Source organism: Bubalus bubalis, chromosome 18 (assembly GCF_019923935.1).
Source record: "Bubalus bubalis isolate 160015118507 breed Murrah chromosome 18, NDDB_SH_1, whole genome shotgun sequence".
NCBI lineage: Eukaryota > Metazoa > Chordata > Mammalia > Artiodactyla > Bovidae > Bubalus > Bubalus bubalis.
Genome location: NC_059174.1, coordinates 45,924,742 through 45,994,344, shown reverse-complemented (window position 1 = coordinate 45,994,344; position 69,603 = coordinate 45,924,742). Strand labels below are relative to the sequence as shown.

General features: G+C 42.7%; 1 protein-coding gene and 3 pseudogenes across 1 annotated transcript; 1 reads left to right on the top strand and 3 right to left on the bottom strand.

Moving 5' to 3' along the window:
• Nucleotides 1–30,983: 30,983 nt before the first annotated feature.
• On the bottom strand, nucleotides 30,984–32,653 carry LOC102415619 (tubulin alpha-1A chain). The gene has a single exon (XM_006068803.3). The coding sequence runs from the start codon at nucleotides 32,556–32,558 to the stop codon at nucleotides 31,203–31,205; it is 1,356 nt and encodes a 451-aa protein (XP_006068865.2). The 5' UTR covers nucleotides 32,559–32,653; the 3' UTR covers nucleotides 30,984–31,202.
• A 14,955-nt stretch (nucleotides 32,654–47,608) lies between these two features.
• LOC102409307 lies at nucleotides 47,609–49,292 on the bottom strand (annotated as a pseudogene).
• Nucleotides 49,293–66,318: 17,026 nt separating this feature from the next.
• Nucleotides 66,319–66,644, bottom strand: LOC102400920 (annotated as a pseudogene).
• On the top strand, nucleotides 66,523–68,351 carry LOC102401243 (annotated as a pseudogene).
• Nucleotides 68,352–69,603: the final 1,252 nt, after the last annotated feature.

Below are 69,603 nucleotides of genomic sequence, written 5' to 3'. Positions count from 1 at the left end.
GGAACAAGGGGACTACAAGGTTTCCACTGAGATAGCAGATTTCAGGGAGAAGCTGAATTGAGCTTCAAATGCTTCTTATGGGCTGAGATGCAGAAGAGGGTGCCTGGGGCTGATGTAAAATCCAAATGGGCTTCCTGGAAGAAAGATTAGCAGCTTCTACTTCACCATTTTGATTTCTCAACAGTTTTGATTTCTCTCAAACGTCTCCACCCTTCCAACTTTTGTGGGTTGTTTTGCTGTTAAAAAAAGCAGTTAGACAGCATGTTTGCCATGGGTCTCTGAGCCTTTCAAGGGGTGTTAGAAAGTATTGACTGTTAAAGGAATAAAGAGACAAATCACAGATTGGGAGAAAATATTTGCAAAACACACATCTGATTATTGACTTGTACCCAAAATATACAAAGAACTCTTAAAACTCAACCATGAGAAAATAATCCAGTTTAAAAATGGACAAAAATTATGAACATATGTCTCACCAAAGAAAATATACAGATAAATGCAAGTAAGCATACGAGAACTTGTTCAACACAATGTCATCAGGGAGTTGCAAATTGAAACAATAACGGAATACTTCTACATATCTATTAGAATGTCTAAAATCCAGAAGTGAGGCGGCTGACATTTTGCCAGTCATGCAAGTTGTCCCTGGCTGGCTGCTGGCACATCATGTTTGCATAGGGCAGCAGCCAGGTCAGCAACTGTTGCACTTTCTCCTGGCTCTTCCATCAACTTCTGCGACTCCTGGGCCATGTGTGTGTTTAGCTCCAGCTTCTCTTGTGGGCATTCATACCAATAAGGTCAGAGGCAAGTTTGTTCCAGCTTGTGCTAGCTTTCCCCCATTTACATCTGTCTTCCCTTCCTAACAACTGCCTGCCCTCTGCACTTTGAGTGGCAGCATCAGACACTAAGACAATAATATTAGGGACTGCTTAATGTCTCCACCACTTGCATAAGGTCAAATCCCTGTCTGTCTGTCTGTCTGACTGTCTATCTACCTACCTATCTATCCCCCACTGTTGGTTCAGTCTCTCTAATTGAACCCTGACATCAGGAGGAGACTGAGGCCAGGGCAGGGAACTAGGGCAGGGGATGGTAGAACTGAAGCATCGCAAGGGACTGGTGAGAGTGATGATAGGGCTAACTGGAGGGAATGGATTCTAAGATTAAGACTTTTCCAGAGAGCAAAGCAGTGTTCTCTTTGGGATAGTAGCTTTCAAGACTCCCTCGCTCTCACATCTGAGCTTTTATTCCTGCTCTGCCCCCTAACTCAATTACCCTTTCTTATCTTCAAAGGCTACATCCTCATTCTTTAATTGATTGTTTTTACTTTTGGCTGTGCTGGGTCTGTTACTTTGCGCAGGCTTTCTCTAGTTGCGGCGAGCAGGGGCTACTCTTTATTGTAGTGCACAGGCTCTAGGGCTAGTGGGCTCAGCAGTTGAGGTGTATGGGCTCTAGAGCACTTGGGCTCTAGAGCACTCGGGCTTCAATAGTTGTGATGCATGGGTCTAGTCACTCTGCAACTTGTGAAATCTTCCTAGGCCAGGGATCGAACCCATGTCTCTTGCATTGGCAGGGGTGGGCTTTTTAAGAAACTTAGTTATTTTAAAGCGCTGAAGAATTGAACTGTTGAACATTTGAACTGTGTTCACCACTTTTGAATCGTGGTGTTGAAGAAGACTCTTGAGAGTCCCTTGGACAGCAAGGCGATCCAACCAGTCCATCTGAAAGGAAATCAGTCTTGAATATTCATTGGAAGGACTGATGCTGAAGCTGATACTCCAATACTTTGGCCACCTGATGCGAAGAACTGACTCATTGGAAAAGACCCTGATGCTGGAAAAGATTGAAGGTGGGAGGAGAAGGGGACGACAGAGGATGAGATGGTTGGATGGCATCACTGACTCAATGGACGTGAGTTTGAGTAAACTCTGAGAGTTGGTGATGGACAGGGAGGCCTGGCGTGCTGCAGTCCATGGGGTCACAAAGAGTCAGACATGACTGAGTGACTGAACTGAACAAGGTATTTTATGAAATTCCTAACAAATAGAATGACATGGATTTAACAAAAATAATATTAAGCATGAAATGAGGTTTTGATTTCAGTTAATACAATAGCAAAATTTTAAGATTAGTGATAGTATCCAATTAGGTAAAACCACCTGTCACAATAAATCAAACAATAAACTTTTCTTCTCACCAAAAAGAAAGAAAGTTGTCAGTTTCATTCTTTTGCATGTGTGTGTGTGCTAAGTCTCTTCAGTCGTGTCTGGTCGGACTCTTTATGACCCTATGGATTGTATCCCCAGGCTCCTCTGCCCATGGGATTCTCCAGGCAAGAATACTGGAGTGAGTTGCCATGCCCTCCTCTAGGGAATCTTCCTGACCCAGGGATTGAACCTGGGTCTCCTGTGGCCCCTGCATTGCAGGAGAATTCTTTACCAGTAGCGCCACTAGGGAAGCCCATATTTTGCATGTAGCTGTCCAATTTTCCCATCATCATTATTGAAGAGACTGTCTTTCCCCCATTTTATATTCTTGCCTACTTTGTTTTAGATTAATTGACCATATGAGAGTGGGTTTATTTCTGGACTGTCTATTTTGTTCCATTGATAACTGTCTATTTTTCTACCAGTACCATACTGTTTCAATTACTATTGCTTTGTAGTAGTATAGTTTCAAGTCCAGGAGCATGATATCTCCAGCTTTATTCTTCTTTCTCAAGATTTCTTTGGCTGTTTGGGGTCTTTGATGGTCTTATAAAAATTTTAGGATTGTTTGTTTTAGTTCTGTGAAAACTGCCATTGGCATTTGGGCATTTGACAGGGATTGCATTGAATCTGTAGATTGCTTTTGATAGTAAGGACATTTTAAAGATGTTGATTTTTCTGATCCATGAGCATGGTGTGCTTTTCTTTTGTCATCTTCAATTTCTTTCCTTGGTATCTTGTAGTTTTCAGAGTATATTTTTTTTCACCTCCTTGGTTAAATTTATTCCTAGGTATTTTATACTTTTTGAGGCCTTTGTAAATAGGATTTTCCCCTTAATTTCTCTGATAGTTCATTATTAGTATAGAAATGCAATAGAGTTCTGAATCATATAGTAGTTCTACTTTTAGTTTTTAAAGGAACCTTCACACTGTTTTCCATAATGGATGCACTAATTTACATTCCCACCAACAATGTATAAAAGTTCCCTTTTCTCAATATTCTCTCCAACATTTGTTATTTATAGACTTTCAAATGATAGCCCTTCATACAGATGTGAAGTGATACCTCACTGTGGTTTTGATTTGCATTGCTTTAGTAATTAGTGACATTGAGTATCTTTTCACAAACCTGTTAGCCATCTTTTGTCTTCTTTGGAAAAATGTTTATTTGGGTCTTCTGCCCACTTTTTGATTCCATTTGGGATTTTTTTTTGATATTGAGTTGTATGAGATGTATATTTTGGATATTAAGTACTTATGAGGAAGCGTTAGTTCATCATTTGCAAGCATTTTCTCCCATTGGATAGGTTGTCTTGTTTTTTTAATGGCTTCTTTTGCTGTGCAAAAACTTTTAAGTTAAATTAGGTCCATTATTTTATTTTTGCTTTTATTTCTTTTACCTTAGGAGACTGATCCAGTAAAATATTGTTATGCTTTATGTCAAAGACTGTTCCACCTATGTTCTCTTCTAGGAGTTTTAGTTCTCTTCTGTGGTTTCAGATCTTACGTTTAGGTCTTTAAACCATTTTGAGTTTTTGTATATGTTGTGAGGGAATGCTCTAATCTTACTGTTTTACATGTAGTTGTCCAACTTTCCCAGCACTACTTGTTGAAGAGACTGTCTTTTTTTCCATTGCATGTTCTACTAATTGACTGTAGATATATGAGTTTATTTCTGGGCTCTCTATTCTGTTCCATTGATCTATTTTTTATGACAACAACATACTGTTTTGATTACTATAGCTTTGTAATATAGTTTGAGGTCTGGGAGGGTTATACCATCAACTTTCCCCCCTCCCCTGGGGATCATTTTAGCAATTTGAAGTCTTGTGGTTACATATAAAGTTTATTTATTCTAGTTCTGGAAGAACTATCATAGATATTTTGATCAGATCAGATCAGATCAGATCAGTCGCTCAGTCGTGTCCGACTCTTTGCAACCCCATGAATTGCAGCACGCCAGGCCTCCCTGTCCATCACCAACTCCTGGAGTTCACTGAGACTCACGTCCATTGAGTCAGTGATGCCTTCCAGCCATCTCATCCTCTCTCGTCCCCTTCTCCTCTTCCCCCCAATCCCTCCCAGCATTAGAGTCTTTTCCAATGAGTCAACTCTTCACATGAGGTGGCCAAAGTACTGGAGTTTCAGCTTTAGCATCATTCCTTCCAAAGAAATCCCAGGGCTGATCTCCTTCAGAGTGGACTGGTTGGATCTCCTTGCAGTCCAAGGGACTCTCAAGAGTCTTCTCCAACACCACAGTTCAAAAGCATCAATTCTTCGGTGCTCAGCCTTCTTCACAGTCCAACTCTCATGTCCATACATAACCACAGGAAAAACCATAGCCTTGACTAGACGGACCTTTGTTGGCAAAGTAATGTCTCTGCTTTTGAATATGCTATCTAGGTTGGTCATAACTTTCCTTCCAAGGAGTAAGCATCTTTTAATTTCATGGCTGCAGTCACCATCCGCAGTGATTTTGGAGCCCAGAAAAATAAAGTCTGACACTGTTTCCACTGTTTCCCCATCTAGTTCCCATGAAGTGATGGGACCGGATTCCATGATCTTCGTTTTCTGAATGTTGAGCTTTAAGCCAACTTTTTCACTCTCCACTTTCCCTTTCATCAAGAGGCTTTTGAGTTCCTCTTCACTTTCTGCCATAAGGGTAGTGTCATCTGCATATCTGAGGTTATTGATATTTCTCCTGGCAGTCTTGATTCCAGCTTGTGTTTCTTCCAGTCCAGTGTTTCTCATGATGTACTCTGCATATAAGTTAAATAAACAGGGTGACAATATATAGCCTTGATGTACTCCTTTTCCTATTTGGAACCAGTCTGTTGTTCCGTGTCCAGTTCTAACTGTTGCTTCCTGACCTGCATACAAATTTCTCAAGAGGCAGATCAGGTGGTCTGGTATGCCTATCTCTTTCAGAATTTTCCAGTTTATTGTGATCCACACAGTCAAAGGCTTTGTTGATTGCTTTGTGTAATATGACTATTTTAGTATTAATTCTTCCAATCCAAGAACATGGGATACCTTACTATTTCTTTGAGTAATCTTCAGTTTCCTTCATCAGTATATTATAGTTTTCAGAGTATAGGTCTTTCATCTCCTTGGTTAAGTATATTCCTAGTTATTTTACTTTATTTTTTGATGTAATTTTGAATGGATTTTTTTTTTTTTACCTTGAGTCTCTCTTTAACTGTTGCCATTTTAATTATGTCTTGGTGCAGATCTCTTTAATCTCATCTTGTTTGGGACTCTATGATTCCCTGACCTGGATGTCTGTTTCCTTCCTCAGGAAAAGGTAGTTGGTTCTTATTTCTTCAAATAAGTTTTTTTTTGTCCCTTTCTCTTTCTCTGTTATCCTTCTGAAGTGATGTGAAGTGAAAGTTGCTCCGTCATGTCTGACTTTTTATGAACTCATCGACTGTAGCCTGCCAGGCTCCTCTGTCCATGGAGTTCTCCAGGCAACGAATACTAGAGTGGGTAGTCATTCCCTTCTCCAGGGAATCTTCCCAGCTCAGGGATCGAACCCAGGTCTCCCACATTGCAGGCAGATTCTTTATCATCTGAGCCACCAGGGAATGTTAATATGCTTGATATTGTCCTAGAGGTCCCTTAAAAATGTCCTCATTAAATTTTTTTCTTTTTGCTGTTTTGATTGGGTGATTTTCATTATTCTATTTTCCAGATCACTTATCTGTTCTATATCATCTGGTCTACTGTTGATTCCCTCTGTTGTATTTCTTATTTCAGTTACTGTATCTTTCAGGTCTGTTTGGTTCTTTCTTATATTTTCTAACTCTTCGTTGAAGTTCTCGCTGAGTTCATCCATTCTTCTTCTGAGTTCAGTGAGCATCTTTATGATCATTGCTTTTAACTCTTTATTGGATAAATTGTGCTTAGTTGCTCAGTTGTTTCCAACTCTTTGTGACCCCATGGACTGTAGCCTGCCAGGCTCCTCTGTCCATGGGGATTCTTCAGGCAAGAATACTGGAGTGGGTTTCCATACCCTCCTCTAGGGGATCTTGCCAACCCAGGGCTTGAACCCAGGTCTCCCACATTGCAGACAGATTATTTACCATCTGAGCCACCAGGGAAGCCCATTGGATAAATTACTTATTTCCATTTCATTAGGGATTTTTCCCCGTAGGGTTTTATCTTGTTCTTTTTTTCTGTGTCTTTTAATTTTGTTTGACTTTCTGTGTTTGTTTCTGTTAATTAGATGAACCAGCACCTCTTTCAGTTTGGAAAAAGTAGCCTTGTGTGGGAGCATCCTTGGTGTAGACTGCCTGTACCTGGTGGCTTTGGCAGGCCTACTGGAGGAGAACTGGGCAGGGTTAGTCCCAGGGCACTCTGATAGTGTCCTTGGTAGATACCTGGAAGCTATTGTGGGGCCAGCGGAAATCCTGGAGCATGTTGTGCCAAGGCCTCCTTGGTGGGCAGCTGGAGCTGGAGCACGCATGGACTGGGCAGTCTAGGGATGTGTCATGCTGTAGGAGCCTTAGTAGGCAGCTGGAGCTGGAGCAGGCACAGGCTGTGGGGAGTCCTGGGGGATCAAACAATGCTGTTTGCTGGAAACTTCAGTGCCGGGAGCCGGCATATTGCATATTGAGTGCATATTGCATATTGAGTGCAGCACTTTCCACAGCATCATCTTTCAGGATCTGGAATAGCTCAACTGGAATTCTATCACTGCTGGGAGCCAGCGTGAGGAACTCCGCCCATGACAAAGGTCATGAGGAAGGAGGCTCGGCATACGCAAAGGCGGGATCGAGCCTCAGGAGTCCCCCTGGAAATTCTCGAGCATCTACCCCCAAAACCAGAGTCTGCCTACTTTCTGCTTTGTGCTTTCACCCACACCTCTGACTTTACAGGGGGCTGTCCCCCACTACCTCTCTCTGAAAAAAAGAGTTAGCTTACAGCTCCAGTTAATAATTCCTGGGTGTGACAGTGTTTCAACCTACAAACTCCTTTGGAAATCCTCTAGCCTGCCTGAATGGGTTTTTCCGGCCACATGTGATTGTTCAGAGCCTCCCAACTGTGAGAGGCAGGAGATGTTCTAAACTGCCTAAACACAGATTCCTTTGAGTAGTTAAAAGATTGATTAGAAATTGTATTGGTGAAGGGTTTTTCACTTGTTGGGCCAATGTTTGCTGCTAAGTCTCCATACTCCTTACCTACTGTGTCCTTGGCAGTGTATTGATTGATATAATGGGTGTATAGAAATGTAAAATGCAGCTTTGTCCAGTGCTTTTTTGGAGGCTGGTGCCTGGCTTTGGAATAATCACCTTTAGAGAAAAATAAGTTTCTTAAAATGTTAACAGGCCTCCGGGCCAGAAGATGATGTCAATCACCTGAACTTTTGCATATGATAAGTTTGCAGGAAGAAAGCCTGGCTTGCTGCATGACTCTACCCCTTCCCCCATTATCCTCTATGCATAACTTAAGGTATAAAAACTACTTTGGAAAATAAAGTGCGGGCCTTGTTTACCGAAACTTGGTCTCCCCATGTCGCTCTCTCTTTCAACTTCTGGCTGAGTCTCCATCTGGAGCGCGGAACCCGCCATGCTTGCTAATTATGCCTGGGCTTCTAAGATCCGACCGGGGAGGCCTCAGTGTCTCCTCTCCTTCGGGAGAACGGAAGGACGCCTGCGGCCTACGTAAGTGGCGCAAACTTCTTGTCTTGAAGTTTTATTGGTCTCCCGCGTAAACCAAGCTACTCAGCCTCTTTTCTCCACTGAATTTTCCTACTGAGCTATCCTCATTCTATTACTCTTTATATCTTTGATGAATAAATAATTAAATAGGTCGCCGACGCCGTCCCCGCTTCGAATACCCTGGATCAGCCGGGGCTGGACCCCGGCACTTCAGTCCTGGAGAGAGTTCCAGTAGGTCCCTACCCATTTGGCAGGTACTCTAAGGTTAGTGAGTGGGATTTAAATGTAATAATATGCATAAGTTCCTTGAATTGTGGTTGACACAGTTGACTGCTCGGTAGCTACAATGGTGATGATAGTGATGATGATGGTCCTGATGAGTAAGACCCAGTTTCCTGCTTCTCCACTTCTTAGTACTTGCTTTTTCCTCAGCCCCTCATTCATCCTGAAAGCCCCAAGCTTTTTCATGTGGTTGTAGAATGACTTTCCCTGCTCCTGTGAGGTGAGAGAGAAAGATGTGGTTAGAGGCTAATTTGGAAGAGGTGCTCTGCTTCCTTCCATAAGTTCTGCATGCGTGCTAAGTCGATTCAGTCATGTCCGACTCTTTGCAACCCTGTGGACTGTAGCCCACCAGACTCCTTTGTCCATGGGATTCTCCAGGCAAGAACACTGGGAGTGGGTTGCCATGCCCTCCTCCTCCTTCCCTGACCCAGGGATCGAACTTGAGTCTCCTGTGGCTTCTGCATTGCAGGCTGATTCTTTACCACTGAGCCACTGGGGAAGCCCTTCATAAGCTCTAAAAGCCATTTATTTAAGTTTCATTGACTCAAGCAGGGTCACATGCCCACTGCTGAAGCAATCTCTGAGCCAGTATATGACTTCCCACATTCATAATGATCACTACACCATACATCCCAGAGGTGTTTCTCACCTCCTTCTCCAGCTCAGATGAGGGCAGCTCTCTCCTTCAAGCTTCTGAGGCCCCAAATCCCTCTTTTTCTCTTATACTCATGCATCAGTAATCCTATTTACCTTACCTTTAAAATTCATCAAGGCTTTTCCTTTTCCACTTCCCTTACACTGCCCTGATATTCCATCACATCCCATCTAGACTTTCACAGCAATTTGCTACTGTTACATTTCCCCCACAGTCAGCTCCCCTCCAAAGTCATGGAGAGCCTGTTAATACCTGAGTCAGCTCTTGTCACTCATCTGTTTAAAGACTGTTCTTGTTACTCAGAGTAAAGTAAGCTCACTTCCATCTTATTTTCTGTTTCCTCCCTGATTTCTCTTTTAACCATTCCCTGTCTTCTGCCCTTTAGCTACACCTGGCCTCCTTAATATATCTCAGAAATATCAGACATGCTCCTCCCTCCAGACCTTTGAACTAGCATTCCATCTCCCTGGCATAAGCTTCACTTAGATATCTGCCTAGTTTCCTCACTTAAGTCCTACAGGACTTAGGTCAAAAGTCAGATCTGGGGCTTCCCTGGTGGCCCAGGGGATAAGAATCCTCCTGCCAATGCAGGGGACACAGGTTCGATCCCTGGTCTGAGAAGATTCCACATGTCTCGGATCAACTAAGCCCATGTGCCACAACTACTGAGCCCACACGCCAGAGCCTGTGCTCCACAACAAGAGAAGCCACCGCAATGAGAAGCCTGAGCACTGCAACTAGAGAGCAGTCCCTGCTCACCGCAACTAGAGGAAGCCCATGTGCAGCAATGAAGAGCCAGCACAGCCAAAAATAAATAAAAGTCAGATCTTCATTGGTGCATTACCTGCCTCCCTATTTAAAATGACAGCCCCTCACTGTCATTTTGGTTGTCGTTTTGGTGATTGGTTACTTCCAATCACCCTTACTCTGCTTTATTTCTCCCCACAGTCCTCTTAATATTTCACTATTTACTATATTTATTACCTTTCACACCCCACAAGAACATGAGATCCATGAGGTAGAAGTTTTTTGGTTTGCTTTGTTGTGCCCTTTGCCTGGGGCAACAATTGATGCACAATAAAAATTTGCTGAATGAAAGAAGAAAGAACAACTCACAGCCCTGTATGGGGGTGAGTCTGCCTTGCCCACTGGGCTGTGGGTTTCCTGAAAGCGGGGATGGGGTATGTATTGGTCACAGCTGTGTTTCTAGCATCACCCAGCACAGAGCCAGGCATGGAGGGGATTGGGAGGTCCTATAGGAGGGTGACTGTATGTGCAAAATATTCCTGCGAGCAGATCTGTGAGAACCAGTGCTGGGTTTCCTCTTCAGTAAAGGTGGAAGTGGGGGATATCTTTGGGACTTTCATAAGCACCTACAAGGATTCTTACCAGGAGGAGGAGAGAGCCCCACCTATTTTGGAGAGTGGAGATGTATGACATTACTTACTGCCACATTGGCTTCCTTTGTGTTCCTTGAATTGCAAAGCTCATTCCAGCTTATGGACGTTTACACTTGCTAGTCCCACTCTGTGGGAACTCTGTTTTCACAGTTCTTGGAACAGCTGTTCACACTTTGGCTCAAGGAACATCTTAGAAAGGTGTGCACTGGATGTCCAGTGTGGGACTACATTTCCCAGAGGCCCTTGTTCCAGTTGAGGCCATGAAATTAGTTCTGTTGAATGGTCTGAGAGCAAATGTGATAGTTGGTACTTTATTTATTTATTTATTTGATAGTTGGTACTTTAGGGCCAAAGTTTTATTTAAAAATTCATACTGCTTAATTGAGGTATAAATGACAAAAATTGTAATGTGGTTTAAAATGTACAACATGGTGATTTGCTATATGCATCATTGTGAAGTTATTACCACAACCAAGTTAAATATCATCACCTCACAGAGTTACCTTTGTTCTTGTCTGTTTTTGGTGAGAGTGCTTAAGAGCTACTCTCTTAGCAAATTTTAAGTATACAGTACAGTATTGTTAATCACAGTCACCTTGTCCTATGCTAAATTCTCAGACCTTATTCATCTTATAACCGAAGGTCTTTACCCTTTTACCAGCCTGTCCTCATATCCCCCACCCCCAGTCCCTGGCAACCACCATTCTACTTTCTGTTCTTACGAGTTTGAAAACAAATCTAAAAAAGATTCTACATATGAGTGATATCATACAGTATTTGTTTTTCTCCACCTATTTCAGTTAGCATAATGCCATAAAGTTTCATTCATATTGTTGCAAATGGCAGGCTTTTGTATTTCTCATGGCATAATAATATTCCTTTGAATATAGATATCAAATCCTCTTTATCCCTTAATCTGTTGATGGACACTTAAATTGTTTCCATATCTTGGCTGTTATGAATATGCTGCACTGAATGTGGGGGTCCAGATATTTCTTTTAGATAGTAATTTTATTTCCTTTGGATATACCCTCAAAAGTAAGATTACTGATTCATATGGTAGTTCTATTTTTAAATTTTTGTGAAGCCTCCATCCCGGTTTTCACAGTGGCTCTACAACTTACTTTTCCACCAACAGTGCACAAGTGTTCACTTTCAAGTCAAGGCTTTAAAGAAACGTGTCAGTTTTCCATTCTTATCCTCTGCCTGGACTCAAAGGATTCTGGATCCTTAGGGGATGGTGGAATCACCACATGGAAGGTTCCTGGGTCCCTTGACCACCTTGGCAGGTTCTGTGAGTGAGAAATAAATTCCTGTTTTGTGAACTACTAAATGGTGGGGTTTATTTGTTACAGCTGCTAGCATGACCCTAAACAATATACCTTCTAGACTTTTGCTGTCTATCCCAGTGCGTATCAAACTATTTGTGATTGTGGAATAGGACCTGTTTTTGTTTTTAATATCTCCCAATCTGTCATGGACTGGTCCTATGCCCTGCACAATGGGACAAGTCTATTTCAAATACTTGGATGCCGTAACAGGTCAAATTGCTGTAAGTCTGAAAGCGCCTACTGGCAATTTCCACACTTAGCTTATTGCAAACTGTTAACAGTGGTAGACCAGTATTATCCCTGCCATAGCTTATTACCCTGTTTTATTTTTCTCTGCGACATTCACCACTCCCTGTAATTATTTACTTCTATTTGTTTGTGGTTTTCTTCCCACTAGAATGTGGGGAAACTTCCCAGATGTAAGCTCTATGTTGTGATTCTAGTACCTAGTGCAGTGCTTGGTACATCATAAGTGCTCAGAATAGTCAACTTACTCAACAGAATAAGTACTTGTTGAATGATGAATAAGCCTCGTACTTGGTGGTTAGAGGGGAGAGGAGGTAATCTACCTATTACAGAAGCCCTACAATCAAAATTCCAAATTCCAATGAGTTCACTGACAGTTGCTGACTCCCAAGTTTTCTGGTGGACCACAGCACCCAACATGATCTCTCACAACCCACTTCTCTAGGCTTCCCCCGGTAGAGACTGGACCCTCTATTCTGTTATTGTCTGGTGATATGACTGTCTTTCAGCCTGGTTTATAAGTTCACAGGAGGTACCAGTGGTACTTAAGTGGTGACTGCTCTGTCCCCAGAGTATGGCAACACATTCAAAGCCCTTGGTCAACATAAATAGATTTATGACATGAATACATGAATATGGGCAGAGGAGAACAGTGTTCTACCCTGTCTCCCATGGTCCACATCTTGGCAGGCCCCAGGATTGGTCTTGAGCTCTGGTCCAGTAGCCCTCCTCCCCCATCTACCACCTCAAGGTGCTGCCTCAGGTTGGCAATACTTGACCCACCAGACACTGAGGGGCAGGTGTCTCATTTGGCCCAAATGGATACTTAGAACCAAAGTAAGGAACAGTTTTGGATATATTTGGTGCTTTTTTTCCTCATGAGCTGGGGAGGAGGTTACCGAGAAAATAAGTCCATCATGGAGAAAATCAAGATGATGAATATGATGATGCTTCCCATAACAATCCCCAGGACTGCAATGTAGAAGGCTTGGTGGGAGGTCTCGGCTGCCATGGCTCGATTATTCCATCTGTTGCAGTGCCTTGTCTGATTGGAGGTAATAAGGAGAACAGGAATAGATGGGCATAAAAGGGTTCTTGTATGGGAGAGGGGTGAGTCTTGTATGGGACTATAGGAACACAGGGTGGGGACCTAAACCCAGAGGCAGGAAACAAGGAAGAATATGAGTCAGCCTTAGGGCCAGGATGGAGAGTGTGGGGGAAGGCAAGGATTGGCATGATTCAGATTCCCACCTGGATGGAGAAGATCACTGCCACAATTCCTATGGGAAAACACAGGAAGAGGGCCAAAATGGACAGGCACATATAGTCTTTGGGGGGCTTGGCACGCAAAATCTCAAACGTCTGGGAGTAGGAAGTGAATTATGGTTCAGTATGGCTTCTGGGTTCTGACATCCCCTCTGACCTCCTCCCTTTGACTTTCCTCCGTTCCTGTAAAGTCTTCACTGACACCCTTTAAAACTCTCACTGACTCCATTCACTTCCTACTGTGTTCTCTCTAACCTCTCCCTATTCCTTAAATACCTTCTCTGTCCTCTAGAACTGTCAGGCCCCCACTCCACCTCCATCCCCCCTACCCTATAATCCTGCTCAGTTCTCTGTAAGGCTTTCCCCATCTCCTGTAAACTCCTCACCATATTCTATAACTGCCTTTCAGATCCCTAAGCACGTCTCATTTGGTCCTTCCATTGTCCCCACAAAATCATTTACCGACTCCAAGGACTCTCATTTGGCCTCCCTGAAAACTCAGCTGATACCCTAAGAGCATTTTCTTCCTATAAAACAAACCCTCATCATTTCCCAAGCAACCTTTTCTTTGTCTCTATTCACCATCCTACTAAGAAGACCCTCATTCAACACTTTAACACTCTGACTTTTCATGTGTAAAACCATCATTATGCTCCTGCAAAATTCTCAACTTATAAAAACTTCTAATGACCTTAGTGGCTCTCTCCTTGCTCCATTTTAATATTCCTCACTTTGTCCCTATGAATCTGTCATGGTCCTGTTATAAACCTTATTGTTCACCTACTAACTCCTCCCCACTCCACCCCCCACCCCGACCGCACCAATAACCTCTCACTCGGCTCCTCTAAGACCTTCTTTGAGCAACTATAAACTCTAAGTCCTCTCCTTGTCTATACATAGCCTCTTCTCTGTCCCCTTATAAAGACCTGCCATGTCGCCCTCTAATGCCCTCTCGCTACGTCTGAAACCAGCTTCAATACCCTGTGAACTTCCTGTACACTTAATGACAGCAGCCTTCGGTTCTCCTAGACCCGTGCCTCCCTCTAAATACTTAATACCCTCCCTTCCCCTTATGAAACACTTTTTTGTCCCCTCATTCCCCTCAACCCATGCTGGCTTTCTTCCTCCCACCCTGTCCCCCAATAAATTCCCGCCCTGCCCCCTCAAACACCCCCATTAGGGCATCTGGATCTGGCTACATGGAACCTCTCCCTGACTCCATCCCTCCAGGGATTGCCATGGAGACCACGCAGGCTCCGCCTCTTACCCTGTACCTTCTCCTATTGGCTGATTGGAAGTTGCGTGTTGGGGTGGGAAACCAATGCTGATTGGTCTCATGGAGTGCGGGTCTGTCCTAAACTCTCCCGTGATTGATCAATTCTAGGAGTTATTTTTACTGCAATTTAGTTTTTTGTTTGTTTGTTTGTTTGTTTTTTGATGTTCTTTTTATTTTGTTTAGAGTTATTTATCTGTATCGGATACAAGCCCTTAGTCAGATATGCGATTTGCAATTATTATGTTTGGGTCTTTATCTTTTTATTTTTTGTCATTTGTAGAGCAAGAGTTTTTTTAATATTGGTAGAGTATATATATATATATATATTTTTTTTTTTTTTCTTTTAGGAACGTGCTTTGGTATCATGTTTAAGAACTCTGTCTAACCCAGTGTCAGAAATATTTTCTCCTATATTTTCTTCCAAATGTTTGATAGATTTACGTTATATATTTGATTGTTAATTTGAGACGTGTTATTTTCTAATATAATAAGCATCTGAGTATAATATGTTTACTTCTAAGCACTGCTTTAGCTGCATCCACATACACTTTTTTTTTGGCTGTTCTTGGTCTTCGTTCGTGCGTGGGCTTTTCTCTAGCTGCAGGGAGTCGGTGCTACGCTCTAGTTGTGACCTGCAGGCTGCTCATTGCAATGGCTTCTCTTATTGCGGAGCACTGGCTCTAGGGCACATGGGCTCAGTAGTTGCGACTCTCTGGCTTAGTTGCTCCTCACCATGTGGGATCTTCTAGGATCAGGGATGGAACCCATGTCTCCTGCATTAGTGTGGGGATTCTTTACCGCTGAGCCACCAGGGAAGCCCTATACTTCCTTTTTGATGTGTTAAATACATTTTCTAATTTCCCTTGATTCATGAGTTATTTTGACTTGCAGGATTTATTTTCCAAGTGTTTGAAGATTTTGCTGTTAACTTTCAGTTATTTATTTCTGCATTACTTTTATTATGGTCAGCACATTAGTTTTCTATTTCATATGACAAATCAACATACACTTAGTGGTTTAAAACAACAGCCATATATTGGCTTACAGTTCTGAGGATGAGAAATCCAGGAATGGTGTGCCTGAGTTCCTTGCTCAGGCTCTCACAAGGCTGATATCATTGTGTTTGCTGAAATGTCTCTTCTGTAGCTCTGGATACTCTTCCAAGCTCATGTGGTTGTGACCAAATTCAGTTCCCTGTGGCTCGGGGGCTGGGGCCATCCTCTTCCTTGCAGGTGAGCTGCCAGGATCTATTCTCAGCTTCTATAACACACCCGCATTCCTTGGCATGTGGTCCTGTTCATCTTCAAAGCTGTGAACAGAGAATCTCCTTCCATCAAAATCACTCTTGTGCTTTGTGTCTGACTTCTGTCTCTTACCTCTAGACCCACATTTAAATGCCTCATCATGTGTTTAGGTTAGGTCCATCCATATCATCTTCTTCTCTTAAGGTCAGCTGTACCATAAAATCACAGGAGTGATATCCCATCATAGTCACAATCTCAGAGATTTTACAGGATTGCACACCAGGGGCTGGAGTTCTTTTGTGGTTGGGGGTGGGGCACATTAGAGTTTTACATACCACAGTCAGATAATATGATTTTGTATGATTTAAATTCTTTGAATTTGTTAGTTTTATGATCAAAGATATAGTCTATCTTTTAAAAATTTTTTAAAATTTAAAAACAATTTTAAAGGTTTATTTCCACTGACAGTTATTACAAAATGTTTTCTGTATTCCTCATGTTGCACAATACATCCTTGAGCCTATCTTATGCTCAATAGTTTGCATTAATACCTGCCCTCATGACTTAATCACTTCCCAAAGGCTGTACATCTAAGTACCATAACACTGGGGATTAGGCTTCAAACATGTGAATTTTGGGAAGACATGAACATTTGATCTATAGCAAATCATCTCAAATTAATGATGTCAGCTTCCACTTTGAGTATCTGAAAAAAGGAGAGCAAATTACAATAAAACCAAGCAGAAGAGTAATTTCAACAAATGGTGTTGAAAAATTGGATATCCACGTGCAAAAGAAGGAAGTACACCATACATCAAAATAAACTAAACTGGATCAAAGGCCTAAACAGAAGATCTAAAACCACAAAATCCATAGAAACATCAGGGAAAGCTTAATGGCACTGGATTTGGTAGTCATTTCTTGGGTATGACAACAAAAGAATAGGCAACAAAAACAAAAATAGATAAAATGGACTACATAAAAATAAAAAAACTAGTATGTATCATAGAACATTAACAGTGAAAATGCAACCTATGATGAAATGGGATTAAATGTTTGCCAATCATATATCTGATAAGGGGCTAATATCCAGAATATATAAAGAACCCCTACTACTCATAAAAACAAAATAATCTGATTAAAAATGGGCAAAGGACTAGATATTTCTTCAAAGAAGATATGTAAAAGGCCAATAAGTATATGAAAATGTGCTCAACATCCCCAGTCATTCCCTAATGCAAAATCAAAACCATGATGATATATCTATCACCTCATATCCATCGGGATGATTACTATCAGAAAAACCTGGAAAATAACAAGTGAGGACAAGGTTGTGCAGAAATTGGAACCCCTATGCACTGTTGGTAGGGATGCAAAATTGCACAGGTGCTATGGCAACAGTATGGCAGTTCCTCAAAAATTAAAAAAAATTAAAAATTGAATTATTATATGATCCAACCATTTAACTTCTGGGTATATGTTCAAAAGAATTAAAAACACTCATGCTTTCAAGAGAATTTGCATACCCATGTTCATAACAACATTATTCACCATAGCCAAAAGGTGACAGCAACCCCAGTATACATTGATGGATGAATGGATAAACAAAATGTTGCCTATATATATATATATATATTTAGGCACATATTTATAATACATGATAATATATGTGGGTGGATCGGGGTAAAGAATCTGCCTGCAGTGCAGGAGCTGCCGGAGATGAGGGTTCAATCCCTGGGTGGGGAAGATCTGGAACAGGGCATGGCAACTCACTCCAGTATTCTTGCCTGGAGAATCCCACAGACAGAAGAACCTGGTGCACTACAGTCCGTGGAGTCACAAAGAGTAAGAGACGACTGAAGCAGCATAGCACACATGCATATACATACATGTATGTTTATATTGGGCTTCTCTGGTGGCTCAGATGGTAAAGAATCTGCCTGCAATGCAGGACACTAGGGTTCAATCCCTGGGTCAGGAAGATCTGGAGAAGGGAATGACTACCCACTCCAGTATTCTTGCCTGGAGAATTCCATGGACAGAAGAGCCTGGATATATATAAAATACATGTATTTTATATGGATAAAAACATTTTTATGTATGTATATTATAAAAACATATATATACACACACACACACACACACACACACACACACAATCCAGCTTTAAAAAGTAAGGAATTCTGATAAATGCTATAATATGGTTGGACCTTAAGGACATTATGCTAAGTTAAGTAAGCTAGTTACAGGGAGCTCCCTGGATGTTCAGTGGTTAGAACTTGAACTAATCCCTGATCAGTTAATTAAGATCCTGAAAGCCATGCAGTGCAGCCAAACAAGCAAAAAACAAACAAATAAGCTAGTTACAAAAAGGCAAACACTCTATGATTTTCATTTATATAAAAAATCTAGAGTAATCAAATGTGTAGAGACAGAAAATAAAATGGTGATTTCTAAGGGCTGGTGGCAGGGAGAGAGTGGGAGTTGTGTTTAATAGGTATAGAGATATATATATATTTTTTTTAGATATAGTTTTATAAGATGAAAACAGTTCTGGAGATTGCTTGAACAGCAATATGAAATGTACTGAACATCACCAAACTGTACATTTAATATTTGTAAGGTAGTAAATTTTGTGTTATGTGTATTTTACTACAATTAAAAAATGCCATTTATACTGATGTCAAAAATATTAAATAATTTGAGATGAATTTGACAAAAGATATGCCATCTCTGTACATTGGAAACTACAAAACATTGCTGAGAGATTTAAAAGATCAGATCAGATCAGATCAGTTGCTCAGTCGTGTCTGACTCTTTGTGACCCCATGAATCGCAGCATGACAGGCCTCCCTGTCCGTCACCAACTCCTGGAGTTCACTGAGACTCACGTCCATCAAGTCTGTGATGCCATCCAGCCATCTCATCCTCTGTCGTCCCCTTCTCCTCTTGCCCCCAATCCCTCCCAGCATCAGAGTCTTTTCCAATGAGTCAACTCTTCGCATGAGGTGGCCAAAGTACTGGAGTTTCAGCTTTAGCGTCATTCCTTCCAAAGAAATCCCAGGGCTGATCTCAAGAAGACCTATGCAAAAGGGGAGGTATACCATGCTCATAGATAGAAAGAAATAAAATATTGCTAAGTTGTATGTGTGTGCTAAGTCGCTTCAGTCATGTCTAACTGTTTGTGACCCTATAGACTGTAGCTCTCCTCTGTCCATGGGATTCTCTAGGCAAGAATACTGGAGTGGGTTGCCATGCCCTCCTCCAGGTGACCTTCCTGACCCAGGGGTCCAACCTGCATCTCTATGTCTCCTGCATTGACAAGCAGGTTCTTTACCATTAGCACCACCTGAGAAGCCCTGCTAAGATGTCAGTTCTCCTCAAATTTATCTATAGAGTCAGTGAAGTTTCAATGAAAATACTTACAGGCCTTTAAAATTTGTTTTAGAAATTTATAAGATTCTTCATAAATTCAGATGTAAATAAAAAAGAACTGGAATAGCCAGAATGACTTTGAAAAAGAAGAACAGAATGGAAGCAGTCACACTCCTTAACTTCAAGTCCTATTATAAGGCATGGAAAATGAAAAAATATGGTATTAATCTCAAGATAGAGAAATGGATCAGTAGAAGGGTACAACCTATTTTTACCCTAGAACTAGATCTTAACATATTTGAACATTTGAATTTTTAAAAAATATGCAGAGGCAATTCAGTGGAGAAGGCCAATCTTTTCAACAAATGTCCCTGGAATAATTGGACATCTATACGTGGCTTCCTTGGTGGTTCAGTTGTAAAAGAATCTGCCTTTAATGCAGGAGACTCAGGTTTGATCCCTGGGTTAGGGAGATTCCCTGGAAAAGGAGATGGCAACCCACTGCAGTATGCTTGCCTGGAAAATCCCATGGACAGAGGAGCCTGGCTGGCTACAATCCCTGGGGTCGCAAAGAGTCAGACATGACTGAGCACGCACATGCATGCATGCAGAAGAGTAAACTCAGATGCATACTTTGCATCTAATAAAAATGAACCCAGAATAGATCCTAGACTTAAATGTAAACTACAATCATAAAACTTCTAGAGGAGGATGTTAAGAGAAACCTTGGGTTAAGAAACCCTTGATTTCTTAGATCCAACAACAAAAATATGATCTGTAATAAAAGAGAAATTGACAAAATGGCCATCATCAAAGTTAAAATTTCCAATCTTCAAAAGACACTGTTGAGAGAAACAAAAGACATGGTACATGCTGGAAAATCTGATAGAGGACTTGATTCCAGAATATATCATGAACTCTTAAAATTCAGTAATAAGAAAAGAAACATGGACTTCTCTGCTGGTCCAGTGGTTAATGCTCTTCACTTCCAATGCAGAGAAACCGGGTTGGATCCCCGGTCAGGGAACTAAACTTGGCACAGTCAAATAAATACGTTTTTTTTTTGAAAAAGAAAAGAAGCAATCCAATAAAAATGGGCAAGGGACTTCCCTGGTGGTCTAGTGGTTAAGACTCTATGCTTCCATTGCCGGGGGTCACAGGTTCCATGCCTGATCAGGGAACTAAGATCCCGTATGCCACTTGTTGCAGCCAAAAAAAAAAAAAAAAGCAAAGCATTTGACAAACACGTCACCAAGTATTGATGGTAAATAAGTAGTCAGAAAGATACTCAATTGTATTAGTCACTAGGAAAAGGCATGTTCAATCACAGTGAGATATCATTACATAACTAGTAGAATGGCTAAAATAAAAAGAGTAATCATACCAGGGCTTGGCAAAGATGTGGGGCAACTGGAACTCTCATGCATGGCTTATAGGAATGTAAAATAGTACAACCACTTTGGAAAAACACTTTGGCAATTTCTTAAAAGCTAAACATGTATTTAACATATGATCTAGCCATCCCACTCCTAGTTATTTATTTATAAGGAATGAAAGCGTGTACCCACATACCTACACAAATACTTGTGTTTGAATGCTCACAGCAGCTTTATTTGTATTAGGCAAAAATTGGAAAGCATCGTAGTGTCCACTAACAGGTTAACAGATGAACAGACTGTGGCACAATCATATAATGAAGTAGTCAGCAATAAAAGGAATGAACTGTTGATAATGGAACAGCATTGATGACTCTCAAAATAATTATGCTGACTGAAAGATATTAGAGAAAAGAAGGGTGCATACTTTGTGATTCCAGTTACATAAAATTCTAGAAAATACAGACTAATCTATAGCGACAGAAAACAGATTAGTAGCCACCTGGGAAGAGATGGGAGGGAGGGATGACAAAGTGGCTGGAGAAATAAGTTGGAGGTGATGAATATGTTCATTATCTTGATTGTGGTAATAGTTTCATGGGTGTATTACTTGTGTCAAAACTCGTCACATTGTATTTTAAAATATCATGTAGTCTTGTCGATTATATTTTGATAAAACTCTGAAAGATTAAGTTAATAAAAGAGCGACAGAGTAAATTCTGTAAGTAAAAAAGAGATTAAAGGCAAAATAATTTTTTTCTTTAGGGTTTAAAAAACTAGATGGCCTATGCTGCTGCTGCTGCTGCTGCTAAGTCGCTTCAGTCGTGTCCGACTCTGTGCGACCCCATAGATGGCAGCCCACCAGGCCCCTCCGTCCATGGGATTTTCCAGGCAAGAGTACTGGAGTGGGGTGCCATTGCCTTCTCTGAAATGGCCTATCCACACTACTATATGCAAAATAGATAATCAACAAGGACCTACTATATAGCATGGGCAACTGTACTCAATACTCTGTAATAACCTATATGAGAAAATAATCTGAAAAAGAATAGATACATGAATAACTAAATCACTTTGCTGTACCCCTGAAACTAACACAATATTTTGAATCAACTATATGCCAATGAAAAATTAAAAAACAAATGCCTGGGAATTACACTTTGTGTTTATAAATCCGAATTTCTGTGACCCCAGATTGTAAATGATCCATCCTATATTTTAAAAACACAGACATTGACTCAATGTTCCAGATAAAATTTAAGAACAGTGCTGCTGCTGAGTCACTTCAGTTGTGTCCGACTCTGTGCGACCCCATAGACGGCAGCCCACCAGGCTCCCCTGTCCCTGGGATTCTCCAGGCAAGAACACTGGAATGGGTTGCCATTTCCTTCTCCAATGCATGAAAGTGAAAAGTCAAAGTGAAGTCGCTCAGTCATGTCCGACCCTCAGCGACTCCATGGACTGCAGCCTACGAGGCTCTTCCGTCCATGGGATTTTCCAGTCAAGAGTACTGGAGTGGGGTGCCATTGCCTTCTCCGAAGAACAGGGCAGCCAGCTTCAAACCTGAGCAACTCTCAACCCTCTCAACCGACATGTGCCATGCCGTGCTAAGTCGCTTCAGTCATGTCTGACTCTTTGTGACCCTAGGGACTGTAGCCCGCCAGGTTTCTCTGTCCATATGATTCTCCAGGCAAGAATACTGGAGTGGGTTGCCCTGCCCTCCTCCTCAGCCGACACAGATAAGAGCAATTCCAGCTGTAATTAGACATACTGAGAAGCACATGGACACTGTAAATGTGCCACAGAGAAGAGAACAACTTTGTTCATCTTGGCTTTTATGTTTGTTTCATGTTAACCGGCAGAAATCTTTTCTAACATAACATCAAGTCATGGACAGACAATTCTGCAGACAATACTCAAGGGCAAATAAAATCAAGCCAGTACAAGGTTTTGTACTCAACATGGTAATCGCATGCACTTCCATCTTGGGTTTTTATGAGATTGATTGGAAATTGGTTTGATTCATACCAATGCACATTCTCCAACTGCCATTTTAATTCTTTTAGTTTTCATTCCTGATGTTCAGTCTTCCAAATAAAAACTATCACAGGTATACTTGTTCCTCCAGACTAGAATTAAGGTGGCACATATAGGTAGTCCCCAAACCTGAAATTCTCATTTTATCCAGGTACTTGGCCTCCTGGAATAGACTGTATTTTCCAGGTTCCCTGGGAGGTAGCCAGAGGCCTTGTAGTTAAATTCTGGCCAATGTGTAGTTAAATTCTGGCAGCAGAATAGGTGTGTGTATAAGTGTGTGTGTAAAATTTCCTGCAAGTGTCTTAAAATGGAGTAAGCATTTCATTCCCCACCCCCTTCCTCTGTCCTACTGCCTGAGGTGAAGATGAGTCTGTCAGTCCTGGTCCAGGGCCATGACCACAACTGCAACAGAAAACGATCAAGAACAAGGTGATCGAAGTGCAGAGGGCAGAACAGGCATTGAAGCAGAGGGTGCTGGCAGAGCGGACCTGGGCTCAGATCATGTCTCCCTGGAGGGTGGCTCTCTGGGTCTGCAGGTTGCGGGGAGGGGCAGGGAGGAAGAAGCTCATGGGGGTCAGTGACAGTGGTTGGGCAGGGCTGCCACCTAGAGCTGTTTTGGTTTTGTACCCATTGCTCATGACCTGACCTGGCAGGGGAGTGCATGGGAGCTGCTTCACTTGCCCAGGTGAATGGGCACCTCTTCTGACTCACACAAGGGCTCCCCAGAGGTTGGTGCTGGCCCTGAGCCTGGGACAGTGGGTGCGGTGTGCTGGGCATTTGGAGAGAGGCGAGGCAAGCCAGGATGCCAGGGATGAAAGGCTGACCAGGGTACCAGAGGAACCTGGGTGATCCTCAGCCAGAGGCTGCCCCGAATTTTCAACGTCTGTGAAGCCTATGGGTCCTTGTCTGCTGCTGGCTTCTCGGCCAGCATCTGGGCATCCTGCAGTTGGGCTTCATCTCAGGGTCTGGGAAGCATCTGCGGATCTGTCTGGGGGCTTCATCTCAGAGGCCCTTACATCCAGTTGAGACCATAAGACTACTTCTGTACAAGACTGAGACAAAAGTGATTAAGAAAAAAAGTGATGTGTGTTACTTTAAGACCAAAGCTTTATTTCAAAACCCTTCCTCTGCTTTATTGAGGTATATGTGACAAGTAAAATTGTAATATATTTAAAATGTACAGCGTGGTGATTTGATATACATGTCTATAGTGAATTTTTTACTGTACTGAAGTTAATTAATACATCCATCAGCTTACAGATTCTTTTTTTTTTTTTTTTACCTTTTTTGGGGGTGGGGGTTGGGAGAACACTTAAGATTTACTTTCTTAGTAAATTATATCAAATGGTATTGTTAGCTCTAGTTACTATATTATATATTAGCCCCTCAGACTTTATTTATTATATAACTGAAAGTTTGAACTTTTTCTTTTTTATCAGCTTATCCTTTTTTTTGGTTGGGGGACTGTGTGGCCTCACTTATGGGATCTTAGTTCCTTGACCAGGGATGGAACCCGTGGCCTCTGCAGTGAAAGCACTGAGTCCTAACCTCTGGACCACCAAGGAATTCCCTACCAGCTTATCTGTTTTTCCTCACCACCTTCCACCCTCTGGCAACCATTACTCCAATTTCTGTTCTTCTGAGTCTGTTTTCTTTAAGATTCCACGTGTAAGTGATATCATACAGTACTTGTCTTTGTCAGACTTTTTTCATTTTTCATAACACCTTCAAGGTCTATCTGTTGTCTCAAATGGCAGGATTTCATATTTCTCACAGATTAATAATTTTCCTTTGTATATAGATACCAAATCCTCTTTATTTCTTAAGTTGGCGATGGACACTTAGTTTGTTTCCATGTCTTGTGTATTATGAATAATGCTGCAATGAACATGGGACTCCAGGTACCTCTTTGAGATAGTGATTTTATTTCCTTTGGATGTATACTCAGAAGTGAGACTGCTGCATCATATGCAGTTATAATTTTAATATTTGAGGACCTCCATCCTATTTTCTGGTCTTCCCTGGTGGCTCAGTGGTAAAGAATCCGCCTGCAGTGTAGGAGACTTGGGTTTGATCCCTGGGTCAGGAAGATCCCCTGGAGAAGGAAATGGCAACCTACTCCAGTATTCCTGCCTGGGAAATCCCATGGACAGAGGAGCCTAGTGGAGTATAGTCCTTGGGGTTGAAAAAGAGTTGGACACAACTTAGTGACTAAACACACACACGTCTTATTTTCCATAGTGGCTGTTCATATTTACAATCTACCAACAGTGGACAAGGATTTCGTTGCAGGCCAAGGATATTAAGAAACAAGTGGAGGTTTTAACTCTTTCATCCTCTGCCCAGACTCAAAGGACTCTGAGCCCTTAGGAGATGGTGGAATCACCAAGTAAAAGGAGCATGGATCCCCGGCTTAATCTATGGGTCACTAGAAATACTCACATGGAAAGGTTGTGATAGTGTCAAATAAACTTGTATCTTGTGAGCTGCTGATTTGATGAGGGTTTATTTTTTACAGCCTCTAGCATGACTCTAAACAATATGCCTTTTAGACCTCAGTACCCACTAGCCCAGTGCATCTCAATCTATTTGTGACTGTGGCATAGATTCTGTTTTTGGTATCTCCAATCTGTCATGGAGGGCCTCCCTGATAGCTCAGTTGGTAAAGAATCCACCTGCAATGCAGGCTTGATTCCTGGGTCTGGAAGATTCAGTGGAGAAGGGATAGACTACCCAGTCCAGTATTCCTGGGCTTCCCTTGTGGCTCAGCTTGTAAAGAATCTGCCTGCAAAGTGGGAGACCTAGGTTCGATCCCTGGATTGGGAAGATCCCCTGGATAAGGGAAAGGCTACCCACTCCAGTATTCTGGCCTGGAGAATTCCATGGACTGTATAGTCCATGGGGTCGCAAAGAATCAGACATGACTGAGTGACTTTCACTTTCACTTTCAATCTGTCATGGATTGATCCTTTTGGTCTATACTTTGTTTGACAAGATTCTTGATCTTATACTTGGATGTCATGATGACATCAAATTGCTGTAAGTTTCAAGGTACCTACTGTCAATTCCTGCACCTGTCTTATAATGAACATTAGCAGTTTGATGGACCAGCTGTTAATATTCATTACATTATTGCTTTAGCTTGTTACTCTGTTATTTTCCTCTATAGCATTTACTGTTCCCTGTAATTATCTTGTTTATTTAGAGGTCTATTTTTTATGGTTTTCTTCCCACTAGAACTTAAGGTCTATCAGAAAGAGGTCTGATTTACTTTGCTCTGTTGCTTTCCTATTTCCCAGTCTACTGCCTGATACATAGTAGGTGCTCAGAAAGTACTGTTGATTTTTGAATCACAAGCAATGGTGTTGGTGGGGAGAGGAGGCAACCATAGCTGTCATGGAAGCTGTCTATGATCCTACCTGGTCTGAATTCTAGCCAGTTCACTCACAGCTGCCTGACTCCCTGGTTTTATGATAGACCCACAAGTATCCCAGATTAGGTCCAGCCTCCTACAATCCCTCTCTTTAAGTTTTCCCCTCTAGAGATGGGGTCACTATGGACTGTTACTGTTTAGTGATATGTCTGTCTTCCAGCCTAGGTTGTGAGATTCTGAAGGTGTAAGGTTTGATCTCAAGTGATGACTGCTATGTCCCCAGAGTCATGCAGCACAGTCTAGGTCCTTGGTCAACATAAGTAGATGTATGGCATCAATGTGTGAATGTGGACAGAGGGGGAGGCTGCCGTGGGGAGTCAATATGCTACCCTGTCTCCCATGGCCCACATCTTGGTGGGGTCCCTAGGTTGGTCTTGAGCTCTGGTTTAAGGGGCTGCCTGAACTACCACTTTCTTTCTCCCAACAAACACCTCATGGCACTGGCTCAGGTTGGCAGCACTCAGAATGCCAAACACTGAGAGGCAGGAGTCTCATTTGGCCCCAGTGGATACCTAGAGCCAAGGTTAGACACACTGTTGTATATTTTTTTGGTTGCTTTTTTATGACCTGGAGAGGAAGTTACCGCTTAAGTAAGACTGTTAGGAATACACTCATGGTGAGGAGTATGATGACGCATCCCAAAACAATTGCTGAGACAGCGAAACTGAAGACTTTGTGGGAGGTCTTGACTGCCAAGTTTCGTTCATTCCTACGGTTGTGGCGCCTTGTCTGAGTTTGGGAGGAGAGACAGAACAGGAACAGATGGGTTTAAAAGGGTTCTTGGAGGGGGTGAAGATGCTGCAAGGACTCAGGGTGGGGTCTGAGCCAACAGGATGGAGAACATGGATGAGATTGGTTCAGGGTCAGGGCCAGCATGGAGAGGGAGGGGAGGGTGAGGACTGACATGATGCACATTCCCACCTGAAAAGAATAGTACAAGGCTGCAGTGCCTAAAGGACAGCACAGGAGATAGGCCAAGATCGCCAGCAAGAGGTGGTCGCTTGGGGGCTTGTTAGACCTAATTTCAAAAGCCTGGGGAGAAGGAGTGGGTTATGGTTCAGTGTGGCTCCTGGACTCTATGATTCCCAATACCTCCTACCCTTCACCCTGCTTGGCTTCTATAAAATCTTTACTGGCACTCTTTAAAAACATCTTATTGACCCCCACTAGTTGTGCCATACCCCCTTTAACCTTACTATAGTACCTTGATGTTCCCTAGAACTCATTTACCCCCACCCCACCCCTACACCCTCTAATCTCTCTCTGTTCTCTATAACCCTTTCCCTGCCTCCTACAACCTCCTCACCATCTTCTCTAACTGCCTTGCACACCCCTACAGCATTCCTCACTTGACCCCTTCCACTGTCCCCGCAAAACTGTTCATTTTATTTTTGTGGCATCTTGTCTGAGTTTGAGAGGAGAGGCAGAACGGGAATAGATGAGCTTATAAGGGTTACCGAATGGGGGTGAGCCATTGGGAGTGTACAGACCCAGGGTGGGGGCCTGAAACCGAGAAGGAAGGACAAGGAAGAAGGTGGTTCAGGGTCACAGCCAGACAGAGGGAGGGGAGGGTTTGGATTCGCAAGATGCAGATTCCCACCTGGGAAGAGTAGAACATGGCTGCCGTGCATAAGGGACAACACATGAAGCAGGCCACGGTTGGCAGCATGATGTTGTCCTCGCTGGGTGACGCCTCTGACATAATTTCAAACACCTGGGGAAGGAGTGGGTTATGGCTCAGTATGGCTTCTGGTCTCTCTCTTTTTACACCAACACATCTCTCTATGGCTCCTATAAGTTCTTCATTGACCACCCCCTTAGCCCTTGCAAACTCTCACTGTCTCCCCCTAACATCTCCCTCTCTCTTTTGATACCTCCCTGACCACTAGACCTGGTAGCAACCTCCCACCCGACCCCCATGCCCTAGAATCCCTCTTTGTTCTCTGTAACATTTTCCCCTTCTCCTGTAAGCTCCTCTCTGTCTTCTGTAATTGCTTGATGATCTCTACAGCTTGTCCCACTTGACCCCTTCCACTGCCCCCCTAAATCCCCTACTGATTCTGATGAGTCTCATTTGGCCTCCCTGTACCTCAGCTGACTCACTGTCATGCTTTGTTTCCATTAACACTCTCATAGTCCTCCAAGCAACCTTCTCTTTGCCCCTATAAACCACCCAACTAAGAAGACCCTCACTCAACACCTTTCATGTGTAAAACCTCCATTGTCCCCTTAAAACCTTTCACCCTATAATATTTTGAATGTCTTTTTAAAAACATTTATTTATTTGGCTGTGCTGGGTCTTAGTTGTGACACTTCAGATTTTTGGTTGCAGCATGTAGGATCTTGTTCCTTGACCAAGGATTGAACCTAGGCCCACTGCGTTTGGAGCAAGGAGTCTTAGCCACTGGACCACCAGGGAAGTCCCTATAATACTTCTAATGTCTTTAATAATTTTCTGCTTGTCCCCTTTATAGCTTCCCTGCTGGCTCAGACAGTAGAGAATCTGCCTGCAATGCAGGAGATGTAAGAGATGCAGGTTTGAACCCTGGGTGGGGAAGATCCCCTGGAGAAGAGTATGGCAACCCACTCCAGTATTCTTGCCTGGAGAATCCCATAGATGGAGGAACCTGGCAGTCTACAGTCCATGGGACTGCAAATAGTTGGACATGAATGAGCAACTAACATTTCATTTCATTGTCCCTTTTATAATAATACCACTCATTTTGTCCTTGTGAATCTGTCATGATCCTGTTATGACCCTTATATTCATCCATAAACTTCTCCCTTCTCCCCCTCACACCATAACTTTTCACTTGGCTCCTCTGTTATTTGACCGTGAACTAAAGTTCCCTCCATTTCCACTTACAGCCTCTTCTCTATCCCTTTATAAAAACTTGCCCTGTCTCCCACTGAAAACTTCTACCTCTGAAACCAACTTGGTGATCCTTTGAACTCCTTTTCCCACCACTGATTACAACCTCCATGCTTTCCTAAACTTGTGCTCCCTCTAGATACTTCTTTACTTATAAAACTGTCTCTGTCCCTTTTTAAGCCTTCCCCACTTTATTCCCCCCACCCTCTCTAACTCTCTTCCTCCCATCTGTCACCCCATAAATTCTCTCCCTGCCCTTTCAAACACCCCATTAGAGCAACTGGATCTGCTACTACCAAGGGTACATAGAGCCTTTCCTTCACTATCCAGAGATTACCATGGAGACCAGGCAGGCCCTGCCTCCTAGTCTATCTTTCTACTTCTATTGGCTGATTAGAGGTTGTGTGTGATGACTAGGGTAAGCTAAATACTCAGGAGGCTGCTGATTGGTCTGAAGGAGCTCAGGCTCTTCCTACTCTCTCTGGTGACTGACCAATTCCAGGAGTGCCTTGAAGGGTCCATCTAGTCAAAGCTATGGTTTTTCCAGTAGTCTTGTATGGATGTGAGAGTTGGACTACAAAGAAAGCTGAGCAGCAAAGAATTGATGCTTTTGAACTGTGCTGTTGAAGAAGACTCTTGAGAGTCCTTTGGACAGCAAGGAGATTCAACCAGTCCATCCTAAAGGAAACCAGTCCTGAATATTCATTGGAAGGACTGATGCTGAACCTGAAGCTCCAATACTTTGGCCACCTGATGCGAAGAGCTGACTCATTTGAAAAGACCCTGATGCTGGGAAAGACTGAAGGCAGGAGGAGAAGGGGACAACAGAGGATAAGGTGGTTGGCTGGCATCACGAATTCAATGGACATGAGTTTGAGCAAAGTTTGGGAGACAGTGAAGGACAGAGGAGACTGGTGTGCTGTAGTCCATGGGGTCGCAGAGGGTCAGATGACTGAGCAACTGAACAACAGCAACAACATTATATCCCAGTAATTATTTGTCTTATAACTGGAAGTCCATACCTTTTACCACTTTCATCCAATATTCCCTCCCCGATTCCCTTCCTTTGGTCACCACAAATCTGGTCTCCTTTTTTTTTTTTTATGAGCTTGTTTGAAGTATAATTGACCTATCCCTGGTGCACAATATTATGATTTGCTATTTCTATACAGAACAAAATAATCACTGTGATGTCTAGTTATCATCCATCACCATAAAAAATATTACATTACTACTGACTATATTCCCCATGCTGCACATAAATGTGATTCATTTATTTTTAACTAGGACTTTGTACCTCTTAGTTTTCCCTTACCTATTCCACTTATTCCCACACCCCCTTCTGTATCTATGATTCTTTTTCTGTTTTGTTTTGATTGTTCATTTGTATCAAGTTGGTAGTAAAATTATTACCATAATCAAATTAATTAACACATCTATCAGCTCACACAGCTACCTCTTGATTGTTTTGGGGGAGTGTTAAATGCTTAAGATTTACTTTGTTAGCAGATTTTAAGTACAAAATGCAGTATTGTTAACCATAGTTAGAATGTTATATATTAGACCTTCAGACCAAATTCACCTTATAACCGAAATTTTCTACTTTTTTTTTACCAGCTTGTCCCCCACCTTCCAGCCCCTGACAACCTTCATTCTATTTTTAGTTTATATGTTTTTTTAAAAAAATATTCTATATATAAATGATTGGAGAAGGCAATGGCACCCTACTCCAGTACTCTTGCCTGGAAAATCCTATGGACGGTGGAGCCTGGTAGGCTGCAGTCCATGGGGTCGCTAAGAGTCGGAAACGACTGAGCGACTTCCCTTTCACTTTTCACTTTCATGCATTGGAGAAGGAAATGGCAACCCACTCCAGTGTTCTTGCCTGGAGAATCCCAGGGACGGGGGAGCCTGGTGGGCTTCCATCTATGGGGTCGCACAGAGTTGGACACGACTGAAGTGACTTAGCAGCAGCAGCATATATAAATGATATCATACAGTATTTATATTTTTCTGATTTGACCTATTTCACTTATAGTAATTCCCTCAAGGTCCATTTGTGTTGTCTTAATTGGAAGAATTTCATATTTCTCAAGGCTTAATAATATTCATTTCTGTACATATAACACATCTTCTTCATCCATTCATCCATTGTCAGACACTTGAGTTGTTTCCTTATCTTGCCTATTGTGAATAATGCTGCAATGATCAAGGGAGAACAGATATCTCTTTGAAGCAGTGATTTTATTTCTTTTGTACATATGCCCAAAAGTGAAATTGCTGCATCATATGATAGACAGTCATAGTTAATATTTATTTTTTATTTTTTTTCATTTAAGACAGGGAATACTTTATTCAAACCCATCAGAGAAATGGATAGCTTGGGTCTGTAACAAAGCATCATGTTTTAAAGCATAGGTCAGTAATTGTATATGAGCGTATACACTGCAACATACAAATTAACTGATCAGACCACAACTTTTCAATGTTTGAAACAGAATAAGCTTCCCTGTAAAAGCAGCACCTTTGTGACATTTTAACTTTAGTATTCCTCTCCTTCTTTCTCTCCTTCTCCTTCCACAGAATCCACACCAACCTCCTCATAATCCTTCTCAAGGGCAGCCATGTCCTCACGGGCCTCAGAAAACTCTCCTTCCTCCATGCCCTCACCCACGTACCAGTGAACAAAGGCACGCTTGGCATACATCAGGTCAAACTTGTGGTCCAGGCGAGCCCAGGCCTCAGCAATGGCTGTGGTGTTGCTTAGCATGCACACAGCTCGCTGTACTTTGGCCAGGTCTCCACCAGGTACCACAGTGGGAGGCTGGTAGTTAATGCCAACCTTGAAGCCAGTGGGGCACCAGTCTACAAACTGGATGGTACGCTTGGTCTTGATGGTGGCAATGGCAGCACTGACATCTTTGGGAACCACGTCACCACAGTACAACAGGCAGCAGGCCATGTATTTACCATGGCGAGGGTCACATTTCACCATCTGGTTGGCTGGCTCAAAGCAAGCATTGGTGATCTCTGCTACAGAAAGCTGTTCATGGTAGGCTTTCTCAGCAGAGATGACAGGGGCGTATGTGGCCAGAGGGAAGTGGATGCGGGGATAGGGTACCAGGTTGGTCTGGAACTCTGTCAGATCCACATTCAGGGCGCCATCAAACTTCAGGGAAGCAGTGATGGAGGACACAATTTGACCTATCAACCTATTCAGGTTAGTATATGTCGGGCGCTCAATGTCGAGGTTTCTACGACAGATGTCATAGATGGCCTCATTGTCTACCATGAAGGCACAATCAGAGTGCTCCAGGGTGGTGTGAGTGGTGAGGATGGAGTTGTAGGGCTCAACGACAGCTGTGGAAACCTGGGGGGCTGGGTAAATGGAGAACTCCAGCTTGGACTTCTTGTCATAATCGACTGAGAGACGTTCCATCAGCAGGGAGGTGAACCCAGAACCAGTTCCCCTACCAAAGCTGTGGAAAACCAAGAAGCCCTGAAGACCTGTGCACTGGTCAGCCAGTTTCCGAATTCGGTCCAAGATGAGGTCAATGGTCTCCTTGCCAATGGTGTAGTGACCTCGGGCATAGTTATTGGCGGCATCTTCTTTGCCTGTGATGAGCTGTTCAGGGTGGAAGAGCTGGCGGTAGGTGCCAGTGCGAATCTCATCAATGACTGTGGGTTCCAGGTCTACAAACACTGCCCTGGGCACATGCTTGCCAGCCCCTGTCTCACTGAAGAAGGTGTTGAAGGAGTCATCTCCTCCCCCAATAGTCTTGTCACTTGGCATCTGGCCATCGGGCTGAATGCCGTGTTCCAGGCAGTAGAGCTCCCAGCAGGCATTGCCGATCTGGACACCAGCCTGGCCAACGTGGATGGAGATGCTCTCACGCATAGTTGCTGTTTTGCGGCTGCCGAGCAGATGGCGGAGAGGAGGAGAAGAGGTTGTTACTTCTTACAGCGCGACTCTTAGGCGGTCGATGTAAGAGAACCTGCCTAATATTTAAATTATATTTTTGAGGATCCTCATTTCTGTGTTCTGTAGTGGTTGTCCAAGTTCACATTCCCACCAACAGTGTACAAGTGTTCACTTTCAGGCCAGGGATTTAAAAAAGTCGGTGGAGGACCTCTATGGTGGTCAGATGATTAAGAATCCACCTGCCAAGATAGGGGACATGGGTTCTATCCCTGGTCCAGGAAGATCCCACAAGCCACAGGGCATCTCAGCCTGTGCTTTACAACTACTGAAGGCTGCATACCCTAGAGCCCTTACTCTGCAACAAAAGAAGCCATTGCAATGAAAAGCCCACACACCACAAGTAGAGAGAGCCCATGTGCAACAATGAAGATCCAGCACAGGCAAAAATAAATAAAATTAAAAAGCAAATGTCTTATTGTCTTCTTCTGCCTGAGTTCAAAGGATTCTGAGCCCTCTGGAGATGATGGAATCACCAAGCAGGAGATGGGATTTGTGAACTATATGTGGGTCACTTGAAATGCCCACATTTTGAGGTTGTGATAATGTGAAATAAACTTGTATCTTGTGAGCCCTTGATTTGAGGGGGTTTATTTGTTACAGCCTCTGCTGCTGCTGCTGCTAAGTTGCTTCAGTCGTGTCTGACTCTGTGCGACCCCACAGATGGCAGCCCGCCAGGCTCCCCCATCCCTGGGATTCTCCAGGCAAGAAGACTGGAGTGGGTTGCCATTTCCTTCTCCAATGCATGAAAGTAAAAAGTGTCTTCTCCAGTTACAGCCTCTAGCATGACTAAACAGTATACTTTCTAGACCTTGGTGCCCACTAGCCCAGTGCATCTCAAACTAGTTTTGATTGTGGCATTGAATCTGTTTTATATGTCTCCAGTCTGTCATGTATTGATTCTTTTGGGTAATACTTTGTTCAAGAGGACAAAACTCTTGATCTTGTACTTGGAGGCCATGACACTGTCAAATTGCTGTAAATTTCAATGCACCTACTATAAATTTCTGCCTAGCTTGTTGTAATTAACATTAACAGCCAGTGGACCAGTACTGGCACTGCTCTAGCTTATTACACTGTGTTATTTTTCTCCATAGCATTTACATTCCCTGTAACTATCCTGTTTATTTAGAGCTCTGTCTGTAAGCTCCATCAGAAAGGTGTATGATTTCTTTTGCATTCCTAGTTCCTGTTATCATGGCTGATAAATAGTAGATGCTCAGGAAGCATTCAGAGAAGGCAATGGCACCCCACTCCAGTACTCTTGCCTGGAAAATCCCATGGACGGAGGAGCCTGGTAGGCTGCAGATCATGGGGTCGCTAAGAGTCGGAAATGACTGAGCGACTTCCCTTTCACTTTTCACTTTCATGCATTGGAGAAGGAAATGGCAACCCACTCCAGTGTTCTTGCCTGGAGAATCCCAGGGACGGGGGAGCCTGGTGGGCTGCCATCTATGGGGTCGCACAGAGTTGGACACGACTGAAGTGATTTAGCAGCAGCAGCAGCGGGAAGCATTGTTGAATGATGCCTAAATCACAAGCAATGGTGTTGGTGGAAAAAGGAGGAGGCAACCGTAACTGTTATGGGGGCTCTCTACAATCATACCTGACTTGAATTCTAGCCAGTTCACTCACAGATGCTTGATTCCCTAGTTTTCTGATAGACGACAAGTACCCAGATTAGGTCCAGCCTCCTTTGTCCCCTATTAGATTTCCCTAATTACAGATAGGTCCACTGTGGATGGTCACTATCTGGTGATATGTCTTCCCCCCAGTTTATAAGTTCTGAGAGAGTGGGGATTTGATCTGAAGTTGACTGCTGTATTCCCAAAGTCAGGCAGCTCAGTCAAGGCCCTTGGTTGACATAAACAGGTTTGTGGCATGTATTTGGGCAGGAGGGGAGACTACCCTGGGGAAACAGTGCCCTACACTGTTTCCCATGACCCCCACCCCTAAGCAGGGTGCCAGGGTTGGTCTTGAGCTCTGGCCTGACTTATCACTTCCTTTCTCCATCAACCACCTCAAGGTGCTTCAGGTTAAAACACCTGGCACACCAGACATTGGCCCATATGGATACTGAGAGCCTAGGTTAAAAACTGTTGTATATTTTGGCGGTTTTCTTCATGAGCTGGAGATGAGGTCACCGTTTAAAAGTGGCTATTAATATAATCCAGCTGTTGAGTGCAGCAATGCATGCCATACTAATTCCTGCTAGTGCAAAACTGAAGACTTTGTGGGAGGTCTCGGCTGCTAAGTCTCGTTCATTCCTACGGTTGTGGTGCCTTGTCTGAGTCTGGGAGGAGAGACAGAACAGGGATCAGATCAGATCAGTCGCTCAGTCGTGTCCGACTCTTTGTGACCCCATGAATCACAGCACGCCAGGCCTCCCTGTCCATCACCAACTCCCGGAGTTCACTCAGACTCACGTCCATCGAGTCAGTGATGCCATCCAGCCATCTCATCCTCTGTCGTCCCCTTCTCCTCCTGCCCCCAATCCCTCCCAGCATCAGAGTCTTTTCCAATGAGTCAACTCTTCGCATGAGGTGGCCAAAGTACTGGAGTTTCAGCTTTAGCATCATTCCTTCCAAAGAAATCCCAGGGCTGATCTCCTTCAGAGTGGACTGGTTGGATCTCCTTGCAGTCCAAGGGACTCTCAAGAGTCTTCTCCAACACCACAGTTCAAAAGCATCAATTCTTCGGCGCTCAGCTTTCTTCACAGTCCAACTCTCACATCCATACATAACCACAGGAAAAACCATAGCCTTGACTAGATGAACCTTTGTTGGCAAAGTAATATCTCTGCTTTTGAATATTCTATCTAGGTTGGTCATAACTTTCCTTCCAAGGAATAAGTGTCTTTGGATAGATGGGCTTAAAAGGGTTATTGTTGGGGGTGCAGGGGGTGGTGGTGAAGGCGCTGCAAGGACTCAGGGTGGGGTCTGAGCCAACAGGATGGAGAACATGGATGAGATTGGTTCAGGGTCAGGGCCAGCATGGAGAGGGAGGGGAGGGTGAGGACTGACACGACGCACATTCCCACCTGGGAAGAACAGGACAAGGCTGCACAGGACAGCACAGGAGATAGGCCAAGATTGCCAGCAAGAGGTGGTCACTGGGGGCCTTGTCAGACACACTTTCAGATTCCTGGGGTGAGGCAGTGAGTGATGGCTCAGCATGGCTTCTGGACCCTACTATTCCCTGTAACTTCCTTGACTGTTCTTGATTCCTATAAAATCTTCACTGACACTCTTTAAAAGTCTCACTGACTCCCTCTAACTCACACCGTATTCCTTCAAACCTTATTACCCACTCTAATAAATACCTTTAGGCCATAACTCCCAGACCCTCTCTTCTCCCCACCCCCATGCCCTATAACCCCTCTGTTCTCTGTAACATGTTCTCCATCTCCTGTAAGCTACTCCCTGTCTTCTGTGACTACTTTGCTCCTCTCTACATCATGTCTCACTTGACCCCTTCCACTGTTCCCCTGAAGTCCCTACTGACTCTGAGGACTCTCACTTGACCTCCTTGTACCTCGACTGACCCACTGTTCCAGTTTGTTTTCATTAACACCCTTATTGTCCCCCAGGCAACCTTCTCTTTGTCCCTATAAACCACCCTACTAAGAAGACCCTCACTCAACACTGACACTTTTCATGTGTGAAACCTCCATTGTCCCCCTAAAAGCTCTCACCCTATGACATTTCTAATGTCTTTAATAGCTCTCTGCTTGTCCCTTTTATAATAATACCACTCATTTTGACCCTAAGCATCTGTCATGGTCCTGTTATGACCCTTATTGTTCACCTATAAATTCCTCCCTTTCCTCCACTCCCATATCCTCTCACTTGGCTCCTCTAAGATGTTATTTGAGCAAATATAAACTCTAAACCCTCTCCTTGTCCACTCGTAGCCTCTTCTCTGTCCCCTTCTAAAGACCTAACCTGTTCCTCCTAACACCTTCTCTCTGCCTCTAAAACCAGCTTGGCGATCCTTTGAATTCCTTCTCCCTCCACTAATTACAACCTTCCAGTTCTCCAAAATCCATTCTTGAATAATTCTCTACACCCTTTCTGCCCTCTAATGAAGCCCTCCTTGAACCTCCATTCCCCACTCCCTCTAACTCTCGTTCTCCCTCCTGTCACCCCATAAATTCTCCCCCTGCCCCCCTCACCTCCATTAGGGCATATGGGTCTGGCACTACTAAGGTAGCATACGGCCTGTCCCTCACTCCAATCTGCCAGGGATTACCATGGAGACCAGACAGACCCCGCCTCCTATCCTAGAATATTCTATCATTCTACTTCTATTGATTGATTGGAGGTTGTGTGTTAGGGTTGAGGAAGCCAATTCTCATCTGGCTGCTGATAGGTCTGAAGGAGTTCAGGCTCCTCCTAGTCTCTCTGATGATTGATCAGTCCCAGTGAGAGAGTCAGTTCCTAGGCAGGTTGATAGGGAGTCTAGGGGTCCCCAAGGAGAGAGGGGTCTGGAATTCTCAAGGAGGAAGAAAGGACAAGCTTTTTTTCTTTCTCCACATTCCTTAGGATTATTTAACAATAATGTATCCTGCCTAAGGACAGTCTTTGGATTCAACCTTTTGTTATCTTAAAATGTTAATTATTTGAGTAGACCTGGTCTTTACAAGGATGTATCTTGCCTGAGGACAGTGTTATCTTTAAATTACGGGAATAGGACTGATGAGGTCTTTACAACCTCCAGATATTCTTTGGATTATATAACCTCATTGTTAACACTAGCAAGCAGGTACTCCTTCTGCCCCCTTCTGATGCCTATGTCAGAAGCTTTCTCCATCTCCTTTATACTTTAATAAAACTTTATTACACAAAAGCTCTGAGCGATCAAGCCTCGTCTCTGGTCCCGGATTGAATTCTTCTCCTCCGGGGGCCAAGAAACCTGGTGTATTCGCGTGATTCAACAAACCTTTCATCTTGGGGGCTCGTCCGGGATCCTTCAGGACAAGGTAAGGATGCTTGGAGCTTTAGTTCCTTGTTCTCTTAGCGAACACGTTTTCTGCTGTGCTTTACTAACTCTACCGTGTGCTTGTGTGAATGAATGGCAGGCCCTGCTTGAAGCAAGTAAGGGGCCCTGCTCTGCAGTTCCACAGTGATCTCATATGGCTTATGGCAGAAACCTGTCGGGGCGTTATACCGACCTGCCAATGCCAAGAGGCACCCAGTGTCTCCTTCGGGAACTGACCAGAAATGGGCAAAGTGTGTGGACTGAACTCTCCTTTCTCGGTCAAACTTTTCGGTCTCTTTGACCATTTCATAACTCCTTGGGAATTAGAAGTACTAACCTAATCTATCGGATCATAGACTTTCAAGGGACTTGTGATCTATACTGTTACTGTGTACTGTGGCTTAGGTCCCAAACTTGGATTGGTAGTCAAGAAAGCGCCTAGCCTCGCTAGGAATCGAAAGTTTGGAAGCTAGATGGAGCTCTAGCTCCCAGAACATCTCTGAGGTTAAAGGTTACTCAGATTGGGACTGCAATGGGTTTTTTTTCTTTGGTAACTCAGGCTCTTAGTGGATCAGAGGAAGCTGTTATACAGGTGTGGTGATGCTTGGAAAGAACATCTGTTTTATGTTCGCGTCGGTCTTATTGTAGTCAGGAAATACTCAGGGTCGTGCACAGGCACTCAGGTGACTAATGTTTCCCACAGCGGTCTTAGCTTGGGAGGCATTCCGGAAGTTACTCTGATTCACCCCGGGTGACATCAGAGGCAAGCAAGGTTAAGGGTGAAGAGCTGGACATCAAGTAGGGATGCTATCAAGTCTACCCCTGGTACATCCCCACCCCATCTCGGTGGTAGAACCGGGAGGGACGAGTATGGTGCCTGTGTCGGTAAGGGACAGACTAAGTCCGACCAGGAAGGAAAAGCTTTTGGTGTAACGTCTGTCTACACCCCCATCTAGATAGGGACGCCTCCGGTAGAAAAATGGCGCTGGTCGCTTTTTTTCTCTCTTACAAATGGGAGCTAACAATTCCAGCCTCACTCCTTTGAACTGTATCCGGAAAAACTGGGATAGATTTGATCCCCAGGGCTTAAAGAAGACACACCTGGTCTTCCTATGTGATACTGCATGGCCACGGTATCCATTGGAGGACGGCGAATGGTGGCCAGTTGGAGGGTCTCTTAAGTATAATACTGTTCTACAATTAGACTGGTTCTGTAAAGAACAAGGGAAATGGGTAGAAGTAGCATATGTGTTGCCCTTTTTCTCTCTGTGAAATATGCCAGACTTATGTCCTAAGGGTATAGATTTGGGCGTGAAACCTTCAGCTCCCTCCTGTCCTCTTACTCTGCCCCTGTGCTGGGGACTCCAAACTGGGAACTGCCCATATGGAGGTCCAAACAACTCCTGTCTCAGTACGACCTCAGACTACTCTGGATTCAGTAGAAACTCAGACCATCGAAGTAAGAGATGAGATGGAGGACAGGAGACAAAGAGAAGAGGAAAAACAGGTTTCTCCAATCTATCCCTGGGATCATATTGGCAGAGCAGCCAGAGAGACTGAGGAACAATCACACAAGCTGTTGCCTCTTTAAGAAACACCCACCTGGAGAAATAATCAGTCTATGAGAGTTAATAAGCCTTTTTCTTATCAAGAAATACAAAGAATCAAGGAGGATCTGGGAGACTATTTAGAGGACCCAGAAAAATATTAGAGCTTTTAAAGGTGTTACTCTGCTTTATGACCTCACTTGGAAGGATGTGATGTATATCTTGGGACAAACGCTGACTCCCGAGTCAAAGACTCGAGTTTTGGAAAAAGCGGTTGCTTATGGAGATGAATGGCTTGGTAATGAATCAGTAGGGAAGAGGGAGAACAAGATAGCGGCCCTCCCCACTGGGAATCAGGCGGTCCCAACTATAGAACCAGACTGGGACTAAACACAGCTAAAGGAAGATGGGATCAGAGTCATTTTGTTAGATGTATTCTTGAAGGACTTTGGCAGGCGCGTTCTAAGCCTTTAAACTATGGCAAATTGGCAGATATAGAACAGAAGAAAGAAGGTCCTGGTAAATTCCTAGATAGACTGAGAGAAGGCCTTCGCAGATTCACTGAGATTGATCCCAAAAGTGAAGAGGGAAAAGTGATTTAAAGGATAGATTTCTCACTCAGTCGGCTCCAGATATCCGCCGTAAGCTATTAAAACAGGCGTATGGACCAAATCAGTCTTTAGATACTAGTTACAAGTGGCTCAGACAGTCTATTATGGTAGGGAATATGAGGAAAAGAAAGAAAGGCAAAAAAAGACAAAGGAAAAGGCGGAAGCCTTTGCCACTGCTATGAAAAACGTTCTTAAACAGCCTGAGAAAAATGCCCAGAGGGGCCCAGGTGAAAAGGGATGGGCTTGCTACTACTGTGGAAAGGAGGGGCACCTCAAGCGGGATTGCCCTCAGGCATCTAAGCCGCCCCCAGCTCCATGTCCGGTCTGCAAAGGACCACACTGGAAGAGAGACTGCCCCCAGAGGCGTAGGTCTCCCGGGTCGGACTCTCAAGACAATCAGGACTCAAGGTGCCCGGGGGTCCCCACACAAGCTCCCGTCCTAATTACACCTGAGGAACCCCGGGTATTAATAGTTGTGGGGGGCCAATCCATCGATTTCCTTTTAGATACTGGGGCAACTTATTCTGTGCTTACTGAAGCCCCTGGCCCACTTTATTCCCGATCCGCTTCTGTAATGGGACTGTCTGGACGAGCCAAAAGGTATTATTTCAGTTATTCTTTATCTTGCAACTGGGATTCTGTGCTGTTTTCACACGAGTTTCGGATCATGCCAGAATCTCCCTCACCCCTTTTGGGAAGGGATATACTGAGCAAGGTCCATGCCTCTGTTTTCATGAATATGGAGCCCTCCCTTTCTCTCCCTTTAGTTGAACAAAATGTAAATCCTAGAGTATGGGCGGATGGAAAATCTGTGGGTCGAGCACAAAATGCTATTCCTGTAGTTGTTAAGCTCAAAGACCCGCACGTATTTCCACATAAGAAGCAGTATCCACTGAAACCTGAAGTTAAGGAAGAGTTAAAACCCATCATTGAAAATTTAAAGGAGCAGGGACTATTAATTCCCTGTAACAGTCCTTGCAACACTCCTATTTTGGGTATAAAGAAATCGAATGGTAAATGGAGACTAGTTCAAGATTTACGAATAATAAATGAGGCTGTAGTTCCTTTACACCCCGTAGTGCCTAATCCTTATACTGTATTGTCTGAAATTCCTGAATGGGCCAAATATTTCTCAGTAATTGATTTTAAGGATGCCTTCTATTCAGTGCCTTTGGCGGAAGAAAGTCAATTTCTATTTGCCTTTGAAGACCCTATGCAGCCAGTTTCTCAGTTAACCTGGACAGTTTTGCCCCAGGGATTTCGTGACAGTCCTCACTTATTCGGACAAAGTTTGTCACGGGATCTACAAAACTTTAATAGCTCTGAAGCAGTGGTGTTACAATATGTAGATGATATTTTGCTCTGTGCTGAGACAAAGGAAGCTTGTTCGCAAGCCTCAGAAGATTTCTTAAACTTTCTGGCAGGCTGTGGTTACAAGGCATCAAGAGAAAAGGCTCAGCTTTGTCAACAGTCCATTAGATATCTGGGCCTAATCGTATCAGAAGGGACTAGGGCCATAGGCCCTGAGAGAATTAAACCTATACTAAATCACCCCCTACCTATGACTTTAAGACAATTGAGAGGATTTTTGGGAATCACAGGTTACTGTCGCATTTGGATTCCGGGTTACGGGGAACTTGCCTGGCCTTTATATAAACTTATAGCTGAAACTCAGCAGGCCCAAACCGACAAACTTGTTTGGTCTCCAGAAACTCAAAAGGCTTTTAAGGTTCTTCAGACTGCTCTCCTGCAAGCTCCAGCTCTGAGCTTGCCCACAGGGTCAGAATTTAATTTGTTTGTCACTGAAAGAAAAGGTGTGGCATTGGGAGTTTTGACACAACCCCGAGGGCCTCACCAGCAACCTATTGCTTATCTAAGCAGAGAATTAGGTGTAGTTTCACGTGGGTGGCCCCACTGCCTAAGAGTAATTGGGGCAGCGGCTTTATTAGCACCTGAAGCTTTAAAAATAATTAATGGACGAAACCTTACTGTACTGACTTCTCATGATGTGAGTGGAATCTTAAATTCTAAGGTTAATATTTGGATGACAGACAGTAGGCTTCTTAAGTATCAGTCATTGTTGTTAGAAGGACCAGTAATTAAGCTTGAAGTTTGTGGAAATTTAAATCCTGTCACTTTCCTTCCTGAGAAGGAAAATGAAACACCTGATCACGATTGTTCTCAATTCCTAACTTTAAACTATGCAGCTCGAGAGGATCTAAAGGATACCCCATTAGACAATCCTGACATGGAAATATTTACAGATGGCAGTTCTTTTGTTCAGGATGGAAAGCGTAAAGCAGGTTACGCAGTGGTGACTGCTGAACAGGTTTTGGAAGCAAAATCTCTCCCCCAGGGAACCAGTGCTCAGTTAGCGGAGCTTGTGGCTCTGACCCAAGCTCTAGAGTTAAGCAAAGGGCAGCGGATGGGCCTGATAATCTATGTAAGTCTATTTCTGCTGACTCCAAAAATCCTGAGTCTGCCGTTGGATCCTCAAGACAATGTCTTCCTGTCCTGGGCTCACTCCTATGCTGCATTCCACAATCGGTCTAACTGCTGGGTCTGCGGAGCGTTCCCCTCTTCGTCAGTGGAAGGCTTCCCGTGGTGGACATCCCCACTTCAAGGAAAAGACTTTCTCCAAGTCTGTGAATACCTTCGACAACAATCACATGCGATGTCTCTTCTTCATGTGATGACATCTACCAACCCTAAAATGGACTGGTGCAACACTTTGTACTCTAACTATGGACATAATGTGACTTTTAATTATGATTCTGAATGTTGTGTTTTTGCTGTTTGCTCCCTGCATCTGTAATTGTATAACTGGATTTGTTTATAGTCGCATGAAAGCTTTTAAGTTACAAATAGTTGCTCAAACTCCTGCTACTGCTGTAGCTTCCTCCAACTACTATTTGGGGCCCCTGGATCAGATATCCTCAATATGAGGATTAGGAGAATATGTTGCCTCACCAATTTAGGGACAACGCCCCTTGTCAGCTCGGAAGTAGTTATGGAACGAGAACGACGCCCCCTTTCCCTAGGCAACATAATTCTCCTAAAAGAAAAGGGGGGAATGAGAGAGTCAGTTCCTATGCAGGTTGATAGGGAGTCTAGGGGTCCCCAAGGAGAGAGGGGTCTGGAATTCTCAAGGAGGAAGAAAGGATAAACTTTTTTTCTTTCTCCACATTCCTTAGGATTATTTAACAATAATGTATCCTGCCTAAGGACAGTCTTTGGATTCAACCTTTTGTTATCTTAAAATGTTAATTATGGGAGTAGACCTGGTCTTTACAAGGATGTATCTTGCCTGAGGACAGTGTTATCTTTAAATTACGGGAATAGGACTGATGAGGTCTTTACAACCTCCAGATATTCTTTGGATTATATAACCTCATTGTTAACACAAGCAAGCGGGTACTCTTTCTGCCCCCTTCTGATGCCTATGTCAGAAGCTTTCTCTATCTCCTTTATACTTTAATAAAACTTTATTACACAAAAGCTCTGAGCGATCAAGCCTCGTCTCTGGTCCCGGATTGAATTCTTCTCCTCCGGGGGCCAAGAATCCCGGTGTATTCGCGTGATTCAACAACAACCTTTCACCAGCAAGGGAGACACACCACTTTGTGCAAGAGTGATATGAACCTAGGAGTCTTAGGTTGCTTCAGACACCTTGAGAGGGATCATTTAGCAGTGGCAGGTGGAGGGTGATCTTTGCAAGAACGAACAGCTTTTCACATGCTTATTTGCCACTTGTACATCGCCTTTGATGAAGTGTCAGTTCAGGTCTTTCTCCCATTAAAAAATAGTTTTTTTGTTTTTTTTTTTTTTTAAATTACAGTTAGGTTTGAGGGTCATTTGAATCCAGATATCAAATATGTGATTTGAAAGTATTTTCTTTGGGTCTGTAGCTTAATCTTTTTATTTTCTAACAGTGTCCATTGCAGAGCAAAGTTCTTAATTTTGAGGGAGTCTAAATTACTTTTTTTTCTTTTATGGAGGTGTTTTTGGTATCATGTCTAAGAACTCTTTGCTTAACTCAGGAGGATTTTTTCCTATGTTTTCTTCTAAATGTTAGATTTACAATGTACATTTAGCTCTATGGTCTGTATTGAGTATATCTGTATAAGATATGAGGTTTTAGTTGAGATTAATTATATTTTGGTTATAGTGATCCAATTAAACACCATGAATACCCTTTTTTATTCATAAATTGCTTTTGGACTTCTTTTAAAAATAAATTGACCGTATTCATTGTGTGTCTCTTTCTGCATTCCTTATTCTATTCTGTTGACCTGTGTATTTATCTGTTTGCCAATACTGCACTGTCTTATTAATGTAGCTTTACAATGATTCTTAAAATTGGGTAACATGAGTTCTATAACTTTATTCTTATTTTTCATAATTGTTTTGACTATGCTTGTCTAGATCTACAAATTTTGTTGGTCTTTTAATACGAATAGTATTAGAATTTCATATCTACTTGAGAGATGTTGAACCTTTCAACTAACGATTGTGGGAATACTTTTAAGTCTTCTCTTATTTCTTTCGTCAGCTGCTGTTGTTTAAATAGACAGTGCATACACATAATCTCTTAGATATACACTCTACTAGTTTTTTTTTTAAACTGTTTAAAATGGTATTTTAAAAAGATATGCATTCTTATTGTTCATTGCTAGCATTTGCTAATATCTTAGATTTTTGCTTGTTGATATTGTACCCTGTGATCTTCTAAACGCATGTTACCAATTCCAAGAATATATATGTATGTATGTGTTTTTTCTTCCATTTTTATTGAGATGTAATTGACATATAGCACGGCATAGGTTTAAGGTGTACAGCATGATGATCAGACTTACATACATCATGAAATGATCACCGCAATAAACCTAGTGAACATCCATCATCACATACAGATATAAAATAACAGAAAAAAAATTTTTTTGCCTTGTGATGATTTACTCTAGGATTTAGGATTTACTCTCTTAACAATTTACATATAGAACTTACAGCAGTGTTGATTGTATTATCACATTATATATAATATTCTAGTAATGATTTGTCTTATAACTGGAAGTTTGTACCTTTTACCACTTTCATCCAATTCCTCCTCCCCCTACTCCCATCCTTTGGTCACCACAAATCTGATCTCTTTTTTATGAGTTTGTTTGAAGCATAATTGACCTATGCCTGGTACACAATATAGTGATTTGATATTTCTGTACATTACAAAATAATCATTGTGATAAGTCTAGTTTCATCAGGCACCATACAAAGATATTTCATTACTACTGACTCTATTCCCCATGATGTACATAGATGTGATTCACTTATTTTTTAACTGGAAGTTTGGATCTCTTAACCTCCCTCACCTGTTCCACTTATCCTCCTTTTGGCAACTATTTGTATCGATGACTCTGTTTCTGTTTTGTTATGATTATTCATTTGTATCATATCTGTAGTGAAATTATTACCATAATCAAATTAATTAACACATCTGCTAGCTCACACAGTTACCTCTTTATTTTGGGGGGGGGGTTGTTGAATGCTTAAGACTTACTTTCTTAGCAAGTTTTAAGTTCACAATACAGTATTGTTAATGGTAGTTACAATGTTATATATTAGACCCTCAAACCTTATTCACCTTATAACTGAAATTTTCTACTTTTTAAAAAGTTTTTACCAGCTTGTCCCTTTCCCTTCCACTTTCCAGCCCCTGGCAACCATCATTCTACTTTTAGTTTCTATAGGAATATATTTTTAAAAATTACATATGTAAGTGGTATCATACAGTATTTATCTTTCTCTGTTTGACCTATTTCATTTATGGTAGTTCCCTCAAGGTCCATCTCTGTTGTCTTAATTGGCAGAATTTCATATTTCTCATGGCTTAATAATATTCCTTTCTGTACATGTATCACATCTTTATGTGGATGATATTCATCCTTTATCAGACACTTGAGTTGTTTCCTTATCTTGCCTATTGTCAATAATGCTGCAATGATCAAGGGCGAACAGATATGTCTTTGAAGCAGTGATTTTCTTTCTTTAGGACATATGCCCAAAAGTGAAATTTTTGCATCAGTTGATAGACAATCGTAATTAATCTATAAATTATGCTTATGAGGGTCCTCCATTCTTTTTTCTATAGTAGTTGTCCAAGTTTACCTTCTTACCAACAATGTACAAGTGCTCACTTGCAGGCCAGGGATTTTTAAAAATCAAGTTGGGGATCTCACTGTCTACTTCTACCTGAATTCAAAGGACTCAGTCCTCTGGGGATGGTGGAATTACCAAATAGAAGGAGATGGGATCCCTGAATTATTTGTGGGTCAGTTCAGCTCAGTTCAGTTCAGTCACTCAGTCGCGTCTGACTTTTTGAGACCCCATGAATTGCAGCACGCCAGGCCTCCCTGTCCATCACCAACTCCCAGAGTTCACTCAAACTCACGTCCATCAAGTCCGTGATGCCATCCAGCCATCTCATCTTCTGTCATCTTCTTCTCCTCCTGCCCTCAATCCCTCCCAGCATCAGAGTCTTTTCCAATGAGTCAACTCTTGCATGAGGTGGCCAAAGTACTGGAGTTTCAGCTTTAGCATCATTCCTTCCAAAGAACACCCAGGACTGATCTCCTTTGAAATGCCCAAATTTGAGGTTCTGGGAATGTGAAATACACTTCTATTTTGTGAGCTAGTATATTTACTACGGCCACTAGCATGACCTGAAACAATATACTTCCTAGACCTCAGTGTCTACTAGCTCATTGCATCTCAAGCTATTTGTGACTGTAGTATAGGATCTGCTTTTGCTATCTTCTCCAGTCTGTCATGGATTGATACTTTGGGGCTGTACTTTTTTTTTTTTTCAGGTTTAATGGGTTTAATAAGTTTACCCATTCAGTTCCTATTTGCAGCACCCAGTATTCCTTTGAAATACCAGACAGACCTGGCAGTGGCCAACAGTCAGGTTCTCTGAGCATTCCACGTTGCAGTGGCACTTGTCCAAAATTGGCACCTCCCTATCGTCAAGTGAGCTTTAAATGTACCAGTGAAAAAAGCTTTTCTCCTTCAAGGGGAAGAAAGAAACTCACTCCTCAAAACCCAGCAGATCTGGCTGTGCAGTCTTTCTCCCTGTCCCATCTCTTCAGGCTTGTTTCTCCTTTTTTTTTTTTTTTTTTTGCAGTGGAGCAAGAGACCAAAATCTAACTTGAGTTAAAGAAACAAGACAGTGATGGCTATAAAAGGGAGTGACCAGGAGCAGCAGAGCCTCCTGTCCCTCCCACAGCCAATATATGTGCATCACAGAAAAACAAAAATAATAGATCCACAAAATACAGCAGCCAGAATCACAAAAATCCATTCATCCAAGGGTGGTGGGAGGCAGGAAGGGTAAGTGGAAGGGGAAATGGCACAGGGAGAAAGAGTATTCAAATCAGTCCAGGCATGAGGCTGGCAAATGTTAGAGAAGAGCTGCAGAAAAACCTGAGGTCCTTTCAGACCCACCAGTGTTTAAAGTCCGTAGTGGTGTCAGGAAGATTCTGCCTTACATGCACCAGAGACAAAAGTCTGGATTCCTCAGAGAGAAGGGAATGTGTCTAGGGCCTTTGGCATGGTGGGCCCTGCCTTCCCTGGGAGGGGATGGAGGTGAACCAGGAAAAGAGCTGCCGCGGCGTCCTTCCAATCGCTCCCATCTCCTCCAGATGGCAGGTGATGGACTCAGGGGCCCGCAGCAGCCTTCAGTTCGGGCAGGAGATGGGTGTGGTGAAGAAACTCTGCAGAAGTGGAAATTACTGCAGGTTCACCCATCTTGTGGAAGAGTCTGCTGCTTAAGAAAATCACTAAGGAGAAGAGGTGCAATTGGAAAAGGTATGCTTTGCCAGGGATCTTTGCTTCATTGGCGCTGATAAGGAATAAAGGTAAGAGGACAGAGAAGGGTCAGCCACTGACAATGTTGGAGACTGCCTTGCTGTGAGGAAAGCCAGGGGCAAACCAAATCCAAGGCAAGGCCAATTCCTTTCTGTGTTTGACAACCGCTGGTGCATTTCAATTCCTTTATGGAACCATCCATTCAAGCAGTATAGTGAGTAGAGCTTCCCTAATAGTTCAGTTGGTAAAGAATCTGCAGGAACCCCGGTTCGATTTCTGGGTCAGGAAGATCTGCTGGAGAAGGAATAGGCTACCCACTTCAGTATTCTTGGGCTTCCCTTGTGGCTCAGCTGGTAAAGAATCCTCCTGCAAAGCAGGAGACCTGGGTTCAATCCCTGCATTGGGAAGATCCCCTGGAGAAGGGAAAGGCTACCCACTCCAGTATTCTGGCCTGGAGAATTCCATGAACTGTGAGTAGTGAGTAGAAAAGAGACATATGCAGAAGACTAACCAGACTAACCAGCTAGATGGGAAAAAGACTCACAAACATCCCCTGGAGGAAGAAGAGAGCCTGCAGTGAAAGGCTGAAGAGCATGTCAGCAATTATTTTGCTACACTAGGGAATGTGGGTGGAGAAGGCAATGGCACCCCACTCCAGTACTCTTGCCTGGAAAATCCCATGGAAGGAGGAGCCTGGTAGGCTGCAGTCCATGAGGTCGCTAAGAGTCAGACACGACTGAGTGACTTCACTTTGACTTTTCACTTTCATGCATTGGAGAAGGAAATGGCAACCCACTCCAGTATTCTTGCCTGGAGAATCCCAGGGACGGGGGAGCCTGGTGTGCTGCCGTCTGTGGGGTCGCACAGAGTTGGACACGACTGAAGGGACTTAGCAGCAGGAGCAGCAAGGAATGTGGGAGGCTTCCTTCCTGATACCTTGGATGCCAGGTCAGCTATATCACAGAACCAAATTGAGCTTACGACTTTGGTGAGCGCAAAGAGGGAGTGCACTGAGAGAGCTCTGAAAGTTGACCCAGGGAAAATCTCCAGCCATGACCAAACATCCCTGTGTAGTGATGGGATCACCAAAAATCTGGGCTTCTACTGACTGAAGCACAGGAATAAACACGTGATGAAACAAGAGGAGATTGAACTAGAAAACTCCACCATTCCAAGTGCAGCACTGAAAAATTCTCCTAACAACATGTGGTTCACTCTCCTGCTTCCTCTCAGTGCTCTGGGCTCTCCTCTGAGCCAGGACACTGCTTGCCTTTCTTGGACACTGCTCCTCTCTCTTTTGTTGAATTTGAGCATCTAGCTTTGAGATGGTACAAATTCCCCAGATGGAGGTTTTGATTCCCCTGGCAGGGTTCTGCAGAAAGGTTTTGACACTGTAAGCCATTTCCTCACTGCTCAAACTATCAACTGCACAAAGGAGAGAGAGGTATCCCCAGACCTTTCATCGTGAGGGACACAGCTGCTTTGTCCCCGGGGCTCCAGATCTAGTCGGGCCTCTCACCCCATGTGGACCCACTCAGCACCTCCCAGCCCAACCTGCCTGGCCACCCACTCCTGCCCCCGTGCTCCGGGGCCAAGGCCGCTGCACCCGTACTCTGGCCTATACTTGGTTCAACCAGACAAGACTCTTTCAGTTCAGTTCAGTCACTCAGTCATGTCCGACTCTCTGCGACCCCATGAATCACAGCACGCCAGGCCTCCATGTCCATCACCAACTCCCAGAGTTCACTCAGACTTACGTCCATCGAGTCAGTGATACCATCCAGCCATCTCATCCTCTGTCGTCCCTTTTTCCTCCTGCCCCCAATCCCTCCCAGCATCAGAGTCTTTTCCAATGAGTCAACTCTTCGCATGAGATGGCCAAAGTATTGGAGTTTCAGCTTCAGCATCAGTCCTTCCAAAGAACACCCAACACTGATCTCCTTTAGAATGGATCTCCTTGCAGTCCAAGGGACTCTCAAGAGTCTTCTCCAACACCACAGTTCAAAAGCATCAATTCTTCAGCACTCAGCTTTCTTCACAGTCTGACTTTCATATGCATACATGACCACCGGAAAAACCATAGCCTTGATTAGACGGACCCAAGACTCTTTATTTTTTAATTTTTAATTGAAACAAGATTCTTGACCTTATACTTGGATGCCATGACAATGTCAAATTGCTGTAAGTTTCAACGTATGGCTTCCCTGGTGGTTCAGAAGGTAGAGACTGCCTGCAATGCAAGAGACACGGGTTCAATTTCTGGGTTGGGAAGATTCCTTGGAGAAGGGAATGGCAACCCACTCCAGTACTCTTGAGTTGAGAATCCCATGAACAGAGGAGCCTGGTGGGCTACAGTCCATGGGTGTCACAAAGAATCAGGCCCAAAAGACTAACATTTTCACTTTCAACATGAGTGGGTGAGTGAAGTTGCTCAGTTGTGTCCAACTCTTTGCGACCCCATGGACTGTAGCCCCCAGGCTCTTCCATCCATGGGATTCTCCAGGCAAGAATACTGGAGTGGGTTGCCATTTCCTTCTCCAGGGGATCTTCCCGACCCAGGGATTGAACCCAGGTCTCCCGCATTGCAGGCAGACACTTTACCGTCTGAACTGAAGGGTTTAGAGGCTGTCAAATGGACATGACCTATAAAGGCAATTTTGATGGTTTTACATAGAAATGACCTCTAATGGAAGAGAACACAAATGGGAACTATTTGAGATACATTTCTATGTAAAATGTAGTTTGCATATAATTCAGCATTTTAAATGAGCACTCTGCAACTGAGACCAAATATCAATCATCTCTTGAGGTTTTCTACTATGTACCAACATTAAATCTACATAGGAACAAATGTTACTCCTGCACTTTCAACATACCTACTGGCAATTACTGGTGATGGGCAGTGAAGCCTAGTGTGCTGCAGTCCATGGGGTTGCAAGGAGTCGGACATGACTGAACGACTGAACTGAACTAAACTGGCATTTCTGCACCTGTCTTGCGTAATTAATGCTAACAGTTGCTGGACCAGTACTGGCATTGCTTTAGCTTATTACCCTGTGATATTTTTCTCCGTAGTATTTATATTCCCTGTAATTACCTTGTTTACTGAGAGGTCTATTTGTTTATGGTTTTCTTCTCACTGGAGCATAAGCTCCATTAGAAAGAGGTCTGATTTATTTTGCTCTGTTGCTTTCCCAGTTAGTGGCCAAGACATAGTAGGTGCTCATAAAGTATTGTTGAATGATGCCTAAATAACAAACACTGGTGTTGGTGGGGAGAGGAGGCAACCATAGCTGTTATGGAAACTCTACAATCCTACCTGGCCTGAATTCTAGTCAGTTCACTCACAGTTGCTTGACTCTCTGGTTTTCTGTTAGACCACAAGTATCCCAGATTAGGTCCAGATTAGGTTCAGCCTCCAATACCCAGCACTGGATTTCCTCAATTACAGATAGTTCTAATGTGGATGGTCACTATCTGGTGATATGTCTCCCCCCCTGGTTTATAAGTTCTGAGAGGGTGGGGATTTGACCTCAAGTTGACTGCAGCATTTCCAAAGTCAGGCAGCTCAGTCAAGGCCCTTGGTTGACATAAACAGGTTTGTGGCATGTATTTGGGCAGGAAGGGAGACTGCCCTGGAGAAACAGTGCCCTACACTGTCTCCCATGAGCCCCACTCCCTTGGCAGAGTCCCAGGGTTGGTTTGAGCTCTGGTCCAATAGGCTGCCTGAGTTACCACTTCCTTTCCCCATCAGTCACCTCAAGGTGCTTCAAGTTAGAACACCTGGCACACCAGACACTGGCCCAAATGGATACTGAGAGCCTTGGTAAGTAATGCTGTTGTATATTTTTGTGGTTTTCTTCATGAGCTGGAGATGAGGTTACCGTTTAAAAGTGGCTATTAGAAATACAATCCAGATATTGACAGCAGCGATGCATGCCAGAATAATTCCCGCCACTGAATAACTGAAGACTTTGCGGGAGGTCTTGACTGCCAAGGCTCGTTCATTCCTACGGTTGTGGCGCCTTGTCTGAGTTTGAGAGGAGAGACAGAACAGGAACAGATGAGCTTTAAAGGGTTATTGCAGGGGGTGAAGGCACTGCAAGGGTGGGGTCTGAACCAACAGGATGGAGAATATGGATGAAATTTATCCAGGGTCAGGACTTCTGTGGTAGCTCAGATGGTAAAGAATCTGCCTGCAATGCAGGAGACCCAGGTTTGATCCCTGGGTCGGGAAGATCCCCTGGAGAAGGGAATGGCTACCCACTCCAGTATTCTTGTCTGGAGAGTTCCATGGACAGAGGAGCCTGGTGGGCTACAGACCATGGGGTTGGAAAGAATTGGATACGACTGAGCAACTAACACACACACAGGGCCAGGATGGAGAGGGAGGGGAGAGTGAGGACTCACATGACGCACATTCCCACCTGGGAAGAATAGTACAAGGCTACAGCGCCTAAAGGAAAGCACAGGAGATAGGCCAAGATCGCCATCAAGAGGTGGTCACTGGGGGGCTTCTCAGCCATAATTTCAAATGCCTGGGGAGAAGGAGTGGGTTATGGCTCAGCTTGGCTTCTGGACCCTACCATTCCCTGTAACTTCCTTCCTTGATTGTCCTTGATTCCTATAAAATCTTCACTGACACTCTTTAAAAGACTCACTGACTCCCTTGAACTCATGCTGTATTCCCTTAAACCTTACTATCCATTTTAATAAATCCATTTACCCCATAACTCCCAGACCCTCTCTTCTCCCCACCCCCATGCCCTATAACACCTCTGTTCTCTGTAACATTTTCTCCATCTCCTGTAAGCTACTCCCTGTCTTCTACAACTGCTTTGCTGCTCTCTACAGCATGTCTCACTTGACCCCTTCCATTGTCCCCCTAAAGTCCTTTCTGACTCTGAGGACTCTCACTTGACCTCCTTGTACCTTAGCTGACCCACTGTAATACTTTGTTTCCATGAACACCCTCATTGTCCCCCAAGCAATCTTCTCTTTGTCCCTATAAACCACCCTTCTAAGAAGAGCCTCACTCAGCACTAACACATTCATTTTTCATGTGTAAAACCTCCATTGTCCCCTTAAAGACGTTCACCCTATAATACTTTAATGTCTTTAATAGCTCTCTGCTTGTCCCTTTTATAATAATATCACTCATTTTGCCCCTAAGCATCTCTCATGGTCCTGTTATGACCCTTATTGTTCACCTGTAAACTCTTCCCTTCATCTATCCCCCACGCCCATATCCTCTCACTTGGCTCCTCTAAGACCTTCTTTAAGCAACTGTAAACTCGAAGTCTCTTCTTATCCACTCGTAGCTTCTTGTCTGTCCCTTATAAAGACCTGCCCTGAGTCCTCCTAACGTCTTCTTTCTACCTCTGAAACCAGCTTTGAACTCCTTCTTCCTCTACTAATTACACAACCCCCCTGTTCTGCTAAACTTGTACTGTCTCTAAATACTTCTCTTCTTAATAACCCTTCTCTTCCGGCTCATGAAACTCTCCTTCCGCCTGATTCTCCCCTTACCCTCCTAACTCTCTTCCTGGCACTTGTCACTCCATAAATTCTCTCCCTACCTCTTCTAATCCCCCACCTCCCTCCTTTAGGGCACCTGGATTTGGTACTACCAAGGCTACATAGAGCCTTTTTCCCACTCCGCCCTGCCAGGGATTACCATGGAGACCAGGCAGGCCCCGCCTCTGTAGTTCCACTTCTATTGGCTGATTAGAGGTTGTGTGTGCTGGGGAAGCACTCAAGTGGCTGCTGGGGAAGCACTCAAGTGGCTTCTGATTGGTCTGTAGGGGTTCAGGCTCCTCCTACTCTCTCAGGTGATTAATTCCCGAGGTGCCTTGAGGGAAAAAGCGCCGCTTGAGGAAAGAGTGATGTAAGCCTAGGAGTCTTGGGTTGCTTCAGGTAGCTTGAGAGGGGTCATTTAACGATTTGAGTCTGGTTCTGCAGCAGTGGCGGCTGCTGTGTGTGAGAATTAACGTCTTTTCATGTGTTTACTTAACACCTACATATCCCCCTTGAAAAAGGGTCAGTTCATCTCTTTTGCTCATTTTAAAACAATTGCTTTGTTTTTTTATTACAGTTAAGTTTGAGGGTCTTTTATAGTCTAACTTCCATGGTGGCTCAGACGGTAAAGCGTCTGCCTACAATGCGGGAGTCCTGGGCTCGATCCCTGAGTTGGGAAGATCCCCTGGAGAAGAAAATGGCAACCCACTCCAGTACCCTTGCCTGGAGAATCCCATGGACAGAGGAGCCTGGTAGGCTACAGTCCATGGGTTTACAGAGTCGGACACGACTGAGTGACTTCACTTTCACTTTATATATTTTGGATTCAAGTCGTTTGTCAGATGTAAGATTTGCAAATATTTTCTCTGGTTCTGTAGTTCAAATCTAAAATTTTTTTTTTATGAAGGTGCTTTTGGTATAATGCCTAAGACTCTTGCTTAACCAGAGTCAGAAAGATTTTCTCCTATGTTTTCATCTTAAAGTTTAATAGATTTATAATACAATTTGCATTTGAATCTATGCCCTATATTGAGTTTCAAATGTGAAGTTTTAGTTGACATTATGTTTTGCATATGGTGGTCCAATTAACCTAACACTGTTTCTATTTCTTTGAAACTGTTTCTATTTCTTTGGTAAATTACCTTTGCACTCCATTCTAAATAAAATGGCTGTATTTATTGTGGGTCTCTATGTGCACTCCTTATTATGTTCTGCTGACTTACGTGTTTATCCATTTGCCAGGACTGTACTGTCTTTTTCATGTAGTTTTGTAATGATTCTTAAAGTTGGGTCATGTGAGTACTTAATTACTTAAAATTATTCTTAATTTTCAGAATTGCTTTGACTATGCTTGTCTAGATCTACAAATCTTTTTTGTCTTTAAATAGGAATTTCATAATCTCAAAAATAATATATGTGTATATGTATAACTGAATCACCTTGCTGTGTACCTGAAACATTGTAAATCAACCATACTTCAGTAAAAAATATTTATTAAGGAATTGCATAAAAAATTTCAGAATGAGTTGAGAGAGGTGTCAAACCTTCCAATTATCAACTGTGGGCAAACTCTCCGTTTGTTTAGTTCTTCTATTTTTTTCATCAGCCATCTAGTTACACACACAACTTGTACACATGATACATTAGGTTTACACCCAATGTGTGTGTGCTCAGTTGTGTCTGACTCTTTGAGACCCCACGAACTGTAGCACGCCAGGCTCCTCTGTCCATGGGATTTTCCAGGCAAGAATACTGGAGAGAGTTGCCATTTCCTACTTCAGGGGATCTTCCCAACCCAGGGGTAGAACCCGCATCTCTTGTGTCTCCTGCATTGGAAGGCAAGTTCTTTACTACTAACGCCATGTGGGAAGTCTCGGATTTACACCCAACTACTTGCCTATTTGGGAGCTACTGGAAATGGTATTTTAAAAACATTAAAAATTTTGGTTTCTGATTGTTTATTGCAAGCATATGGAAATACAGTAGATTTTTGAATATTGATTATTGCTACCTGAATCTTGCTAAACTCATCAATTTTAAGAGTTTTATTTCATTTTAATTTTTTTTTTCATTCTTTGGGCTTTTCTACACAGAGAATCATGTCATCTGCAAATAAGGTAGCTTTAATATCTTTTTGTATGCCCTTTTAAAATTTATTTATCTGACTGCCCTGGGTCTTTGTTGCTGCATGAAGGCCTTCTCTAGTTGTGGCAAGCAAGGGCTACTCTCTAGTTGTAGTGCACAGGCTTCTCACTGAGGTGGCTTCTCTTGTTGCAGAGCAAGGGCTCTCAATGCACAGGCTTCAGTAGTGGTGGCATGTGAGCTCAGTAGTTGTGATACACGAGCTTAGTTGCTCTGCAGCATGTGGAATCTTCCTAGACCAGGGATCGAACCTGTGTCTCCTGCATTGGCAGGCAAATTCTTTACTACTGGACCACCAGTGAAGTCCTCTATGCCCTTTCCTCACCAGCCCCCCCCCCCCCACCTTTTTCTGACTTATTGTGCTAATTAGGATCTGGTGCAGCATAGGGGTGATGAGCGTGAATATCCTTGCCTTGTTACATATATGAGGGAAGAAAGCTTTCGCACTTTCACCACCACATATGATGTCAGCTATAGGTTTTCTGTAGACACTATCAGGATGAGGAAGTTTCCTGTTCTGGTTTGCTGAGTTTCTAATCTTAATGGATATTAACTATTCTCAAATGCCTTTTGTGTATCAATTGATCATGTGGTTTTCCTTTTTTGACAGTTCATATAGTGGATTACATTGATTTTCTAATATTGAACAAATTTTGCATTCTCGGGAGAAACCCCAGTGAGTGATGCTGTATTCAATTTATATACTTCTGTTTTTGGTTTTCTATTATTTCTTTGAGAATTTTCATATCTATATTCATAACAGATACTGATCTGTAATATTTGGTACATTTTTTTTTCTGATTTTAGTATCATGATAATGCTGGCTTAATGAAACAATTTTGGAAATATTTCCTCTAATTTTTTTTTCACTGGAAGAGCTATTTTCTGTTTGGTGGTGATGGATATTTTCATTTCCTTGATTGTGGTAATGGTTTCATGGGTGTATACATATGTCAAAACTTACCAACCTGTATACTTGAAATATCTATAGTCTTGTGAATTATACCTCAATAAATCCCCCCAAAATTAGTAAAGAGTAATAAAGTAATTTCTGAAAGAAAGGAGATATTAAAGGCAAGATTAAATTTCTTTCTTTAGGGCTTAAGAAGCTAAATGCTTGGATATTGGACATCCAGGTGAAGACTACAGCTCTGAGTTTCCCTGACCCCAGATTATAAATGATTCATCCTGTATTTAAGAAACACAGACACTGACTCGATATGCCAGATATTCCTCTGGAGAAGGTAACCCACTCCAATATTCTTGCCTGAGAAATCCCATGGACACGTAGAGCCTGGCGAGCTATAGTCATGGGGTTTTAAAGAGTCAGACATGTCTTAGGAACTAAGCAACAAGTTAATTAATACATCTATTACCTCTGTAGTTATCTATAGATAGTTATCTCTGGTGAGGATACTTACTCTCTTAGCAAGTGTTAGTACTGATATATACAATGGTACTGTTAACCATAGTCATCGTGTTACACTGTACATCCTCAGACCTCATTCATCTTACAACTGAAAGTTTGGATACTTTTACCAGTCTGTGTCCATTTCCTCCATCATCCAGCTCCTGGAAAACACTATTCTGCTTTCTGTGTCTGTGAGTTTGGCTTTTTCAGATTCCACAGAAGTGATATCATACATTGTCTTTCTCTGTCTGACTTATCTCACTTATCATAATGCCCTCAAGTTCCAGTCATGTTGTGGCAAATGGCAGGATTCATATTTCTCATTAATTTCTCAAATTAATAGTTTTTATTTGTATATTGCCCACTAGCCCAATTGTGAAGTAGTTATCTGTTTTTGATATCTCCAGTCTGTCATGGACTGATCCTTTTGGTCTACACCTTGTTAAATAATTATGACAAGACTCTTGATCATATACTTGGATGTGATGATGTCAGATTGCTATTTCTAAGCACCACCTAGCAATTTCAGTACTTACCTTGTTGTGCACCATTAGCAAGCCATTAGCAGTTGGTGGACCAGTACTGGCACTGCTTTAGCTTATTACCCTGTTTTATTTTCTCCAAAATTACAGCATTTTCCATTCACTGTAATTATCTTGTTTATTTAAAAATCTTTTTGTTTATGATTTTCTTCCCACTAGAATGTAAGCTCCATCAGAAAGGTGTCTTGTTTATCTTGCTCTTGAAAGTTTCCTAGTTCCCAGCACAGTATCTGGTAGATCATGGATGCCCCCACAGTATTGTTGAATAGTGATTAAATCACAAGCACTGGTGTTGGTAGGGAGAGGAGGCAACCAAAGCTGTTATAGAAGCTCTCTACAATCCTAATTTGACCCTAATTTTAACCAGTTCACTGATAGATGTTTGACTCCCTGGTTTTCTGGTAGGCCCCAGGTTAGGTCCAGCCTTTTATAACCCATTTCCCTATGCTTCCCCCATTAGAGATAAAACCACTCTGGAGTGTCGCTGTCTGGTTAACGGTTCTGAGGGGATGGGGTTGAGTCTGTAGTGATGACTGCTGTGTGCTGAGAGTCATGCAACTCAGTCAAGTCCCTTGGTTGGCATAAGTAGATTTATGGCATGAATGCATGCATGTAGGCAGGAGGGGAGGCTGCCCTGGGGAAAGAGTGCCCTCTCTTGTCTCCTGTGGCCTGTGTCCTGGTGGGGTCCAGAGTTGGTGTTGAACTCTGGTCCAGTGAGCTGTCTGACCTCCCACTTCCTTTCCCCGTCAGCCACCACAAGGTGCTGGATCAGGCTGGCAACACCTTTTGCTTCCAACCATGAGATGGTGTGGGCTTCCCTGGTGGCTCAGCTGTAAAGAATCCTCCTGCAATGCAGGAGACGTGGGTTCAATCCCTGGGTCAGGAAGATCCCCTGGAGGGGACGTGGCAGCCCACTCCAGTATTCTTGCTAGCAGAATCCCATGGGCAGAGGAGCCTGGCGGGCTACAGTCCATACGGTCGCAAAGAGTAAGGAACGACTGAAGTGACAGCATACACGAATGCACGAAATGATGTCCCATTTGGCCAAATGGATACTTAGAGCCATGGTAAGTCACACTTAAATATATTTGGTGTTTTTCTCATGAGCTGGAGAGGAGGTTACCGAGAAATTATGAATAGTAGGATTGCAATTGAGATGAAGACTAGGACGATGCTGATCAGGCAGACAGATGCTATAACAATTGCTGAGACTGCAAATGTGAAGGCTTTCCGGGAGGAGTTGGTGGCCAAGGCAAGTTCATTGTTATCGATGTAGTTCCTTGTCTGAGTTGGATGGGAGAGGTGGAGCAGGAATAGTTGGACTTAAAAGGATTATTGAATAAGGGTGAGCCATGGGTCTGTGGGGGCACAGGGTAGGATCTGAAGAAACAGAAGGGAGGACATGGATACAATTTGTTCAGCATCAGGGCCAGGATGGAGAGGGAGGGGAGGGCAAGGGTTGGCATAATTCGAATTCCCACCTGTAAAGAGTAGTACAAGGCTATGGTGCCTAAGGGGCAACACATATTGCAGGCCAAGACCGACAGCAAGATGTGGTCACTGGGGGTCTCCTCAGACACAGTTTGGGATGACTGGGGGCAGGGAGTGGGTTACTTTGCTTAATATGGCTTCTGAATTCTAATGTCTCCTCTGACCTCTCAACACATCTCTTCTTGGTGCCTATAAAAATTTCATTGACCCCCTTGAAAACTCTGACCAATTCCCTCTAACTCCCACCATGTCTCCTCTTAGCATCTCCCTATCCTCTTTAATACCTTCCTGTCCCCAGAACTCTCAGCCTGTGGCCCCTACTTCATGCCTTATAACCCCTCTCTGTTCTCTGTAAGATTCCCCCATCTCCAATCAGCTCTTCTCTGTCTTCTATAACTGGTTTGTTGGTCCCTACAGGATGTCTCACATGACTCCTTCCACTGTCTCCACAAAAATCCCTACTGATTCAGATGACTCTCACTTGGCTTCCTTGTACCTCAACTGACCCACTGTTATACTTTGTTTCAATTAACACTCTCATCATCCTCCAAGCAACCTTTTCTTTGTCCCTATAAACCACCTTACTAAGAAGACCCTCACTCAACACTAGCACACTCACTTTTCATGTATAAAACCTCCATTGTCTCCTTAAAAACTTTCACCCTATAATACCTGTAATGTCTTTACTAGCTATTTGCTTGTCCCATTTATAATAATATCACTCATTTTGCCCCTATGAATCTGTCATGGTCCTGTTCTGACCCTTATTGTTCACCCCTAAACTCCTCCCTTCCTCAATAACCTCTCACTTGGCTCCTCTCAGACCTTCTTAGAGCAATTATAAACTTTGAGTCCTCTCCTTGTCCACTCATAGCCTCTTCTCTGTCCCCTTCTAAAGACCTGACCTGTTCCTCCTAACACCTCTGCCTCTGAAACAAGCTTGGTGATCCTTTGAATTTCTTCTCCTTCCACTAATTACAACCTTCCAGTTCTCCAAAATCCATTCTCCCTAAATAATTCTCTACACCCTCTCTACCCTCTAAACTCTTCTTGCCCCTTCATTCCCCACTCCCTTTAACTCTCCTCCCTCCTGTCACCCCATAAATCCTCTCCCTGTCCCCTCACCTCCATTAGGGCATATGGATCTGGCACTACTAAGGTAACATAGGGCCTGTCCCTCACGCCAATCTGCCAGGGATTACCATGGAGACCAGACAGAGCCCGCCTCCTATTCTGTCATTCTACTTCTATTGACTGATTGGAGGTTGTGTGCTAGGGTTGAGGAAGCCAGTTCTCATCTGGCTGCTGGTTGGTCTGAAGGAGTTCAGACTCCTCCAATTCTCTCTGATGATTGATCAATCCCAGCAAGTGAGAGACACCACTTGGTGCCGGAGAGATATGAGCCTAGGAGTCTCAGGTTGCTTCAGACACCTTGAGAGGGATCATTTAACAAGTTGGTACTTCAGCAGTAAAAGGCGATCTTTGCAAGAATGAACAGCATTTTATGTGCTTATTTGCCTCCTGCCCTGTGTCGGGAAGATCCCCTGGAAGAGGACATGGCAACTCACTCCAGTATTCTTGCCTGGAGAATCCCATGGACAGATGAGACTGGTGAGCTTTAGTCCATAGGGTTGCAAAGAGTTGGATACAACTGAAGTGACCTAACACACATATCCTCTCTGATGAAGTGTCAGTTCAAGTCTTTCTTCCATAAAGAAAAAAAATTGGGTTTTTTATTGCAGTTAAGTTTGAGGGTCATTTGTATATTTTGCGTAAAAATTCTTTATCAGATGTATGATTTGCAAATATTTTCTCTGGGTCTGTAGCTTAATTTTCTCATTTTCTAACAGTATCCATTGCAGATCAAAAGGATTTAATTTTGATGTAGTTTAAAAGTGAAAGTGAAAGTGAAAGTTGCTCAGTCCTGTCCAGCCCTTTGTGACCCCATGGAATTCTCTACAGTCCATGGAATTCTCCAGGCCAGAATACTGGAGTGAGTAGCCTTTCCCTTCTCCAGGAGATCTTCCCAGCCCAGGGATTGAACCCAGGTCTCCCGCATTGCAGGCAGATTCTTTACCAGCTGAGTCACCAGGGAAGCCCTTGGTGTAGTTTAGATTACTTTTTTTTTTTTCTTTTCTGGAGGTGTTTTGGTATCATGCCTAAGAACTCTGCTTAATTCAGGGTTTTCGCTTATGTTTTCTCCCATAAGTTTGATAGGTTAACAATTTACGTTTAGATCTATGATCCATGTTGAGTTTATACTTGTATAACATGTGAAGTTTTCATTGGGATTAGTTGAGTTTTACATATGGTGGTCCAATTAAACACCATAAAACATGATTATTTCTTTGATAAGTTGCCTTTGGACACATTTCTAAATAAATTGACCAAAGACGGCCAAACAATAAAATATGGGCCTCTTTCTGCACTCATTCTGTTCTGTTGACCTGTGTTTATTCATTTGCCAATACCACACTCTTATTAATGTAGATTTATAGTGATTCTTAAAACTGGGTAATGTGAATACTCTGACTTTATTCTTTTTTTTCAGAAGTGTTTTGACAATGCTTGTCTAGATCTATAAATCTTGCTAGTTTTTTTTTTAAGTGGGAATTGCATTAAAATTTCCTATCAGTTTGGGAGAGATGTTGAGTCTTCCAATTCACGACTATAGAAAGGCTCTCCATTTATTTAAGATTTCTTTGATTCTTTCTTCCTTTTTTTTTGGCCATGCCACACAGCTTGTGGGATCTTAGTTCCCTGACCATGGATCAAACCTGAAACCTCAGCAGTGAAAGCATGGAGTCCTAACCACTGAACTGCCAGGGAATTCTCAGACATCTTTGATTTCTTTCAGCAGCAGCCAAAGTTACACACCCAGCTTGTAAATGTAACATTTTAGATTCACACCCAATTAATTGCTTATTTGGGGGCTACTTAAAATGTATTGCAACCTGAATCTTGCTTAACTCATTTTACCAATTCTAACTTTGTGTGTGTGTGTACGGATTCCTTGGGATTGTCTACTTAGACACTTATGTCATCTGCAAATAAGGGTAGTTTTTATTTCTTCCTTTACTATTTGTATGCCCTTTCTTTTTTCTTTTTCTGACATACTGTGCTGATTAGGACTCCCAGTCTGACGTGGAACAGGGATGGTGAGAGTGGACATCCTTACCTGTTGCATATATTAAGGCAGAAAGCCTTTCCACTTTCATCACCACATATAATATTAGCTAGAGGTTTTCTGTAGATGCCCTTTTCAGGATGAGGACGTTTGCTTTAGTTCTGGTTTGCCACTTTTATTGTAGATGTATGTTGACTTTCCTCAAATGCCTTTTCTGCATCACTTGGTCATGTGGTTTTCCTTTTTTCAGTAGTTCATAGTGTGGATTACACTGATTGACTTTCTAATATTGAACCAGCTTTGCAGTCTTGGAGAAACCTCAGCTGGTGATGGTGTGTTCTATTCATAAACTTCTATTTTAAATTTTCTAATATTTCATCGAGAAATTTACATCTATATTCATAAGAGGTTTTGGTCTGTAGTGTTCTATTCATAGTCTATATGTGGTTTTAATATCAAGACAATGCTGGCCTCAAAAAATGAGTTGGGAAATACTCTCTTCTTCTATTTTTCTGGAAAAGATTGTGTGGAAATGATGTTATTTGTTTGGTAATAATTTACCAGTGAAGCCATCTGGGTCTAGAGATTTTTATTTCAGGAGATTATTAGTTACAAAACAAATTTCTTCTCTTTTTAAAAAATATTTATTTATTTGGCTGCACCAGGTCTTAGTTGACGCACATGGGATCTTCAGTCTTCTCTGTGGCATGGGGGATCTTTAGTTGTGGCATGCGGGATCTAGTTCCCTGATCAGGGATGGAACCCCTTGCCCCCTCTATCCCCACTGCATTGGGAGCGTGGTGTCTTAACTACTAGACCACTATGGAAGTTCCAATGGTCGACTTTTAAATATGAATTATTGTGTTATTGAAATAGACTGCAAAACATTGTGTTCATTATGCGATGATAATGTGACTATGCTGAAAGATTACACTATATGTTGACATTATCAGACTAAGTACTCAATGCAATATCCCTAGCTCACAGGAAATAAATATTCAGAAAAATTTAAAAATGAAAAAGAGAATATCTCATCACAGTAGAGTTTCTTCACAAAAAAAGGAAAACATGAAAATGAGGCTGCAACCAAAGTAGGTTTCTGAGTGGCTCATTTGTGAGTCAAGCAAGGAAAGCATTTACCAATGGTGAGTCAATTAAATTATGTTTGATGGCAGCAAAAAGAAAATCTGTCCAGAGGAATAAATTTATCTAAGAGTATTAGCCCTTCATGAGAAGGGTTGCTAGAATAGTAGAAGACATTGAAAGCAGCATCACTGTCAATTACTAAAACAAGACATATTCAACAGTATACAGAACAAAAGTAGAAAAGCAGTTGCCACAAATCAATAAATGGGATAGACTAAATTAACAGAATGAAAGGAAAAAATCATATGATAATCTCAAAACATGGAGAAAAAGCATTTGACACAATACAACAGTCTTTCATAATAATACTTTCTTTAAAAAATCTCTCAATAAATTGTGTATAGAAGGAGTAACCTCAACACAATAAATGCCATATATGACAAGCCCACAGCAAACATCACACTCAGTGGTGAAATGTTGAAACTATTCCTCTAAGATCAGGATCAACAAAGGGTGACCACTTTCACCACTCTTATTTAACATAATTCTGGAAGTCCTAATAGAGGAATCAAGGAATGAAAAGAAGTAAAAGGCACTCTTACACATAAATCTTAGCAATATTTTTTTAATTCTGTTTCTGCAAGCAGGGGAAACAAAAGCAAAATAATAAATGGGACCCAATCAAACTAAAAAGCTTTTGCATAGCAAAGGAAACAGTCAATGAAATGAAAAGGCTACTTACTGAATAGAAGATAATCTGCAAATAATATATCTTAAAAGGGATTAATATCCAAAATATATAAAGAACTCATATAACTCGATATAAAAAGTTTAAAAATGGGCAGAGGGCCCAAATAAGCATTTTTCCAAAGATGTACAGATGGCAAACAGGCATGTGAAAAGATGTTCAATATCACTAATCACCAGGGAAATGCAAGTCAAAACCACAGTGAGATATCACCTCACACCTGTCAGAATGGCTATCATCAAAAAGACAAGGAATAACGAAGGTTAGTGAGGATGTGGAGAAAAGCAAACCCTAGTATACTGTTTGTGGGAATATAAGTTGGTACAGTCACTAAGGAAAACAGTATGGAAGTTCCTCAAAACATTAAAAATATGATCCAGCAATCCACTGCTGGGTATATAGTCAAAGGGAATAAAAAGAGGCTTTGGAAGAAAGATCTGCACTCCTGTGTTTATTGCAACATTATTCACAATAGCCAAGATATGGAAATAAGAAGTAATAAATGTCTGTCAATAGATGTTGCTCAAAAGGACCAAATTTCCAGTTAGAAGATGAATAACTTCTGAGGATTTAATGCACAATGCAGTGATTACAAATAATATCGTACTACGTACTTGAAAGTGGCTAAGAGAATAGATCTTAAATGTTCTCTCCACAAGAAAGAACTAATAATTATCTGTTGTGATGCAATTGTTAGCTACACTACAGTGGTAATAATATTAACACTACGGTATAGAAAGGATATCAAACTAACACACTGTACATTTTAAAATGACACAATTTCATCGCAGTTATATCTCAGTAAAGCTGGAGGGGAAAGTAGTTGCCAGAGACTATGGGGAGAGGGAAATGAGGATTTACTACTTAAATGGGTACATTTTCATTTGGGATCTGTAACTTCTGAAGTTGAGCAGCAGTGATGGTTGTACAGCAAAGTAAATGCACAAAATGCCACTGGATGTTTCACTTGAAAATGATTAAAATGGCAAATTTTATGTGTAAAAGTGTAAGTCATTCAGTCCTGTCTGACTCTTTGCGATCCCATGGATCATACAGTCCATGGAATTCTCCAGGCCAGAATATGGAGTGGGTAGCCTTTCCTTTCCCCAGGGGATCTTCCCAACCCAGGGATCGAACCCAGGTCTCCCACATTGCAGGTGAATTCTTTACCACCTGAGCCACAAGGAAAGCCCAAGAATACTGGAGTGGGTAACCTATCCCTTCTCCAGCAGATCTTCAGGACCCAGGAATCAACCCGGGGTCTCCTGTACTGCAGGTGGATTCTTTACCAACTGAGCTATCAGGGAAGCTCTAATTTTATGTGTATTTAACCTCAATTTTTAAAAGGTTAATGATTTCTAATGATTTTTTCAGCTTTTACATGACCATGATTATTTAAATGTTACTCAATATATCACAATGCTTTGTGCTATGACTAGATTTCCTTCTTGTTGGCTCCAAGGTCTAGAACTGCATGCTACTAGTTGGGACCCTGAAATAGAGTCCACTTTCATACATTCCAACCCTCTGGCTCAAAATTTTGCAACATTTTACATTGTTTGGTATTTGAAGGATGAGTTCCTGTACAGTTGTTGTTTTACTTTTGATTTCCTTGTTATTTTTTCACTGAAAGTTTCTGATTATCATTGTTTGCGCTTGTGGAATGAAAAACTATATGCCTTCCACACTATATCCTTAAGATCTCCAGCTTCTTACTCAATTAACGTCCAGTTTATAATCCAGTCTCATGTTCCTGAAATCTACTGATTTATTAAATTAATATGCACTGTGAGCTTGTACATTTTTGTCCTGAAAATTTTGGTAGCCTTCTCTTTTATAACACATCCTGTTCATTCTGTTTTTGTTTTAAGGATGTACAGTTTCTTAAATATGGTTGAGGGTCTTAATTGGGGAAACAGTGGCTGTCTTTATTTTTCTGGGCTCCAAAATCACTGCAGATGGTGATGGCAGCGATGAAATTAAAAGACGCTTACTGCTTGGAAGGAAAGTTATGACCAACCTAGACAGCATATTAAAAAGCAGAAACATTACTTGTCAACAAAGGTTCGTCTAGTCAGGGCTATGGTTTTTCCAGTAGTCATGTATGGATGTGGGAATTGGACTATAAAGAAAGCTGAACGCTGGAGAATTGATGCTTTTGAACTGTGGTGTCGGAGAAGACTCTTGAGAGTCCCTTGGGACTGCAAGGAGATCCAACCAGTCCATTCTAAAGGAGATCAGTCCTGGGTGTTCATTGGAAGGTCTGATGTTGAAGCTGAAACTCCAATATGTTGGCCACCTGATGTGAAGAGCTGACTCATTTGAAAAGACCCTGATGCTGGGAAAGATTGAGGGCAGGAGGAGAAGGGGACGACAGAAGATGAGATGGTTGGATGGCATCACCGACTCAATGGACATGGGTTTGGGTGGACTCCGGGAGTTGGTGATGCACAGGGAGGCCTGGCGTGCTGCGGTTCATGGGGTCGCAAAGAGTCGGACACGACTGAGCGACTGAACTGGGTCTTAACTGAAGTCGTCTCTGTTCTTGGAATCGTGTCATTTCCTCTACCTCATTCTCTTTCGGCCGTGTCTCAGTGACAGTCCAGGAGCTCTGCTAAGAGTGGAGAGCGCAGCCGCAGAGGGAGCCCAGGCACTCTGGAGAGACAGCGGGGCTCATCGCTCTCAGCTCTCCACTTCTTGGGAGTCGGCCATAACGGTGGTTTGGAATGTTGGCGGCTTCATCAGGGTTCTGAAAGCGTAACTGCAAGCACATGTTGAGGACCACGGAGCCAGCGAGGTAGAAGTACGGCAAGTTCTTGTGCAGATGCCAGGGTGGGCAGGGTGCGGGAGGTCCCCTCGCAAGACCCCGTAGGAGCTGGGGGCCGCTGCCAGACTCGAGGTCCTGAGAACCAAGGATGACGGGGACGCGGCGGAGGCCATGAACCTGGTGTCGCCACTCACCCCCGATGTGGTACCTGGAGCCGAGGGTGGCCACGGACCCGAGGACCCCCAACTGGCGGCAATGACCGGAAGGGGCAGGTGGGGGGCGCTAAGCGGCCACCGAGTTCACACTCGCTCCCCAACAATCGCCTCTTCAAACCCTCTTAATGATTTTTCTTTGACGCGATGTTGTCATATGTTACCAATACTCCTCGGTTGATACTTCTTCAAGAAGGCAGTTCTGAGTTTGAAGTAACTTGATAATAGACTTTCTTGAATAGTTTGCTTGGAGTGACAAAAATTTAAATGAAATGGCTTATCAGAAATCAGACTTTCAGCTCCTCCCCATACTTCCTTCAGCCCTTGTGCCAGCTGGCTGCGTTACCGCGACCAGCAGCCCCAGCGTCATGATTAGTGAGGATGAACCAGGTTATGACCTAGATTTATTTTGTATACTCAGCCATTATGCTGAGGATTTGAAAAGGGTGTTTATTCCTTGTGGACTAATGACGGACATGACCGAACGGCTTGCTGGAGATGTGATGGAGATGGGATGCCATCACATCGTGGCCCTCTGTGTACTCAATGGGGGCCTATAAATTTTTTGCTGACTTGCTGGATTACATCAAAGCACTGAACAGAAATAGTGATAGATCTATTCCTATGACTGTGGGTTTTATCAGACTGATAAATCCTGTAATTACTGTAATGACCAGTCAACCGGTGACATAAAAGTCATTGGAGGAGATGATCTCTCAACTTTAACTGGTAAGAATGTCTTGATTGTTGAAGATTTAATGGACACAGGCAAAACAATGCAAACTTTGCTTTCTTTGGTCAAGCAGCATAATCCAAAGATGGGCAAGGTTGCAAGCTTGCTGGTGAAAAGGACCCCTCAAAGTGTTGGATATAGACCAGACTTTGTTGGATTTGAAATTCCAGAAAAGTTCCTTGTGAGATATGCCCTCGACTATAATGAATACTTCAGGGATTTGAATCATGTTTGTGTCACTAGTGAAACTGGAAAAGCAAAATACAAAGCCGAAGGTGAGCGTTCAAGCTGAGTTTGGAAACATCTGGAGTCCCACTGAAATCACCAGTGAAATTATCCAATGTTCTAGTTCTGTGGCCAGCTGCTTAGAAGAACTTACTGTGTGTCTCCTAAGAATTTTGTGTGTTTTGTGTTTTAGAAATGTCAGTTGCTGCATTCCCAAAGTCTTCATTTGCACTGTGAGCCTATAGACTATCAGTTCCCTTTGTGCAGATTGTTGTTTGGCTTGTGAATGAAAAATCTCTGAAGCCATACTGCTATTGACTGAAAATATGGAAATTGTATCTGTAACATTTAAAGAGAACACTGTATTAGTTTTTTAATTGGTATTTTAATTTTTATATAGTCAAGAAAGAACAAAAGTGATTGAATGTTGTTAACTATACTGCTGTGTGTTTAGAAGAGCAGTCAGTTTCATATCTGTGACAGTACTTAAGAGGTATCATTGTGTCATAGAAACCATATGTCCTGGAATTTTTTTAGTAGGTTTCAGTAGTATTAACTGTATTTTCTTGCTTGTTCAGATTATTTCTGGTGAATATTTGTCAACAGTTCCTTTTAAGCACAGGTCAATCAGTTCCAGAACTTACCACATTTTGAATTCTTCAGTGTAAAAATATTTCAAATAAAGGCTGTCTCTTTAAAAGAAAAAAAAAATCAGACCTTCAGTAGGAAGAGAAACATTATTTATAAGTGCTGAGAGAAAAGAACTGTCAATCTAGAATTCTGTATCTGGGGGAAATGCCTTTTGGGAATAAAGGTGAAATAAGGATAGTTTCAGATGAAAAAAGCCAACACAATACATTGGCATGGACCTGCTCTGAAAGGAAAACCAAAGTTAATTCTTTAGTAAAGGAAAATGATACTACAGGAAAACTTGGAATGTCAGGAAGAAGTAGAAGCAATAGAAATGGTCAAGATCTGGGTAAACATGATAGACTAGTTGCCTTTTAATTCTTGAAAATGTGTATTACAGTTGAAAGCAAAAATTATAACATTGATGAGATTTTCATTGTAAGTAGATGTAATACATATGGTTAACTTTTTAAAATATAAAGGAGAGGGGGTGAAGGGACCAACATGGTGGGAGGTTGCTATATTCCACCTGAGTTGTGAAATATTCTGGTTAGGCTAGCATGTTTATTTTACTCCCTACAGCAACCACGAACAAAATTTGCAAAGACATATACTCAAAAATCACGAGATCAATTAAAATGGAGTAGTAAAATAATACTCAAACAATCCAAAAGGGAGCCAGAAAGGGAAAACAGAGGGAAAAAATAAAACAAATAATAAAGTGGTAGACTTAATGCCAAACATACCAGCCATTACATTAAATGCACATGTGATAAACACAAAAATTATAAAGATTTTCAGAATTCATTTTTTAAAAAGATCCAATTATATCCTGTCTATAAGAGTCACATTAAAGATGCATATAGGATAAAAGTAAAGCTTGGGAGGAGGGAAGGTACGCAACACAAACACAAAACAGAGATGTGTGGTTATATTGATGTCAGGCAAAGTGGAGGTTTTAACTCTTTCATCCTCTGCCCAGACTCAAAGGACTCTGAGCCCTTAGGAGATGGTGGAATCACCAAGTAAAAGGAGCATGGATCCCCGGCTTAATCTATGGGTCACTAGAAATACTCACATGGAAAGGTTGTGATAGTGTCAAATAAACTTGTATCTTGTGAGCTGCTGATTTGATGAGGGTTTATTTTTTACAGCCTCTAGCATGACTCTAAACAATATGCCTTTTAGACCTCAGTACCCACTAGCCCAGTGCATCTCAATCTATTTGTGACTGTGGCATGGATTCTGTTTTTGGTATCTCCAATCTGTCATGGAGGGCCTCCCTGATAGCTCAGTTGGTAAAGAATCCACCTGCAATGCAGGCTTGATTCC

Coding starts and splice junctions, on each gene's coding strand:
- LOC102415619 (XM_006068803.3), bottom strand. CDS start 32,558: ATGCGTGAGAGCATCTCCATCCACGTTGGCCAGGCTGGTGTCCAGATC.